The sequence below is a fragment of the Passer montanus genome, unplaced genomic scaffold (genome assembly GCF_014805655.1).
Source record: "Passer montanus isolate IOZ18808 unplaced genomic scaffold, ASM1480565v1 scaffold27, whole genome shotgun sequence".
Taxonomy (NCBI): Eukaryota; Metazoa; Chordata; class Aves; order Passeriformes; family Passeridae; genus Passer; species Passer montanus.
Window position 1 is genome coordinate 9,198,119 of NW_024367372.1, and position 66,983 is coordinate 9,265,101.

A 66,983-nucleotide genomic window follows, 5' to 3' on the forward strand; every position below is an offset into this window, starting at 1 on the left:
CCCACGATACCTTCTGCATACCAGAAAGTATAGGCACTACTTCAGGTATCTTTCTTCTCTTTCTTCAGATATTACAGACCGCAGAGGATCTAAGAAATTACAGCAGTGGCCAACTGGATTGGTGTACCTCAAGATGACTTCAGACACAGGTAATGCAAAAGATTTAGAAATATTTAACAAGGTGTAAAAGTCTAGAAACCACTGACAAATCACTGGATTTTCCTTTCCATCTGCAAATAGAAACAGTTTACTGACAGGAGATTACAAATGTGTTGGACAGTTCTGAATTAATATATAAAACAAAGTCCTGTATTACATACCAAAAAGACTTGTTGGAAGAACTGGGACCTGCCAGTGTTTGGTGCTCAGCATGCAGACTTCTGAAAGAAACTCTCCCCACTGACCCCAGTGCTACACGACTGCAGCAGAGGTCAGTGGCGAGCTGGTGCTGTCTTTGTGATAGTCCCCCACTAGCTGGGGCTTATAACCAATCAATAGCTCTTGTTATGAGACAGATGGATCCATTATAATCTGACCTGCTCAGAGTCTGGCTCTTAACCCGTGACCTTAGCTGATGTAAAATATTCACCAAAGTCCTGTGTTAGACATCGGCACAACCTCATATTTCTTTTCCTGCCATTAACAAATGTCACATATTTGTCAGCGGCACAGATTATCTCATCCACCTCACACAATGTTGCCACATTTGTTGAATGTGTTGTTAAAGGAACAATAGAATGGCTTTTTACCAAAATCTACTGCTGTGGAATTTATGAGTAAGTCAAGAAAAACAAAAATAAAGTTGGAGCCTGTTTCTACCAGTATTTTCTTACAACAATAACACATTTGTGATTTCCTCCCAGCACACCCCCCACATCTTGGAACCCAGATATGAACCCAGATGGTCTGTGTGCTTGCAGTTACAAAGACAGGCTGGACAACCCACACCTGAAATCTGCAGACTGACGGCTTTTGAAAATCTGATTCCTAATTTTTCAGACTAGGTATCATGTCAACTAGAAACAGAAGTAAAAAGTGACAGAGAGGGGAAAGAAAGAGAAAACAGTGTTCTGTGAAACTGATAATTTTTCATACATTTTTTTAATGAAACATTGTCAAATATACAGACCTGCACACAGTAGTTTTAGTCACATATTTTCACTAGGCGTAGAAACTCTCGGACTTGTAGTTTTAGGGAGTATTCTGATGTTTGGGATTGATTATACTGGCAACCAAAATTAGATCAGTCAGACCAAATATGTGCTAGTTTCTCCTTGAAGGGTGAGTTAAAAAAAAAGAAGCTACACTGATAACTTTGATTTAGAAGCAGCAATTCTCCATCCCTACCCTTCATCTGGAACTACTTGGACTCTCGTACATTTACTCAGCCCTGTCCTTGCCATCCCCCCGTTTCCATAATATCTGGGCAAACAGTGTCCAAGAGTAAATGTGAGGGCAATGCTTTCATACCATCCTTTACACATTCTAATAACAAGTATTTAATCTTTGAGACCAGAGCAGCAATGTATAATGAGTGAAAAAGTGATATAGCACTTAAGTGATTACTGCAACCTGCAGTTCACTCAGCATGTAGAGATTTCATTATAAAGTCACAAGTGATTGAAAATGTAATATATGTAAGAAGTAATGTGTTGTGTGAACAATTGATAAAGCTGAAAAAAGGACATATTTGGGGCATACAATCTCTTCCTTACATCTAGGATCTTTTCTGGACAATTTAATAACTAATCCCACACACTTTACCTTTACATTATAAACAGCAAGGATACTGCTGACCAAATCCATTTTTGAAGAGAACAAAATGTGAGAAACTACTGCAAGTTAGTAAGCAGGAGGCCTGTTTATCACTGAAAGCAGCATCTCAGAACCAGAAAACTGAAAATATAAGAGCAGGCTTGTATGATGTATAGCCACAGCTTTTTTGACCATGAATAAAAATCCACCATGTCCTGTAATTTCAGGTGAGGGAACACAAGCTAAAGATTATGTACAGCTTTCCATGTTGGTCCTATTCACTCCTCACCTAACCTGACATGGAAACATTCATTTTGATTACAGTATTCCTGACCTACAGCAAGGAAGAAGAGGCACCCTGCCGTTATTTTCCAGATGCAGTGCAATAGCCTGTATTTATCTGAGAGAAAACTTTAAGAGCACTTATTGAAATTCAAATACTTATGAAACTTAAAACTCATTTCCAAAACTTGAATATCATGAAAATCAAATAATAATTTGTTATCCAAATGTATTCTAGATATGCTCAAAGTTGGGAATCTTTTCCCACAAGTTGGAAATATTGAACAATAGAATAATCGAATCTTCCAAAACTGAAATCTGTTACTTGTGTGGTCCTCAGTTTTATTAAATAATTTGGATCATCAAGAAGAATTCTCTCCCCTCTCTGGTAAGAGATTATGGTATTTGAAGAAATGCAATTTCCTCCACTGTTTCTGTTGCTGTGACCTTTATTAATTCCTGATCTTCTAAAAATATCCCAGTAAATTGTGGATTGCTAGGTAGAAACTTGAAATCCAAAACCAGTCAATTTTCTTTCCACATGTTGAAAGAACTGCTATAGATATATGGAGTAATAAAAATACCTTTTAAAAATAGCAACAAAAATATTTTCAGTGCAAGCAAATGTGATGCTGTATGTTTACCTGCTTGCTGGTGTTTTTCTATACTCAAACCCAAAATTTAATCTGGGACAGGCTAAAGAAGGCTTTGAAAAGTCAGTGCTCAAATGTTTTCTAGCATGTTTATGTTTTCTAGGATTTTGCCAGGTTGGACACTCTTCTTGAGTTCATTGACTTGCATCCAGAAATGTCATTAGTAAAACACAGCTTAAGTGGATTCTGTCTAGGCCTGACTGACCACAGAGCCTGAGAACAGGTTGCCTTTGCTTCCTCTGCTACTTTCTTCAGCTAAAACCCCTCTGATATCTCTAAAGACATAGGCATAAAATTTGCCTAAAGTCAGACTGGGGAATATCTATTGATTTTAATAAAGTTTAGACAAGTCAACATCAAAGAGAACCTTCTTCTGTGCTCTCTGAACATTTGAATTTATGTTGTAAACTCCATCGATACTGACAAAATAAATAGCCTCTTAAAGGCTATTATGGATACTTAGATTGAAGAAATACGACAATATTTGTTGGTACAGCTAATCAGTGTTGCAATCCTTCCTAATGTTTTTGGAGTAGTTGCTGCATTGGAGTGTTAATCATGATTTCTCTGATTATCAGCAATTGTTTAAAAAATAAAAACATGAAGCAGACAAGATAAATATTCTTCCTTGGTAATCAGATCAAGGATGAAAGGGAAAATGAGTAATGGTCATCATTCCATTGAGTATTAATATTTGACTTAAATTTTTCAAAAAACTTCTTGAATTATGCTGTTTGTGCTGTCTTTTTCCAAAAACAAAAAAAAAAGAGAAGACCCTTTTAAAATAGTTTAAGTTATTCTTTTGAGCTGTAACACTTATAAATCACTTTTCATCCCCAGAGCCCTGAACCAGAGCACGGACCTTTGTTGACAACACCAGCAAAGGATCTGGTACTGTTCCATGTTTCTGTGATGAGCTAAACACTTCGGAGGACAGGACCTTGTTACTGCCTTTCCCACCAAACACAGCAAGAATTTCAGGTAGCTGGATATCATTGTGCTGCTTTGACACGCAGGCAATCTGGTATAGGAAATTTTAAAAACATGCCCAAGGTAGCATAGGGAGTTGGTAGTAGTGGGACTACACCCCAGGAAATCCTGTTTCTGGTTCCAGGATGGTAGCCCTAGCCATTATCCTTCTCCACACTTAAGTATGTGATTGCTGCAGACAAATCATCATGTTCTTCCACATACCAGTCCTGATGCTACAAAATACTTAATGCATTATTAAGCAAAACATATTCCAAGACTGTCATTGATTCAGGGCCTACAGTCTTGCAAAAATTCTATCATTTATCTTCCTTATAAGTGGAAAAAAATCCTGGACTCTATTTTCTCTCCATAGAAACTACAGAGAAGCCGAAGTAATTAATGAAAAGTACTGGTGTCATGTGGACAAGAACAGGGCACACATTCAGCCCTTTCTTCAGCCCTTCCGACTAATGGGAAATATCCTTCTGCGTGGACCATATGACTGGGTCCAGAGGCTGGATTTAATATATTTGCAGCCCAATCATTTTCCCAAGTGAACTGTCAATTACCAGTGTGAGACAGAAAAGATGCTGATTACCTGGGCCAAACTCTGCTCTTGTTTGTGTCAGAACAATATCCCTGATTGCGCTTGCTTCCATGCGACTGTGGGTTGAGTTTGGCTCTGTCTCCTCAGTTCCCTGGGTTGTCTTTGAACCACAGGAACAGCACTTTGAGACAGCTACTTGGGCAATCGCTAATGGCAGGAAAATCCACAGTTCTTCAGACATTAAGGCATTGTAAATACTGAAAGAAAATAAATCTGTGTTGTGTTTTTTTGGCATACAATGCCTAAAGCCTTATCTCTCATTCTGTCAGGAACCAAGAACTATGTATACAGATGGTGCAATTTATTATGTTCTGTACTGTGACCAAGTGCTGAAATACCTTCAGGAAATCACCAGAAAGCCTGAAAAGCTTTGCTGTCTCTTGTGACTGCAGCTCACTAAAACTATAATTGAATGAGCACAATATATTAAGCCCTGCGTATTACACAGTAGGCTTACAGAAAAGGACGCCATCTTTTTCAGCATCATTACAGAAAATATCTTTGCTGTACAATTACTGCCTATATCCAAGATCATAATGTCTCTGCCTCTCTAAATTCTGCTCTTATAAAACCACAAGATAGGGATTTACAAATAGATGCCTAGGTTCAATGACTCTACCTCAACTCAGGTGTAACACCACTAAATTCCAGGGTGCTGTTCTCATTTGTAAAATGCTGTTGGGCCTGGTAGTCCTGACATTTAAAATAGTGCCTGTTGGGGCTAAAATGAATGGACATGAAATGTAACAGTGTATGAAAAAAGAATTTTAGCTGTGTATCAGTTCAGAGGTTAATGTATTTCCATTCCTACTTCTCTGAGCAGGTTTTTATGAAACTGATGATTAAACTTGGCTCAGTGAGCACAAGAAATACAAAGAAAAACTAAAGTCAATATCCTCAAACTCATTCATCTCTCAATATGAAATTTAAACCTTGGAACTAGTATTTTGTTCGTATCTGTGTGCGTTACTGAATTTGAAACATCGAAAATAAGATCCCTGTGTCATGGACCCAACAACAAATGTTTTATGGTCATCTTGATACGCACAAGGCCCAACTTTCAGCAATAGCCACCATTCACAAAAAAAGCTGTTTTGCTTTTAGTGCTTCAATGGAAGCAAAACCATCTTCATCCTTGATTTCTTACTGTGTCCTTCCTGTGCAGAAGCCAGACTGTGGTGCCTTGATATTGATATTGGGGGGTGGTCTATCCGCTTCCTCTCATGCACTGTTACACATTTACATATGTTTTGTTGGAACATAGAACCACAAATACCATGAAGCGTCTTCCCTGTTACATCCTAGAGACACTGGGCCGACGCAGCCCCGTGTCCCGCCTGCCACAGGACAAACCCTTGCATCACTCACGAGAGAAGGGACGAACACCGACAACCACCAACCCCAAAACCTCCTGGCCGCAGCTGGGGGCTCCTCCAGGGCGGAGGTGCCGGTTCACCCCGCGCTTCCCCTCGGCCCGGCGCCGCTCTCGGCTGCGGGGCGGCTGCGGCGCTTCCCGCACCCGCGGGTCCCCGAGCCGCCCGCCGGGGCTCAGCGGAGGGCAGCTGCCGCCGGGAGGAGCCCGGGCGGGGAGGGAGAGCCGAGGGGAGCCGTGCGCGGAAGGGACTGCCTCGATGGGCTTGAAAAATCACTGCAGCAGCGGCGGCGGGCTGGTGGGAGATGCAGCGCCCGGGCTGCGCGGCCGCGCCGCTCTCCCCGCCTCTCCCCTCCGGCTCCGGCCCTGACCCCGGCCCTGCCTCTTTTTTTCCGAGCCTGGCTCCAAACTTTTCCCGCTCCCCTCCCGTGTGTGCGGGAGCCCCGAGCTCAGCGGTGAGCGCCGGCCGGGAAGCCCCCGGCACGGAGAGGCTGCCGGCGGCGACAGCCGGAGCATCCCAGGGAGGGGAAGCCGGCGGGGCGGGCGGGGAGGGAGGCGGGCAGGGCGGGGGTGGAGGCGCCGCCTTCCCTCCCTCCCCTCCAGAATTAAAGTTGGGACAGTCGCGCTCCGGGGATGGGTGCGAGCCAACGCCTCTGCTGCCGGCTCGCTCTGCTCCCTCCCCAGGTCGCCCGGAGCCCGCGCCCCCGCCCGCCCGCCCAGGAGGGATGCTGCTCCGGCAGCTGCTGGGGCTGCTCCGCCGCTGCTGGCCCTCCCTGCTGCTGCACTGTGCCCTCCACCCGCTCTGGGGGTCCCTCCAGGTAGGGCCGCCCGAGCCCGCTCGCAGCTGCGGGGCGCGGGGCCGGGGCGGGGGAACGCGGGGGCGCGGGCAGAGCCCCTCCGGCACCCCCGGCACTGCGGGGAGGAGGCCGTGGCGGGGCGGTGGTCGCGGAGGCGGCCCCGAAGCCGGGAGCGCTGCTGCTGTGCCCGGCGAGGGCCCCCCTGGCCGGGCGCTGCGGGACGGGCGGCCGGGGCCGCCTCGAGCGCCGAACTCGGTCCGAGCGCGTTCGGTCCCGGCGGGATGGAGTTGACTTTCTTGGGCGGTCAGAGGGCTGGGAAGCGCATTTTGCTGTAGGTGGCGAGATGCACGGAAAGAGGCAGCGGCGGAGTAGAGCCCCGGCGGTCGTGCCTTGCCGTGGGTTTTCGGTATTGATTGCGAATTGAATTGAGGGTTTTCTGGGTAAAGGGCTGAATCAGCTTTTGCCAACTCCGACGCCCTGGTGTTGTGTGACCTTGATTGTAATGTGGGTGGCCAGCAAGAGAGATTGGGAGAAACTGGTATACAGTGAGGGAGAGCGCCCATCCGGTTTGGAGAATCAGGACAGCGGCAAAGCTCATCTCAAATGCGTCACTTCGATATTTTAAAGTTTATTTATAATATAAGTCTTCAGAGAAGTGATTGATGAGCCAGCCAAGTGCCGTTCAAGAACAAACCAATTACAGTTTCTTTCTTGGAAAAACAAAGTGGAGACTCCACATTTTTTACTCCCTGATCTAAACTTAGTGACTCCCAAGAGATTAGAGAGATGTTGTTTGTTTTAGCATCTTGTCTCTTGCCATGAATGACAAAGAGGATTTGTGCTCCTTATGGATTAAAATGAACAGAAATACAACAAAAACAATCTTTAAACCAATGTCCTGTCATTAAAATTTCTGCCAGCGCTACCTTCCTGCTGTCCTCCTCAAGTATTTAGGTAGCTAATCTTAAGTTAAACTATAACTGAATTTCTCAAGGAAGCACCCACAGTTCGGTGAAAAGGTCGCCTCCTGCAACCTCTCCCCATCAGTCAATTGAGCAGAGAAAAAAAACCTTGGATAAACATCTTTCTGGCAAACTACTCACATGATCTAAAACGATTTTTTAAAAACAATTACACTTATAAAAATTGAAATAGGCTCTGAGAAATACAAAAGCCAAGGAGATCACTAGCCTTTCCTTGCAGTAATTTGGAATTTGAATGAATGACCCATTCATCAACTGTACTTGTGCTATTGCTTGCTGTCTTGTGGAAGAACAAACAGTAAACCTGCTCATACTCAAGCTTTTTTCCAGTTTTCCCAAAAGTGGGCTTCCATCAGCAGTTTCTGGTAGGAAGGGGAGGTATGGAATGCTCACTGGCATGCCAGCCTTCCATCCTTCCTGTAACTGAAATTCCTTCATGGTTGAAGCCCTCCCATGATTCCTTTCCCCATGTTGAGTCATAATCCTTGCTCTTATCTTCAGTCTCACGAGCCATGCTCTCCTTGACTAATTCTGTAGTGTTGCATCGTTGCTCCCCTGCCCCTGCTCCATCTATAGCAGCAGGCATGTTTTCTCACATCCCCCAGCCCCTCTTCACGCGTTTGTCCCCACAATGACTTAGTGTGGCATAGCCTTCCCTCCCACCTCGGCATTTCCTCCTTAGGCCCTGCCTTGAGACACTTAAAAGAATCAGTCAGATGCTAATCAAATGAGAAACATTTATCTTACTAAAAACAAAACCAAAACAAAACCCACAATCTTTTCTTATTAGCATGGTAGCTAGTTCTGTGACAAGAGGGAAGGGATGAATCTGTCAGAGGCTTTTGACATAATTTTAAAAAGAGCAGAAAAGATCATGATAAATAGCAGGGACGCATTTTTTCTGGTTTTGTAAACATGGATCTGGATTAACTGATGTGAATTGCACAGAGCTGTCCTGGGATTTATGCAGCAGTGTTGAGATCTCATCTCATCTCTGTAGACTGCTTCCAACAGACAAAGCTCTTGCTACATCAGCAGGCTTTTAGAGGTCTCTGTGCCTTCAGTCAACTGCACTTTTCTGTTAAAGCTTTCCTCCTTTTACCTGATTAAAAAAAGTCACAAGAAGGCCACCCTCCAGGGACTGTATTAATCCTCTTTTCCCATCCTACTCTGTAGAACGTGCTTGCGGACTGCTGCAACCCCATGGGACTCTACTGAAATACTAAATACTTCTGACCACATGCAGATTTATTCTTCCATGGTATGCAAAACAGGACTAGGATCACTGTTTCGAAAAGAAATCTTGTATTAAAGAGAAATATTCCACAGGCACAAACTTCAGAGACAGAGACTGCAAAAGGAAACCACCAGTTACCACTTTCTGTTTGTTCTTCCCTGGACATTTGTGGATCAGATTTTCATTTCCATAAGAATTTTAAAACATTTGTCTTTTTGCAAAACACGTTCACATCAAACACACAAATCCATAAAGTCAACTCTACGTATTTTCAGAGCAGGGAAAAAAATGCATCAGCTTGAAGTCCAGGCAGCTTATGTCTAGACTGGCCAACTGCTCAGTGTGTTAAGAAAGCCTGATGCCAAACAAGCAGCCAAGTTTCAGATAGGCCAAGAAAACGTGTTCATGGCACCTCCAGCACCCAGAGGAATGGCAGGAAGAGCTAGGGAGCAAGCCCTGTGACTGCATCTCCACAGGTGATCCCTTGCCAAAGCAAGTGCCACAAACTGCCTGGCAGCCTGGTGGGCTTCCAGTTGCACCTTACCTGCAAAGGTCTTCCAAAGCCATTCTGGGGCCAAGGAAGAGTCTGCCAGAGCAAATAAGCAGTAAAGTTTGAGGCCAGATTCATTTAGGTGACCTGGCCATAGAAAGGTGTGGCTCTTTCAAAACGCTTTTCTTTTCCTGCCACATGCTGTAAAGGCAGTTTACCTTGAATTGCAGGCAGTAAGAAAGAAACAATGGAGTATTATTTCATCATCTCCTGCCAGAGCAAGATTGTTCCCTAAAGCGTATTTTCTAGTGATTTTTTCTGCTTACCTTTAGAAGACACAAGTAATAGCCTTAATTTCTTTCATAAGAAGACTAATAGACATCAACAGGGGGATTTTTTTTTTCCTTGAAAAGGAGCCAAATGCCTTCCTTTTTTCCCTGATTCTATCTTGCTACTGTTATCTGCTGCTTTATATTACTGTTACTATTTTGTCCTCTTGCTGCAGTCCTTGACTATTTCTCTCCTCCCTGAGGCCCTCAACCTCGATTTGGGTCTTTTCTTTTCTTGGCAGATTTCAACCAACTTAAAATATCTTTGTTTTTAAAACAAAGCCTTTAAGACAAACCCGTCAAGGTAATATTTATATTCCTACTTCTATCTTCTAACAACCACACATTTCATCCAGTGACAGGAGAAGGGAAACAAATAGGTGATAAAGCCCATGCTTTTAAATGTCAGTTCTTTCCCAACTATTTAAAAATTATCATGGGAAATTTTTATAGAGGTTCGGGCTAAAGTATTGAGGAACAAATCAACTTTTATTTTTCCCTTTCCTTTTTTTTTCTCTTAAATAATATTTTTAAGTAGACAGGAGCAGGATCAGCAAGTGACTGGCCATGATAGTGTTAATCTTGTCTGCAAAGTAATTGAGAAAATTATGCACTATTTTCTGGGGACACTCTATTACCAGCCTAAGGGAAGAGAGCCTCCAGGGATTTAAAAGCAGTCAATAGCTTTAAAAAAAGACAGAGCAAGCCTTTGGTTCTGGTTGATATTAAGTTAGAGCAGTAAGTCAATGTAGCTTTGCCATACCAGCACTGTCTTCAAACTTACATATGCAAAGCTGCTTCTGATCTGCAAAGGAAGCTGGCTCCAAGTCTGCTCAATGTTATTCTTCCCTGTGTCCATATTCTCCCATCACACTGCCCCCTGCAAGACTGCAGTGAGCTCTCAGGATTCAATAACTGAGGGCCCAGGCTGGAGCTAGGAGTTGATAGCTGCTTCCTAACCAGCTGCCAACACCACTGGAGAGGTGTTGCCCCACCTTCTTCTGTCAGCATGGTGAATCTTGTCACACCTGTTGAACAAGGAGGTACCCCAGGTGTGCCCCCGACACTGCAGGGGAAGGACACATGTTCTCTCACAGGGCTCTTCTTGGGAGCCTGCCTGGAACCCCAACCCCTCGTGTGAGCAGTGTTGGAAGAGCTGAGGCAGCATGGAGGATATTCTGCTGCCTGGGATCACTTACTTTAAAAACAAATAAACTTTCTTAGCTGACAGATTTATTACCAGTCATGAGGGATTACACAGCCAAGTTGCTTTGATTCATTAGAGTGTTCAGAGAGTTTGTGTAAGTTCCTGGAAGCTGTCTGGGATGATCTTTAACCATCCTCTTACTGTTACCTGATGGTGAAGGGGAAAGTTGGAAAGCACTTGTGCTGAATTTGTTTTTCCCTATGTTTGGTAATAGATTTAGACAAGCTGTTTAAAGAACTGAGCCTTCTGCCTTATGCTGTGCTGAGCTGTCCTTCCAACTTAGCTACACGTAGCCTTTTCTATTCTTTCCTCCCTCCCTATAATATTTAATCAACAAAGCCCTACCTCCAGTTCCCTGAGGCCAGAGTAATGCGTCTTTCTGCATTTAGAAACCTCCTACGCATGTGAACACGTCCTTTGTGCAGTGATGTTGTTTTAATTAGCCACGTCTCTCTTTCTGGCCAGACATATATAAAACAAATGTGTACAGCTTTCCTGCAGGGCAGTGCAGCCCCTTGGTGCTCAGCTGTGGGCAGTGGAAGAGGGACGCCGGCTGTGCTGGGGGCCAGGGTGGAAAGGGGAGAGGAGACAGACTGGGTGCCCAAAGCTGGCAGGGGAAGGGAAGCAAAACTTGGGCAGGAGAGAAAAGTGGGGAGAAGGCAACCCTGGGTGACCCTGCCAGAGAGGCAGAAGAAGCCTGCCTAAAACGGATCAGAAAGCAGGGCATGAGACATCTTCTTTGTAAGGACCAACATGTTGTGGAAAAAAGCTAATTAAAGAGGATGATGTTAGGCCAAAACTATTAGGACAATAACCCTCCTAAGACCAAACTTGACAAGAAAATATGCTAGCATAACTGTCCTTAGCTTCAGCAGGACACAAGTCTGTCCCAGATGGTCTCCTAATGCTTACATTCAAAGTGCTTCTTAGATAACATGCTTATTAATCTTTTTGGCTTTGTTTTGTCTCTTCGAAATTGTATCCTGTATAAGGCATTCAAACAGAGCTGGCTTAGAGACCTCTGAAGTTAACACCTCTCAGAAGCTTCTGCGATGCTCAGCAAATTTCCTTTCCACTGGGGACTGACTCCATTTTGTAGCATTACATTTTACCAAATTTTGCTGAATATTCATTGAATTCCTAGTTATGTAAATATTTCTATGATAAGAAAAATATGCTGTTAATAAATAGTTCTTGTCGTGACTAGATCAAGCTACTGAATATATTGTATACCAGTACTGGCTAAATCATTGCTCATGGCCAAGTGATGCTTTGCTTGGGTTCTGCAATGCCTCATCTTCACTTTTATTATTAGCCAACACTGCATCTCACAGGAGGCTACAATGTGGCATTTCCATTTAAACCATGTTATTGCTGTGGTCCACAGATGATCAAAATTCGGGTAGCTTCCCCACTTGGCGGGAAGTGAAACACCCTGTGAAATGCCCTCTGAACTTCCAAGTGAGGCTGGTAAAGCAGAGGAGGGATGTTCTCTGGCTCTCAGTTCTACCTTAAGGAAAATGAACGTAATCCTGACCCTAACTGTCTTGTAATTTTTATTAGCTCTCTTTGGCTTGCAGCAATGACCCTGTGAATAATGCATGCTGCTAGATGGCTTTCCTAAGGAAAGAAGGCTTATGCAATCGTATTGTCTGCCACTGCCTGCCTTCTCCTCACCCTATAATAACTCAGAAACCAGCTGGCCAATCTCAACCAAATTTGACAGAGGGAAAGAGTTCTTGAAGATATTGTGTTAAATAAAAGAAATATTAAAAATGGGAACCATGTAGGGAAAGGATATCTTAGGAACTTTAGCTCAGTTCTCGCTACAGGTCTGAGGTGCCACTCAGGTACTCAAGGCTAAAAAACACATTCATCAGTTTTCACTGTTCTGCTGCTCATGCAATGACTTGTTTCTTCACAGATCACTCAGGGCGAGCCCCAGAAGTCATGCTCCAAGCCTGTAGCAGAGAAATTTACAGAGAGCTGCCAGGAAATTTGCCAGTGCAGGCCGCCTCCACTGTTACCACCGCCTCCTCCACCTCCGCCGCCCCCGAGGTTGCTAGCAGTGCCGAGTAAGTAGCTGCTGATACCGCTGTGGTGTGCTGAAGGAGGGCAAAGCAACGGGGACACCTGGACAGAAAGCAGAAGGGATGTGGGAAAGGGCACAGCTAGCTCATTTGTCATTTTCCACTTAGCAAATGGAAGAAGAAATGTTCTCAGCAGAGATGGAGATCTGTTTTCTGATCAATGAATAATGCTTGGCTTTTGGAGGAAAGCCAGAGAAATTCCCTCCTTTCATTGTGTTATGTATGATTCCCTGGTTTTAAATGGTTCCCTAATCCCCTAGCCCTGGGGAATGCTTTCCTACAGAGACATAGTGCTGTGCTGCCCCTTTAGTGTCATGCCCCCCTTTTTTGCCAGGTGTGCAGCTTGAAGGTCTGGGTGCTCCAAGGCAAATTAATTCATAAGTAGACAAAAATCCAAACACTCTGTCTAGACCATTCAGTACATTTGACTGTTGTCAAGACACTGGAGCACTACAGTTTACCATAGCAGTGACTCAGGCTCACTGGTTTTAAATTGCTTACAACTGTTACAAAAATAGGAGGCATGTCAGGAGTCAATGGCAAGTGAGCAGTTTTCCTACTAATGCACATGCAGGCTAAGACTCATCTGTTTCTCTTCATACAAATCAGTGCTCCCAAGCCTTACCCAGTGCATCCAAGCTCCTCCTTATTTTCAGCCATACATCCCCATGCCCAGCACACCTGGTGCCTTCAGTTCCTGCTGGCTGGCTCTGCAGCTGCTTTCCACATCAGTATTCCTGTGATCCCTGACATACAGATACATTCTGGAGAGTGATATCTGTCCCCATGGTCACTGTGGGAGAGATCTTCCTGGTTGTACTGCACCCACTGGGTTCAGGGACACAGACTGGGTCCCGGGAGTTTGGTATTCCAGTAACTCTCCTTAATGCTTATACATTTTCATAAATTCATCTCTCCCTATAAGGCTGCCTATTAATTCTTCTCCCTGATTATATAAACTCTCCTGGGAGCAGTGTTGCAAAGTGTATCCAGTATCCTCAGCATTTCCCCCAAGGAAAAATAAATCATTAGGTATCATCATCTGGCTGTTTGTCTTTATCAGCGGCATCTCCAGATGTGCAGAAGACATGAAGAAGGTTTCTGCACAGCTTGTAGTCAGGCAGAGGACAGGCAGAATTTTTCAGTGTCTTTTCTGCCAGGAGCATGCTTTGTACTTGTGCTAGACTGCAGAAAATTAAGGCAAAGGCAGAGAAGAACCAACAGTGAAACACTTGGGAAAGGAAGTACAAAGACAGCTGGGAAAGCAGAGAGGGATAGTTTTTATAGCAGGAAAAACCTCTTTCAATATTCAGGAAAATGTCATGGGCAGTAATATGGAAAATTACCTTGATCTTTGTATCACAGCCAGAAAACAGAGTACTTTGTCGCTCTCTTTTTTTGTGCCTGGGGTACCCTGTTACCCTGAGGGGGATGAGATGTGGCAGAGTGCTGGCACAGGGACCAGCCCTGCTGACCAGCTGTACTGGGAAGGGAGCACCACTGCCAGGCTGCTTCCCCTCCCTCCTGCAGCTGCTCTGAGTGCATGGATTTGTCCCCTGTCAAGTGGGAAGTAAATAATGTCAGAAAAAAAATAAGTCTGTCACACATTGTAGAAAGAAGAATAAGAAATCCAATGGGCCTGTGACTGGGGTAGCCTGATGCTTTCTCAGGCTGGATTGCCAGGTGCTAACACAGTTCTAAAAATGAGCTATATAAATCCAGATGACTAATACTTAAGCAAGTGGCTTCATTTCAAATACAATGAAAAAAAGAGATTACACATTTCTTTCACTGGTACGCTTTAGAGTAGCAATCAAGTGTCTCATCTTGAATGATGCTTTCATTATCATCAGCTGTCTAGGCACTGTGATTTAGTCCATGTGTACAGCAATCCACTTCCTTGGGAGAAACAACAAGCCTTGTGGTTAAATATTGATGTTATAGACACTGCTTTCAAATGGTATTCAGAGGAGAAGGAAGTAAAGAGCCAAAAGCTATTGTGATGTGGTTGATGCTAGATTTGCACTTTGAACTTTCTAAGTGTGAATAAAGTTCAGTACTGGAAAGACATCTGCAAAAAAACAGCAGTGTAGGAGCTGCAGGATTTTTACCTTTACAAGGTACGGTGTCTGTATCACAAGGTACTACATAAAGATCCTGGAATTTCTTTCAGAGCTTTGTGAGCCACAAAAGGCTGCAGTCTGCGAGGCTCTGTCCTTAAAAGCTCTCTCTGCAATGAAACTGAATTTTGCTGGAGATTTAGATCAACTCTAAAGCATCTATTGTGGTTTGGGCTGGGTGATTAAAGCCAATAGATGCAAAAATCCTGTCTCTCCAGTCACTACAGACACTGACAGTTCAGTCTGCTATATGAAGCATCTAGTGCTCTTTGACGTGGCCTCTAGCTGCTGTTGTGGAAAATCAGAGAACCCTCTGATGTGTCCTTTCTATCAGTCCCACCTGATTGTTTTGCAAACCCTACTTGGTTGTATGGGATGGCACTGCATAACTGTTTGTGAGCAGCTGAATCACTCCCTGAAAGGCTTTTATTGTGCTTGAGGACTTTTAGGAACAATCATAGTACACTTAGTGTCTCTTTAGACACTTCAATATTGACAGGTTGATCCAGCAACAAATCTTCAACTCTGCTTCCTGCAGATAGATTTACACAAAATCTGTTAAATGCAGAGAATCCTAGAATTCACGTATAATAGCTGGAAAATACTGTGTTTACTCTGAGGGGAAATAACCTAATTCCCTCTGGAGAAAATGAGTAGAATCACACAGCTTAGCAGGCAGTCTAAAACCACAAGCAGTGTTAGGAGCACCAGCTTTCCCTGGTTTAGGAGACACCTCCCTGTTAGGGTTGGGTATTTACATTAAGAATGTGTGGGGAGTGTTTCAGCACATCCTGAGGAGTCACTGAATAAATGAATGAAACTATATGAATATGGGAAATTAAATAAGAGTGCTTTTGTCCTCCTTCAGGGATGACCCCAGGTCTCCTTTCCCCACATTTCAAACTCCTTCACATGGACCACTTGCATTATGGTGCCCCATCCAACCCCTGATCTTGCCTTCCCTGCCTCTGCTCTGCAGCCAAGTCTGTCATGGCAGCATAACCCTGTGCCTCCTCCTGGGAATCCATCAGCCTTACAGTATCTAAAGGAAAGCTGCCATCAGCCATACTCCTCCCTGTGCATGCTGGGTCTCTCAGTATTGCTGGTTCACCTGTAGCTTTTTCTGCAAAGTGGGACACATGGGTTATTTGAGCTTTGACTTTCCTGAGCTTCATTTCAGATGCAGTTTTCTGTCATCCCATTGGGACACTGCTGTCTGATTTGATACAGATGTGTACCTTACCAAAGGGCTCTGAGGGGAAGGACTCCAGCCCATGTTAGAAGTAACTAGGGTGGTGGGGACTGTGTGATGGTGAGGACTGTCAGGAGCCCGTGGCAGCTCCTCCAGACAGTTTGGTATATCGATGTTTCCGGAGTAACTCCCCTTATGCAAGCAGCAGCCTGCTCTTTAACCCATGCCTAGAAAACTGCTCACTGATGAAGTGAAGGGAAAGCTCATGAGGCTCTAAGGGGCCTAAGGCCAACTAAACTTAAATGCTGACAGCAAAGGAAGAAAGAACTTCCAATGAATTGAGTGTGTTCCCTAGATATGTCTGCAATGACCTGAAGGCAATAGAGATGCTCAGAACCTGGCCTTTAATTAACTGTGTCTTTTTCTCTCCATCTGCTTTCCTCCTTGTCTCTGGATTTCAGCCAAGACTAAGACAAGGTGGATGGAATACTTGTTTAGGCAGCATTTCTAACCCGGCTTCACGGACCCATGAGATTAAACTAGTTCAAGTGATGTTGACCCTTAAAAATCTGAAAAACTGCTGTTGTCAACTCCTAAATACTCTGTGACCATGCAGGTTTCTCCAGGGGCATTGCAAAGAAGAAAGGATTTTGTCTGGAAGTAAAAGCCAGGCTTCAAAACAGTAAAGGGGGAAGGGGTTAGAGCTAGACAGTAGTCAGTATCAGTTTTAACCTGTGTAAGATCTTATGAAAAAAAAATCAGAAGTGACTTCTTTAAAATGGTACAAGGAAGAGAAAGGATTTTCTTGCCTGTTCTCCTCACTTGCTGAGCAACATTTGCTGTGTCTGCTCTACCCTTGGCTAGAGGAGTCCATTGTATTGGGTGAGGAGTCCATGGTTTTGCCATCTGCTCTCTGGACAAAGGAAGTGTTCATTCAAACATTGCTTCAGTCAAAATTTAGAGGAGGAAACTTAAGCTGAGTCTGGATGCATGAACCAGTCTCTGGCAGTTGGATGCTGGCACATAGGTGCACAATGAAGTCTTTACAGCTCCTGACCTTAGTGGAAGTTTGCCCTGAGCTGTCAGCTGAGATCAAGCACAATCATGTCAGTGGAAAGCCAAAGTGAATGACATCACTGCAGAGGGCTGTAATCTCCATGCAGTAATTGTATCATTTTGTTTTTCAGAGTGAAATCTTTATCTCTGGAGACACAGCATCTAATTAACTAATTATTTGGACTGGTGAAAATGCCAAAATAAAAATGACCAACTACGAGAAGGGTGAAACCTTTTGGCAGCTATATAAGTTCAGATGTACAGCCTACTTTCAGAAAGCATGCAAGGTTCTTTCAGTGCAAGTAGGAGAGCTAAGGACACTCATATCTTTTAGGACAGATCATAGATTCATGGAATGGTTCTGGTTAAAAGGGACCATAAAGATCATTTAATTTCACCCACCTGCCATGGGCAGTTATACCTTCCCCTACACCAGGTTCCTCAAAGCCCCATCCAAACTGGCCATGAACACTTCCAGGGACAGGGAATCCAGTTTCTCTGCACAACCTGTTCCAGTGCCTCACCATCCACACAGTAAAGAATTTATTCCCAATATCTAATCTAAATTTATGTTCTTCCAGTTGAAATCCATTACCCCTTGTCCTTAGCCATACATGCCCTTGTAAAATGTCCCTCTCCAGCTTTTTTGTGGGCTCCCTTCAGGTACTGAATGCTGCTATAAGGTCTCCCTGGAGTTTTCTCCAACTCTCTCAACTGTCTCATAGAAAAGGTCTCCAGCCATCCAATCATCTTTGTGCCCCCCTATTGGAGTGAGTCCACATTCTCCTTATATTGGGCCCAGAGCTGATCATGGTACTGCAGATGGGGTCTCATGAGAGTGGAGTAGAGGGGAGAATCCCTTCCTTTGACCTGATGGCCACGCTTGTGTTGATGCACCCAGGACACCCTTGGCTTTCTGGGCTGTGAGCACACATTGCCAGGTCATGTCAAACTCCTTGTCCACCAGCACCCCTAAGTCTTTCACCTCAGGGTGGCTCTTAATCTATTCTCATCACAGATTTTGTTTGTACTCAGCATGGCCCTGACATGGGTGCAGGACCTTGTTGAACTTCACGAGGTTTGCACAGGCCCACTGCTCAAGCCTGTCAAGGTCCCTCTGGATGATATCCCTTCCCTCTGGATGGCATCTGCTCCCTTTGGGTGGCATCCATTCTCTCCAGTGTGCTGAGTGCATGACACATCTTGGTGTCATCAGCAAACTTGCTGAGGATGTGCTCAATCCCACTGTCTGTGTTGCTGACACAGATGTTTAACAGTACCAATCCTAATACCATCCCCTGAGGAATGCCATTCATCTCTGGACTTCCACAATGTGCGTATATTAGGCAGGAATCTGAAGAACAGGAATAGTCTGGAACTTCTTAAATTTTGTGTAGGGTTTCAAGTAACCAAATTTTTCAAATGCCTTGCTAATTTTTAAAATAGCCTTTCAGAGCAAGAACTTGTTATAGAAATAAACATTGTATGGCTCTAGGACATAAAAGAATAAGAAATGGCTTTTCCTTAGGATTTTCTGGGTCCTAATCCTGAAGGTAGAATGCACAGGTGATCCAGTATGGATTCAAAGAATGAGTTTGAACCTTATGCTGAATACTGTCTCCACGTCGCTGTTCCAGCAGGAGAACTGAGCGTGGTCCTGATGCTCACCACTACATTTCTTGTACTTGGATACTGATGTGTTTGCCGACTCAATGCCTAAAGAACTTTTATCTTTGGCAGAGGTCTGATTATCCCCCAGGAGTGGAGGGGAAGATGTGATTGCAAAATGCATTGAAGCCTTCCTGGAGGCCATGATGTATCTTCAAATATGAGATGCCCGATAGTCAGTCTGATGTAGGCTGCTGCAATAGGATTTGAGCATCTTAGAGATGCTCAAGTTTGCTCTTAGAGATGCTTGAGTTTAAGTTTCCCTTTGGTTAAGCATTTTATCTTGTGAGGGTTCTCTATCTTTACAAGCACCCACTGCAAAGCTGCTGGCCCTATGTGCTCAGCTGGCAGGACCACCCTTCACCTGCTGCCCTTCTGCCTGGAAGACTTGTTCAGAGTAGCTTTGAGATATTTGGACATATTAGAGGAATCTTGGGTAGATTTCTCCCAAGTGATGCCCAAAGGAATTGTTAGCAAACAGGCTGAGTTTGTTTTATATTATAGGGGAAGACATTTCCCTCCATCCTGCATACAACATAGTGACTACCAAAACTGAACAGCAGAGAAACCCCAAAATGGCAGGGGACACATTGTCTCCTGCATGAAGACATTTACAGTAGTGACTGCTACTGTGAGAGAAAGTCTGGTCTAGACAGTGACTTTTTTTAAATGCAAACAGAATGCTGAAACAGGGAAGCCCTTCCAGTTTTGGTAACACAGCTGTCGTACTGTGAATTGCAGTCTTGTGTGAGAGCATTGTTCATAATTTACAAAGCAAAACCAAAATTTAATTCTTGTCGTCTCCCACATGCACTTTTGTGTTACTGGAGGAATGTGACTCTCAGAACTGGCTGAAGGATTTGGAGACTTTCAAATCTAAACTGAACTCCGAGCCCACAGCCTGGAGCCAAGGATGGTGGCAGAAGTGGAGTCTAGTCCAGGTGCCCATCATGTTGTTTTCACATCACAGACACTACCTTCACTCTTAGCACAGTGAACCAAATCATTAAGCATCCAAGACTGGATCAAGCAGAATTCACCCATCTAAATCAGAAATACAGTGATTGGATTTTCTGCCTCAAATTGCAGGCACTCTGATTTTGTCACCAAAGACATATAGAATTCAAAGTCCTGCCTTTTTCTTTCCATTAAGCATAGTTATTTCTAGTGTAGAAATAAAAGTCCTCACATCTCAGTCAAAATGGGAAAATTATTTATGGTGAGAAGATTTCTTAAGCAGCAATCAAATACAAAATTTGACATAGTTTGAGCAACTAACGTGTTATATTAAGTCTGAAGAGGAAGATTAGTGATTAGAAAGCGGGTAAGACTGGAAAGGTTCATACTTATACTTTCATTATAGGATTCTGCTGTCACTCTTTCACTTAGCATCTCCTCATATTGAGTTGTAAAATTTCTGTCTTTCTGTTTGAGACACTGGTAAGACCAGATGGTCAGTCACAGCTTCCAGTGCTTTCCCAATTCAGAGTTTTTCATCACAATAAATTCTGAAACATTTTGCCAAGTCTAATTTTTATTTAGGAAAGTGATGAATATCTCCCCTGCTCTGGGACCTTGTATATTTGTTTTGAATTTTTCATACAGTAATAAATTGATATGATGGAAAAATCCTCTCTCTTGAAAATGCATTTTGAAGTATTTAAAAGTAAAAGCCTCAGGCCAGATTTTGCAGTGCACAAGTCAGTGGGAGTCCTGTTGTCTATAGATTAAAAGCATTGTCTAATTTTTAAAAAGAACCATCACATATTAAACTGGTTCTGCAATAGAACAGTCCTTTCTACTCTGAGATGCATACTCCAACATCTTGATTTTTTTTAAGCAGAAGGAGTTGGCTAAGCTGAAGACCTTAATTCCTTCTGTGGATGGCAGTCCATTTGTACATGCCTACCATTTCACTGATTAAGAAGATAACAGATCTTCTTCCGTGAAGTTACTGATGAGTCAGAGGCTGCTGATTTACAAGTAATTGTGGGTTCACCTGCTCCTGGCAGAAGGAGTTGTGCCTCATCTTGACAAGTCAGAAGAAAATGCTTAATTGGCACAAGCTGTTCCAGCAGGAAGGGCTAAGCAGCTGACCCTGGTAAAGCAGACCTACAGAAATATGTTCTTGTAAGGGTTTTGTGCATTGTATTGTTATGAACAGGATATAAAGGTGTTGCTCTGCTTGTGTAATTGCAACTTAAGGGTAATATTTAAGTCAGTGTAGCAGGTCAAGGAAGCAGTAGTCTGGAAATTCGGGATATTATCCCAAAGTGAGGACACAGTGTCCATTAATATAGTATGAATATCAGCTAATAACTAATGCTGCTGCCAAAATATGTTGTTAATAATTATGCAAGTTAATTTAACCCTTCCACTAGTAAATCATATTGCATTATAACTACATAAATATAGCAGCAAATTCTGGATCCCTAATGGCTGTTTAAATGAATTATTTTATTATTTTGAAGTGTCTTTTAAATGGAGCTGGTATTTCATCAGCTCATTGGTGATGAAATAATTTTATCATCTCATAATTTTAGACAAAGATCTGTTCCTTGACAAATGCTGCTATTAAACTGGACTTTTACCAATGGAGCAGATTCTCTTGAATCATCCCTGGACATTTTCCTTTCCTTCTGAAAATGATGTGTATTTTTATTTCATAGCCATTATCGAAGGAGATGACTATCAGTGGAGCACAGAGAGGGTTTCAATTTGACAAGGTGCAGGTGCTCTGCCTCAGCTTTTCAGGGCATCACTGTACATGGGGGCTGCCCACTGCTGTGGGTTCACTAGGGAGTCACAGTCTGTGTAAAGCCTGGGGGCAGTGCAATAGCAACCTGTCACCAATTTGCTTGCTTTTGTGACTATAAAGAAACCTGTGCCTTCTTTTAGCTTTCCAGGAGTTCCAAATATACTGAGTGGTGATTGAGGACTTCATATGAGGACATTTGGCACAATGAAATGCCTCGATCTGTTAATGTGATGTAATTGCCTTTTTACGTGTTCTGTATTTTATGGAAACTGCATGAAAAATTATTAGTTGACAAATGTAATTTTACTTATATTAGAATTAAATTTACACCTACTTTGGAAGGTCTTTCACATTTCAGTTCCATTTTACTGCGGGCACGTCATCAATTTAATTTCCCTTAAGTTGAATTTGAATACAATTTGGAAAAAGGAATTTAAGAGCAATAGGTATAGGAATTATTCATTCATCTCTTAAGGGACATTTTTAAGTGATCGCTGTAGCCCTTAATTCCAGCAATAACTGAGTTGTTAAAGTGATACAAGGAACAAACCACATAATATCAAATAGGAGGATTATGTTTATAAGGATTCCATACATCAACAGAAATATCAGCTACACAGTCAGCTGGCTGTTCCCTAAAACTTAGACATATGACTTGCAAAATGGCTTTCTTTGTAAAGTGAACTCTTTAGAGCCATCTGCACTTACCAATCTTAAGCATGTGTCTTTTATAGTCACTCTCTTTATATAGTGGGGTGCCCAACAGGCAAACCAATTATTTTCCAGAGATGGACACAAACCAGTACCTTAGAAACTGTCCTATTAACACATTAGGAAAATATGCAGAGTATTTCCAAGTCTTCCACAATCTTTTTTGAGGAAATTCAATCTACAGTTGGTTTTGTCTCAGACTTCCCTGAAGGTGCTAATTTTGACAAAGTGTCAACACTAAGACGTGAGGTTTGACTAATCTTTGCTACTACCTAGAGGTTCTCAAGGTCTTAAAAAACCTGTTAAGGATCTACAAGATAATGACTTAATACCAGTAGCACTGAATTTTATTCACTTTGCATAGCTTGTGACTGATGGCAGCACTCATGGGAATGCTGTTGAACTCTAAGAAGTTGTGCAAATCTGGACTTTAATTCAATCTGTATAGAAAATATTATACCAAGACAATCTGTCATCTGTCTGTGAGATTGAATCTGCCAGCCCTGAGGTATCTCATTAATCAATTGCTGGTGAAAGACTGGTCATCACTGTAAGAGTGTAGATTCCTGAAACCACGTCTCAGCTGTTTGAATTTCAGCCTCTATCATCCCTCCTTGGAAAGTCTGTTCATGGTAAGAGCTGAAAGACTGATAAGCTTTCAGAAGGCTTGAGGGTGACATACTGTGACTTCCACAAAGGAGACATCTTGCCCACCCTCCAGGGAATGGTGGAAAGAGCGTCCAGAGCACTGCTTCTCCTTCTGCTACCAACCTGCTACCTGAGATCTCTGTAACAGAGTCAGTTACAATATCAGACACCCAGAGTTACCATATCTGAAACAGGGATATGTTTTCATACCTGTAAACTTTGTATTTGAGACTAGTAGGTGTCAAGCACTGAAGATTATTGTTGTTATTATTATTAGTCTCAAAAGTAATGAGAGAACTGATCAGCTGTGTCCTGTCCCAAGGAATAGGAGGCTGTACCATCACACAGTGAGGACGGTGCCAGGGCTGAGATGCAGCACCTGCAGCCACACCATCACCATGCAATAATTAATGAAAGGAGGCAGCCTGAGGGGCTGGACACAAACCCACACTAAAAACCAGCACTATGGCTTGTCTTATTACACTTCTGCCATGAAGATACAGCTTCAGCAAAACCCTGAAGAGGAGAGTATATCAGCAGATAAGGGAATTCACCACCTGGGAAGGCTCACTATATGAGCTTACAGTGTCCATACAACTGGCACTACCACAGAACTTTAACAGGCTCACCAGAAGCTGCCTTCATGGTACCATTTGGGGCCTGGATTTCATCCAAGGATATTGAGGCACAGTGGAAGCCAGGGCTAGTTTTTTTAAGGGCTTTTATCACCTAAAAATGCAGATAGATGCTGAATAAGCTCTCCAAGCTGCTTAGCTCTCAGCAAGTGTCTCAAGCCGTGGTCCAATCCACCTTATTTTGGACTGAACAGATCTTTACTGATGTTTAATCTTTACTAATCTGTTTACTGTTAACTAATCACTTCCTCCCTGTTGCTCTAAGGTGAGTGGTGGCCATTAGGTCACAAGGGAGGATGAGGCCAGTTTTCCACTTAATGTCTTTGCTCTTCTGCACTTGCTTCCCTATGAGTTGCCCTCTGCAGTTTCACTGCATCACAAAGGAGCCTATTTCTCCCAGAAATTCCTGGTACTGATGATGAGCCCATCTTCTGCCCTAAAACAGCCTCTGAAACAGCCTGAAAGCAAGACAGGTTGACTGGGGGAGAAACTGTCTAGAAGACTCAATTCTTTTTATACCTATTTTACTGCAGTGGACCTGGGAGGTGATATTGGCTATGGGATTGAGGTGGGAAAGTGCATGTTCTCTACCTAGTGAGTTCCAGTTTGGAAGCAACCCTTTATTTCTTTCAATGGTTCCTACTTTTGTTTGATGTTAAATGGCTCAAGGCACAGTGCCATAAGCCTGCAAGCAAAGATAGTCCTTTTCCCTGGCAGCTTGAAGAAGTCTCCACATATCTGATTCCCAGAAGCAAACTTCTTCCTGTTCATGTTGAAGTTATTCACAGAGTCACAGAATAATTTAGATTGGAAAAGACCTCTGAGATCATCAAGTCCAGCCTATGACCAAACACCACCTTGTCAACCAGACCATGGCACTAAGAGCCACATCCAGTATTTCCTTAAATACCTCCAGGGATGGTGACTCCACCACCTTTCTGGGCAGGCCATCCCGATGCCCAGTCACACTTTTTTTAAAGAACTTCTTCCTAATGTGCAACCTAAACCTCCCCTTGCTCAGCTTAAGACTGTCCTCTTGTCCTGTTGCTGGTTGCCTGAAAGAAGACACTGACCCTCAGCTGGCTACAGCTCCTCTCAGGCAGTTGTAGAGTAGTGAGGTCTCCTCTGAGCCTCCTCTTCTCCAGGCTAAATAACCCCAGATGTCTGTATGCATGTGTGTGTGTGTGCTTGTTGATGGAAATAACCCCAAGTGTGCTGAAATGGCAGATTTGGCATGAAGGTCCAGTGTTTTCAGGCCTCTTTTTTTTCAGGATGCTTTTTCACTTTCATCACTGTAACATGATGAGGTCACACAGTTTGGCAGGACAAGCAGATTGTGTTCAGCACTGATTTTTCCCCACTGAAGAATTGCAAGTGCTCATAACATGCCTGTGCACATCAGTTGCCACTGAAGAGCTAGACTGTGTGTTTGTGCAATGAAGTGGATGGTACTGGCACATCCCTGTGTCTCTCAGTGGTGCCTCTGTTCAAAAGAACTGAGAATTACTGTCTCCAGGTCAGTGCTGTGCTCTGCTGTTCTGTCACAGACCATGGCCTTGCTGCTGTGTGTCTTTGAATTGGTGGTTGACAGGAAGGTCAGGTAATTACAACTAGTTCTTGTAGAAATATAGCTGAAGTACTTATAAATGGGTCTGTCTATCCTATTTAAAGAATTGGGAAAGAAATAGCAACATTGCTGACACTCACATTTTATCCCTACACCTTCCAACCATTTAGAAAGCTGGAGCTTTCTCCTAGAGAAGGAGAAACAAGGCTGGAGTGGAAATTGTCCCAAAACCACCCAGCGAGCAAGAAGAAGAACTGAGCCTGGAACCCACCTCCCGTGGGGAATTTCTATCTTCTGCAGTGACACACTGCCCAAGTACAGAGAGGTTAAAGACTGTGTCATGAAATGCAGAAGATCAAACTTAAGGTTCTATATCTTCATACCCAACTTAAAGCATCCTCGTTCTCAGAGTGCTAAGAACCTCTGGAAACCAGGTTGCTTCTAAAATAAATGCCAGGGTACTAATTAAACACCAAATGCTTTGGCACTTGTGACCTGTTTCTCAGAGGCACCAGATACCCACTAACCTGGTCGGTGTCTCCTCCATTTCAGAAAACAGGCCCCCAAATCTGGCAGGGCCCACCTCAGTGATGGCTCCCATGGAGAGGCAGCACTTGGGATACCTGGGGGTGTCATGGGCTCTCTTGGTGCTGCCCAGCCTGGCAGTGACCCAGGCTGTGGAGAGCAGACAATGTGACCATGCCCATGGGCTCTCTCAAATGCTTGTGCTGCTGCAAGGAGGAGGTTGTGCCTTGCAAGGCACAGGCTTCAGTTCTCCTTTGCTGGGGACAGAGAGCGACAGGGTGTGATTCAATCAGGGTAGAAACAATTAGTCCTTTATGTTGAGAGAGAATCAGATGGGGAGTGAAAAGCAGCGTCTCATGGGGAGAAAAACACTGGGCAAAGTCAGATCAGAGGGCACTGGCTGATGTGAGCATGCATTGTAAAGATAAGTGCCAGAGCTGAGTATTAACACAGAAGCTAGCTATGATGTAATCTCCTTAAAAGCCTTTCTACCACAAGGTCTATAAATGCTACTGCTTCTCCAGATCATGCTTTAGAGAACAGATTCTCCCTCTGTGCTCTCTAACCCTGCTCTCCTCCAAAAGACCTCAGCAGCTGAAAGCATGTTTTGCCCCTGTTCGAGGGGTACCTCAGTTCTGGTGGGCCCCATCAGCTTCAGCAGCAACCTAATAGGATTAAGGCAGGCAGGTCTGGATCTCAGCCTGTTAATCATTTGGAGCACAGACTTTCTCTTCCTACTTTGTGTGGCAATCTCTTTACTCCTATGCTCTATGCATATTTCCATATGTATGTAGAACTCTGAACTGTTCTTTAGTTTCCCTCTGCAATTGTACAAAACCAAGACAGGTTATCCCACAAGTTTAGTGTCAGCCATTCCAGGGCATCCTGTGAGATCTTGCCTTGTTTCTGACCACAGGGCTTGGCTGCACTGAGCTGCTGGGCATGATGGCACTGTGCTGGTTTGGGGCAGAGATCTGGCGCCTGCCTGGGAAGTCAGAAAGGAAGTTTTTTGTTTCCACCCCTGTAATGTGGTTCTAGCCAAATCAGTTGTTTGTGTTTACTCCCAAAGAAGAGGAAATACAATCCAGAGGGGAGGACTGGCCAGGAGTCAAAAGACATTTTGTTTTTCTGGCTTTCTCTCTGAGATGCAGTGAGTTTGCACAAGCCACTTCCCCACAATGTGCTTTACTTGTGTCTGGCTAACCAATATTTTTACCTATTATTATTTTATTTTGGTCCTAACAATATGTTCATTTTCTATAAGAATCCCAAATCTGTCAAGGTGAAACAGCTGCATGACACCAACCAAGAAAGCACAGTAACATGGAGTTTTAGTGAAATCTACTGCTGAACCCAAACCTAAATGTGTGCAGGTTCAATAACTCCTAAAGCTTAGATCTTGAGCATCACAATTAACCTCCCCCACCCAGCTGCTCTCTTCCTTACTGACTACTCATGCTCAGGTTTTTTCACCTGCAGTTCCAGTTCTGTTTCTTGCAATGAGCCATGCACTCCTCCTGTGCCTGTGACCTTCAAAAAATTCCTGCAGAACAACCCCTTTCCTTCACCTCCTGAACACTCCAGTCTCCAAAACTAAGCACAAAACTGTGTGTTTCTTGTTTCACAAGAGAAGTGTTTTTAGAAAGGATGAGAAAACTAAGAAGATGAGGCAACTGAGAGTGTAGAATAACAGTATCTACAGTGTAAGAGCTGCGGGGGAGGGAATTTCTCCAGCATCATTCCCACACATGTTTTTATTATAGCAGAAGTTCCCGCTGCGTAGTGATTGCAGTATCCCCCTTAGAAGTGTAGTAGGAACATATGCACCGAGCAGCTGCATGATATAAACTTGTCTGCAACAAAGTGTGATAAACAGAAGTATCATCTGCTACAGGAATAGCTGATTTCTACCAGTGTTATTTAACCTAGCTCCTCCAGGGAGGCCATAAATCAGGACAGGCTCTCTGCCGAGCACGCCGCTATTGCCTGGTTGTTTACCCAGCTGGCCCATGGCACTCTGGAAGTGTCCCTAAGCTTACAGGCAACAGGAAGGGCAGAGATCTGTAAGGGAGTAAAAAAAACCCCAAACACAGCATGAGGAAACCTGATGGGGCTAGACAAGCCACTTCTCCATCAGTCTGGAAAATGCCAGTCCTTCCTTTGGCAAGCCTGTCTGTCCCTGATCGCCAGCCCGAGGGCTGCCTCCTGCAGCCAGCTGTGGCTGCCAGTGAAGGTGAGCTCAGGGTTCCCTCTGGCCAAGCACAGCCCCAGGGCCTGGGCTCTGGGGTGCCCTGAGGATGCAGGTCATGTCTCCAGTCATGGCTTTCTGCCCCAGGAACACACAGCAAGGTCAGTCACACATTTCTTGGTCAGTCTCCTCTCCCCCATCCTCCCAGGAAATTTTCCACTTAAATCCAATAGTGTGGAAGGGAACACATACTTTGCCTGTTCTCACAATGTATTTTAGAATAACAGCTGAAGATCTATATTTGTATCAAGTCTAGCAGCACCACAAACTCCACTAGCAGGCTCTTTTAAAGGATTTGTTTTTTCCCTTGCTGGCTGCCTCTGAGTGTGAGCAGCCCTGGGTACACACAGCACGTTCCTACTGCATGCACTATCCAAACACATCTGTAGCAGTCCCTACGTGATGGAATACAGCAAACTGAGGGGATGCTTCAGCTGACACTGACTCACAGCTCTCTCCCCAAGGCCCTGGGTTAGGTAACCAGTCTTGTCCCCAGAGAGCCCTCAGCCTCCAGGGCTCTGGAGACACTGATGCTGACCTTCAGCTACATTTCTCTTCTGAGCATCATCAAGCAGATGCTGGGACAAGGTCCTCAGCTGGCACCAGTCTCACAGCTGGGTGGACTTCTGCTAGTTTACATCACTTGAGCCCTTGGGCCTTTTTTATTAGCTGCCTAAGGCTTCATCCTATCATTCAATGAAATTAATCAGCATTAAATTAATCAGCACTCACTTTAGGGTGAATCTACACTGCTGGGGGGAGTGAAGGGCCTTATGCAAAAGTAGACAAGAGGCCTCAGGCTCAGGACTGAAATCAGCTTTCTCAAAAAAGATATGAGCATGTGATGGCTCTCCTTGTTTCTTGTGCATTACACAGTGCAATACCTAGAGTAAATATCTGAGCCTTGGTGTTTGTGTAACTTCCTCTGCAGGATTTTTCCTTACAGAACCCAAATTATTTCATATTAATCAGGGGATTAATTGAACTCTATTCCACAGGATCTTGGATGAGATACCTTTATGGGAAGAGACTCAAACTGTAACACATTCAAAATCCTTCTCCACATTTAACTGGGAGTTCAGATTGGACACTGAAGTGTCCTGGGAGGTTTTTTTTCATACACCTTGACATTTGTAATAACATTTAAACTTCTCCATGTTTTCTGGCCTTGTCCCTGCATCCCAGTATGATAATAGCTGCAGGAACTACTGTCTTCTCTGTCTTGCAAATAGGACATCAACATACAGTTTAAGTGAATATCAAAATAATAAATAAGAGTGAAGATGAGACCCTGTTTTAGCCGGAAGATTAACAGGTCTCTACAATATGTGACATACATAGAGATTGCTGAAAACACACTGCCTGCATCTTCCTTTTAATTTCCAACCAAGACTGATAAAACACTTGAGGCCCTTGGAATATGAGCCTGCCTTCAAAACAAAATCCTATCCTGCTTCCTAGCATGCTAATTAAAAGTGCATGGCTGATTCAGGCAGCCTTACAATAGCAAGAGAAATGCTGCAGGCATGGAGATGGCAGGGTTTAGCCTGTTGTGAGTATACAATATTAAAAACAGGCAGATGTCTCATAAGGATGATTACGACAGCACTCTTGACCTTTCTGTAAGAATAGGAGTAAGAGCAAAAGAAAAACAATAATCAGTTTTGATTTATCTTGAAAGTGCTCTTCCTTTTTTTGGGCATGAAGTTGCTGTTGTAGAGAGGTGATGGGGGTCACTGTCACCCTTCCCCATCACATCAGTGGACACTCACCAGCTGCTTGGGTCTCAGTCTGTGAGTGAATTGACAGACTCCACTGGAGACACCTCCCCGGGATTACATGTGGGAGCATGGGCCACTGCCTCCTTTAGCTATTTTCCAGCTCATCCCTGTCTTTGGTTTTGGCTTGGTTTGGGTTTTTTGCTTTGTTTTGCTTTATTCTGTTTTGTTTTTCATTGCTTTGCAGAGCTGGCTGCTGGGGATTGGCAGTGGGAAGGGATGCCCTGGTGCAGGCTCCTTGCCTCAGCATCACTGCCAAGAGCAGCTCAGGGGCACCAGCTCAGCGTGGCCCCCCTCAGAGAGCCCTTTCTGCCTCCTGACAGCCTTGGTTGTGTTACTTGTTAATGTCCCAGCATGCCCATGCAAAGAGCAATTAGCCTAAAACCCATATGGTAATGGAAAGTAATAACACTAATCAAAATAAATTATGGGAGCATTAGATTTTGAAATTATGAGCTTTATAAACTACAGCCATGACCACTAAAGATAACCTGATGGTGTGTCCAAGGATTCAAAGTCCTGTTTCTAGATTCCGTCTCAGGCAGTATATGTATTGCTTTTACAACATACACAAAACTGTTTAATGCTTAACCCGGAAGATTTAAACAGCTTCATCACAGTTTTTTGTTGGAAGCTCAGAGCAATTTTGAGAATGACCACTGAGGTCTGATCAAAAAATATCAGAGAATTTATTGGGAATTTTATGGAAACATTATTTCCAGTGATAGAACCTTTATTTTTGTGCCTAGACATTGAGGGAAACTCTCAATAGCTGAGCTAATCTCTTCTGGTATGCACATTTCTGGCTAGAGCCAGCTGTGTACAGATACCTTCTAACATTAGAGTCACAGCTGTGTCTTTATGCTGAGTCTTCAAAACAAATTTAGTCAAAAAAGCAGATGTAAGATTTTTTTGTGATATTGAACAGTTTGATCTGAAAGCACTTTTTGGTTAATTTGTTTTTAATAAGTTGGATCCATCTACCCACTACAGGGCTGAAATGGGTTTATTTGCTCATTGTATTTATTTAAGCCTGGTGCCATTGGGAATAGGAGAAGGTGATAGACCTCTAAAAGTAAACCTAACCAACATTTGTACTTCATAAATTTTAAAGCCAAGAGATAAAAGGCATTGTACTCATGTGGACTTTCCAGAGCCAGAGCATTTTCTTTACTTATTCAAGTCTTATACTGAGTCCAATCTCTTTAGCTGAATTTAGACCTCTTAAAGTAAAAATAAAAAGGCTACCTTAAACTAAGTTTTTTGTTTAAATACTCAGCCAGAAATGATAGACTATGGTAAGGACTAATTATCCTTAATGATTATAATTACCCTATTTCTAATCTAAATATGTTTGTCTCCATTTGTGGTTGAATGCATTCCCCAGTCATTTGCAAACTGTATCAGTTTCATCACCCTATTTTGGGGGCTGAAGAGGGAGGTCACTGTTAAAAACCACATTCTTCCAGCAATGACTTTCCATTTATAGTTAGATTTTGAGACATACCAGCTCTCTGGCTTTTAACTCAATTTATGTGTGCCACACTTACTCTGTGTAGCTTTATAGTTTCATAACCCCAGCATCACACAGAATCCTCTCAGCAGCCCAGTGGGAATGACAAAGGGAATGCTGGCATGCAGGGGTGTCCTCCATTCCCCAGGTACACCTCTGTGAGGGACAGCAGTCTGTGTTTCTTTGCTCAAGGGAAAGGGCACAATTTGGCTCTGAAATATACACCTTTTGGGGTTTTATAATGTGTTTGAAAGAGGTGGTACAAACAAGGAAGCAACCAGGAGAATTGCTCTCCTGAACTTCATCAAGGGTGAAGACGATGAAATAACTGGACACTGACACTGTTATGGGTTGTGTAGGACTTTTTCTGCTCAGTGTGTTTTGTAGTGATGCCAGTATCCCCCTGAGGAGCTTTTGGGACCCATGTGTGTGCTCTTCCAGGGAGTGCCTGTGAAATGCACTGCTGTCCATGCCAAGTGCCAGAGGGTGCTGCAGGTGCCCTCACCCAGGGTAATTTCTCATCATGACAGCTCATTGACGCCTGTGGGCTCAGCCCTTTTCCCCAGGTGCAGGTGATAAGCTGGGATGTGGGAGTCAAGCACAAGATGGAGAGGCTCCCCAGCCCCAGGGAAAGCTGTGAGCCCCAGCCTAAGGGAGCTGGCACATCAATGCCTCCCCAGCATCAAGAGCTCAGTGTGGGACTCACTAGGAGGCTCCTCTCTGAAGATGGGGTTCTTCCCACGCATCTTACTGGTTCTTTGGGAAGTTCCCTTCTCAGCTGACATTTCCAGCTGCACAGAGGAAGCATCCATGGTCAGGCTTAGACTTCCCATCGTTATAAGGGGAATAAATGCAGTTCTTCCTCAGAGAATAATTGTGAGGAGAAATGCATTAAAGACATAGAAATGCCAGGGTATGAGGGCTATGTGAACACATATTGAGAAAGGCAGAAAAACACATGGAACTATGAGCTTATTGAAAAGGGGGTGGACATTTCAAAGGAAAAGAAGATTAGCACTGCATTAATAAGGAGTAGAAAGATAAAGTAATTTTTAAATTTGTATGAAACCACGAGCCACTAAGGAACAGGCTTTGGTAGCTTCCAGCATGATTTCTTGTGCTTCTTTTTGATTGTCCAGTCTGGACCATGGGGAAAATAACTGAGCCAGGTGGATTAGACATCACTTCCACAGTAGCAATTCTTATTTTTCTGTCATTAATGACTGCATCTAGGAGTAATGTTTACTATTCAATCCCACATATATCTGTTTATTCTCTGTGGAAAAATACTGTGACAAACCATCAAGGACTGCATGGTGTACAGACATGTGACAAGCCTGGCTTCATATCCTGTCTCTGCCATTTGTCAGTCTCATTTATTGTGCTGAGGAGCAGCCCAGTCTCACCACCATGTTGCTTTCTGATTAGTTTGGTTGATCCTGCCTTTGAAGAAGAACAAGGGCTAGAGAAGGATAGCCTCACTTCTCCCACCTTCTGTGCTCTCATCAAATTTTACATGGCACCTGCTGATCAATGTTTTTCCTTTTACTTCACTGCTCCCTTTTGTGTTTTTCAGGACAGCAGCAGAAGGGTAGAGTTGACCTTGACACTGCCTGCTCCTTCATGCAAGCATTTTGTCATCTTTGACATGCACTCTGTTCTGGAATCTAACAACACTGAAAACTTCCAGAGAATATTAGTCATTAGCATTATCAAAACACAGTAAATAGTTCCATCACCCACTGAAAGCAGACTTCCTCAACTGACACAGTAATAAAGTAGAAATTCAGTTGCTGGGGCACTCTTGAAGTGAACATTGTCAAAGAGGAAGCTGGGAACCACTTGTTTTCAAGCTGTTGGGTTTATTACTTTAATTGCTTCTTAAAGGTCTTCACCTAGTCTTTTCCTGAGGTGCTGCTGTAGACTCCTTGGGGCGAATATTGCCAACTCCTCTATATATCTTGAAATTGGAAAAAAGAAGTTTTCTCGGGAATTGTGTCTTTCATTGTTTAATCTATTGAGTGATAATCTAAGGATATGCATATCTTTTGTATCTTTTCCTCAGAGGAGATGTCAGATCACAATAAATGATACTGGACTGATAATATATTTTAACTTGTGCAGCTATTTGTGATGTGTACTGGACATTCAGAATATCAAACAATGAGACTCATAAAAGAGCCTTTTGCTATATTTCATTCGCTCAGCTACTTAGTTGAGAATGTAGACAAAGACAGTCCCATCAACTGATTCATTATTAAATGTCACTTAAGGTGACCAAAATTCCCATGGAATTTATGTGGTTGCAGAGGCTGTGCTTAGGCTCTCTCCTCCCCCTGCAAACTGATACTGCTCTAGGCATTGGCTGTTACTCACCATCCTTCAGGAAATGTGTCCCCTCAAAGCATGGGAAAAGGAACATAGCCCTGAAGGAAAATATTTTAACTAAATGTCACCAGATACAAAATATTTATTGCTTTGAGTGGTACTTAAATAGGCAATTCTAACCCTAAATATAATAAGAAAATATAATCATAATAATAGCTTATATTTCCACAAGTTAACTTTTCTTAATGTTAACATACCTTGACAACTGGGCTTAGAATTCAAAGGTAGTGTAAAGGAAAATAAGATTGTCAACTATAATACTCTAAAATCAATTAGTAAATGTAATAGAACTCATATTCTTTTAAAACAAATCCCCCTTCCTCACTCCAAGGTTACAGTAATATTAGCTACAATACAGATTGGTAGGCACTGCTTTGGCTCCCAACTAACCTCCCCTAATGGGGTTTGAAAACGTGCTCTTATCAGCATAATATCCCTTTGTAAAATTAAATCTGATGCAGCTGGAGATGGCGAATGCAGAGGAAGAAGATGTTTCCCTCGGGTAGCAGAGCTGAGCCTTTCTCCTTTGTGCTGAGTACCAGGTTGTAGATAACACTGACACAGAGAACTTGGTCATCTTGGGACTCTGATAATAAATATTTAGTACCAATAAGAGAAATTGATGGCTTGGGGAAAAGAAAGAAATGGGTCCTAAATGTGAAATAACATCTTTGCATGTATCTGTGATCCTGGTGTAGCACTGTTGCGCAAGTAACTGAAGCATATTTGATAATACCCTGTTGATTTGGGAGAATTAATGTATTTTTCCATTCTCTTTTTACAGCTCCCAAGTCTACCTTTTGTCCTACTGAAGAGACCTGGTGGCCAGGCCTGGTTATTATCATTGCAGTATGCTGCGCCACACTAGTGTTCCTCTTTGTAGTTGTCATCATTTGCTACAAAGCCATAAAAAGGTAAGGCTCCAGAAGACTTTACTGTGCTTAGGGCAATGCAGCCCCTCAAAGGCTGACCCAAGACTTGTCTCATGATATCATGTTTAGTTTAAAGTCATCCAAAAAGCAAAATGCATCCCATAGCCAGTGTGTGTTTTCATTGGAAAGTCACTTCATGTACTGTATCCTGCATGTGTAAAGGGTGTAGCTCAATGCAGTCATGGGCAGAAGGAAGAGAAAAACTAGAAACAGGACAGAGCTACATTGTTCAGATTAATAAGAACTTGCCCAAAGTCAAGGGCAAGATTGCTGCAGGGTCCTGGTGAATGTGGAGAGCTTTGGCTTGGCCCAGTGTAGAGGTAGGAAACACTGTACTGCTTGTGTTTGAACACCACTTCTGGTAATGTTCAAAATTTACATGTGGGATGTGAGATTCTTTGCCCAGGTCCATTACTAATTTTAGCATGTCACATTAATGTAAACCCTTATAACTCAAAGTCTATGGTGCTATGTGTGGTTTTTCATTTGGAAACCATACTTCTAATTTATTCTTGCTTCAAAATTTTAATCTATAGATGAAATTCAAAGCCTTTTCTCTCTGTGAAGCCTATGTACCGCAGTGTGTAGTAGCCTTTTCAGCCCACTGTCTTTGCAATAGCTGCACTTGCCTAGGCCTCGAGTAGTTAGGCGGTATTGACTTCAGACACAGAAAAATATGAGTGAAAATAATTGCTTCACTTAAATAAAAATTTATATTTCTGCTGGAAAAGGTCAAAACTTAAACATTTCCATTTTAAGGTTCCAAATGCAAGTCCGAAGTGTTGATTTAGTGGAGAAAGTAATTTGTGGAAATTGTAGGCCAGGTGGATGAAGGTTCATTTCTCCTCTGTTGTTTATAGTATGGCTCTGACAACATCCCACAGCTGAGTGTTCGTGGGGTCACTGTTTTATACTGGGAGGGTCTTGGCTGGGAGCTATTAGCATATCCAGGAGACCCAGCCTGCAGCAGAGAATGCAGGATTCCCATCCAAAGCTCTCATGAGACTCTGCAGTGACATCTGAATTTCAACTTGGAATACATGACAGTTTTTTTCAATTTCATGTTTTCTGAGTGATAATATCTTGGAGTGATGGAAAAAAGAAAATAAATGAAAATACTTTTCATGGAAAATGTTATGTGCATGCAATGTGATTGCAAGATTTTTGTTGAGCCTCAGTGGGGATATCACAACGGTGAAGCATTGGACGTGTTTTTTGTGGTTGTTGAAAAATTTATGCAGGATTTGAAAGAGCATCAAAAAGGGAGAATTCCACCAAGAGAAAGTATCTATTTTAGTTCTTATTAAATTTACATCAGTATTTTTGCTATTCTATTTTAGCTAAAATGAATGTTTATTATTTTGGGGGAGCCGGAAACTTTCACTCTAGCAACTGCACTTCAAAACATTATCTTTGGAGGACTGAGTTTGGCATCCAATTGAATTGGTAGCACAGTGCAAAGTCTCACACTTGTAGTTGCTGGTCTACCATTGCTGCTCATTTGTATTTGTCAACCCACTGCCAAATTGTGAATGATTTGTGTCAAGGCTGCAAAATATTTGTATGAGAGCAGTAACTCTCCAGGGCAACTTGTGCCTCACGAGGAATTGCTTTTCAAATCTGCTGTGATGCTGGTAGATAGGAGCAATAGATGGGAGGAACAGAAATTCAATTAAAAGAGACAAATTTAGAGCTGCCTTGCAAAGGTTTGGGGAATTCACATACAGTCTCATGCTTCGTTTCAGTGCAAAATAATACCACTACTTGATGAAGACACCCATTATTTGTCAACAGTATGAATATCAACCTACCAGTCAGCTGCTTGAATAGGCATTAGGCTCAGAGAAGAGTGGAAATTCCTCTTAGATCTTCTTATTTTTGACATTCACACTGCTGACAAATGCTAAGCCGAAAACTGCTCAGATGTGGAATGGACAGCTATGAAAGAAAATCATATTAATTATAATTTTACAGGGTAACTAGAGCATTTCTTTTCATCAATGAGTCCTTGCTAAGACAGTTCTGCTAAAAGAATGCCCTGAAGGGCCTGGCAGCATTCCCCAGTAGTTCAGGTTTCTTGATCCACTGTAAAAGATATCTATCAATAAATGCTGGGATATAGGATCAGACACTTCACATGAAAAGCATCTCTGGCTTCAACAGAGTATTATTACATATTGTTGAGCTGAATTGGCTTTAGCCAATGTGAGAAATCCTTCACTCTGTTTTTTTTGCTGGAAGGTAGAATTGACTAGAGAAAGAGTAAGGGGATTAATCTGGGTGATGCTGAAGCCAAGAGTTCCTCCAGTGTGTTCCCAGCTTTGGGCTACATAACCATGCTCTGCCCTGTCCTTCCTCATACCTCATCCCACCAGCTCTCCTCTGCCCTCCTCCTCCTGGGCCCTCCTTCCTGCTCATCTCCTGGAACTGGGACTTCTGTCACTGCAGCACCTCTGACAAATCTGTCTCCTACCTCCACTGAAGAGTGAAGTAACAGCAGTCCTCTGGCTATAGAGTGTAACAAGGGTTAAATGCTTTAGTAGGGAAGTGCAGGCAGGGATTTATTTGCATTGAGTCTGGCTTTGTAGTATTAATCCCTCACTTTCATAAGAATCAAATTTGGAGCAAAAAGGAAAAGAAAAATCCTATTGTGCTTAAGCTGAAATCTCATTTACCGGTTTCAAAGGGCCAGACCCAGTCAAACTCTCTTATGTCTGCTTTTCTGTAGCAGGAAGAGAGGTAGTGACCTCAAGGTATCATAACTCAACTGTGTTTTCATTCAATCTATATATAAACTATGTCTTCTGGGGTAGTTTGTTTTCCCTCATAAAAGCTAAAACTTCAGTGTATCACCAACTTTAGGCACTAAAGCAATTTGTAATTAAATACAGCCTAGTGGATTGGTACTTCTTTGTATACAATAACTACCAGAACCAAGCAAGTGTGCTACTACCTCCATCTCTGCATCTACCCTGGAAATACTCAGGTTCTTCCATATGAAATGGTCATAAGAAATGCTGAAATCCATCCCAGTGATTGGAATTGGCCTCTCTGGTCCACAAGGGAATTTTCACCAAGTTGCTTCCATCAACTTTAATACTCATCAACTTTAATACTCAGTTCAACTCAAAGTTGAACTTTTGGGAAGATAACTATGGAGTGATATTTCAAAGGTGCTTCAAGCAACTTGTAAATTTCCTCTGTGTGCTGCTGGTGACTGCAGCATTGGACACTATGACTGGCACACCAGGTACAGGTGTGTGCTGCTGCAGAGGTCAAGCACCAGAGGAGACCACACCTGCTATTATGTTGTGCTGCAACATGGTTGCATAATGAAAGCATCCTCAGTTTGGCAGTGGAGGAATAACTGTTTTCTGTGGTCTTGGTGTAAGAGGGGTATTTCAACTTTTAAAAAAATATGTAGTTTTTCTTTTAAGAATCTTTTCCATAGCACATCAGAAAAAAATTAGCAATACTCAGCACCATCTGTGACATTTGTAGATTTCTAGGACAGATTCAGTGTAAGCAGTGGGACTTTCCCATACATTTCATGGATAAAAAGTGATCGCAAAACCAGTGATTTCTGTAACACATAGAAATAGTAGATTAATAACTGCTTCAAAATCTAGAATGCTTCCAAGTAATTCTGTACCATGTCTTTGTCTGTGAAAACCTGCCATTCTCACTCTTTCCCCAAAAGACTGTAATCAAGAAGTAAGAGCAGAAGGTCTAAAGACAATCTATAAACTAACACAGGGTGGAGGGGTGGAGGAAAAACAGATTATTTCAGTATTATGTGATTTTTGGGTTTGGAAAAGTGCACCATGAATGCCAGCAGTTCTAACAAACCTTGTTATTGTGTAAATCAATGCAGATTCAAACACAGTCAGTGGAATTATATTCATTTTAACCAGCTCTGAAGGTGACTGTCTCTGAAGCTTTTTTTAACATCTGCAAGTACCTGAATAATAGTAAGGCACTAAGACTAGAGGGAAGAGGGAAGTAAACACAGTAAAGAGGATTAACGAGGCTTGTTTGGTAAATAAGCAACTGAGATGGGGGAGAGCGGGACAAGCAGTGTGTAATCCTATTTCTGCAGCTCACTGGTGTGTCAGTGTCTGTGAGGGGAGTAAGATATTTACATAAAAGGGAAAAATAAATCCCTGGCTCCCTGTATAAAATTAAGATAACAGAGCCATCTGTCAAACCTCGAAGGGGAAAGCAAAGCTGAGCATCCTGGTCTTTATGACAAGTGATGTGCCAGCTATTCAACCTGTCAAGGGGTGTTTCAGATGCCTTTCAAACATGTGAAAAATATATGCTCAGTATCTCTGGAACATCCCTATAGTCTGGGATGACCCATGAGCAGGTCACTGTGCCTGGTGATGTGGCTCCTTGGTTCTGCTGGATTTCAGGTAGGATGGATCCATCTGTTCTCGGAGGTACTGCAGCGTTTGCTGCCAAAGAGCCCTCCTGCTAGATCAGCAGGGAAAGTGGGCTGATGATAGCCAAGCTTTTCATGATATACCTTTTATTCACTATTCTAACTTTGTGAAGCCACTGTTTCATATGTCTCACAGCCTGAGAAAAATGTACCATAAATGCCTACATAGGCACTTCCTTAGGTAGGTGCTGAGTTCACCTTCAAATAATAATTAAATGGAAGAAAATATTGTACTGAAATAAGATGTCAGGTCATATTTAAACTGTCTTAAAATTCATTGCTCAGGTATTTTTAGGGTGCTTAGCATTGTGTATGATTTATGGCCCCTGTATACTGCAAAGTCTAGTTTCAGAAGCAGGAGCGAGGTTCTGAAATTTGGCTTTGTTTAGCAAGATACTTGCAAGGTGAAGACACTGAGACTTTCTTAAGGAGGCCAAGAACTGGTAGTGGGGGCTGTGGTGAGGGTGCCCCATGGTGCAGGGATTTATGTCCCACTAAAATTGCAGGTGATAGCCCTGCACTTTTTCCCCAGCCACTTTTGTATCACTCACTCCCCCAAAGAGAAAGAACTGTGTAATCCTCTACATGATCATCTCCTGTGAGCCACTAAGCATGATCTAGTCCAAAATCAGTATTAATTGCAACAAAACAGTGCTGTTTAGCCTGAGCACAGAAGACAGAATCCTAAATGTACTTAATTGTTTTGAAGAGCAATTCACAGCATGACTGGTGACAGACAGGTCAAGGTGAATTGAAATTGTTAATCTCTCCTATTCTCCCTGACACGTTAGAGGAGTTTGTACTGAAATGGTGCCTTAATTCTTTGCAGATGAAGGGAAAGACAGTAATTACTCAGAAGATAGAGTGAGATAGTCAGCGGAAAGGATAGGTTTAGAACTCCTGTTTGAGTGGGAGACACCCAAAGGGAAGAAGAGGGTCTGTGGAGGCAGATCTCTGTGCCTTTGATGCAATTCATTGATGCCAGACCAGATCAGCTCTGCAAAAGGGATCAATCTCTAAGTCATCCCTAAGAATCATATAAAGGCCCTGGGAATGTTACTGAGGGCAGCTGAGAAAAAGGCAGACTTTAATATTTTGGAAAAGTAAGGAAAAGATCTTTGCATTGTGGCCTGATTCCACTGTCTGAATGTTGATGTTTATCAACAACAGGATTAGTATCTACCACTAAACACCACTGTCCAGGTCTTCTGTCACCTCTAACCAAAGCCCAACATGCCCACATGTTGCTCACCCTCTATGCCAAATCATCTCCCAGTGGTGAATTGACTCCCATCCTGGGAATGAGGCTGCAGATGATCTACTAAGGACAATTCAAATACCTTGAGCAACCAGTCTTTCTGCAGGAGATCCCATTTTTTCATCATTGAGAAATGAGTTCATAAAATCACAGGATGATAGATGTTGGCAGGGACAGCTTGAAAGCATCTGATCCAAACTTCTGCCCTAATAGAGTCAGCTAGAGCAGCTTGCTTACGTCTGTGTCCTGCTGGGTTTTGAATATCTCCATGGATGGAGAGGTTTTGTTGGTTTTCTTGTGTTCTTTCAAATTTATCACTATTTACTAAATGAAATGTAGCCTTGCTTGATGAAAACTGAGTGCTAATACAAGGAAAATCAATTGTTCTGCCAAACAGTATTGAAGTCTGGATGTTGGTTGTGCAACAATTTTGAGGGTAGTATTTATGAGACAAGCTGTTGAAGAATTTTACAGCTTGACCCAAGCCCAGTGGAGATGCCGGAGCTCTGCTGTGTTTATTCTGCTGATTCAGTGGCATCAGTGAGGATTTCGGACAAAGGACTGGTATTGTGTGTGCCCAATGTTTTTTGGGTGCATCAAGATGGAGAAGGATTGGTGTAATTTTTTAAGCAGAACTGCGAAAGAATTGCAACTACTTGTTAGGCTCTTTTGACAGTTCAAAGGCTGATGAGTGAAGTGGATAAAATAGCCTTTTACTTGGAGAGATGGATCAGCCAAGCCACATGGGCACTGCTGTGCAGAGCAGTTTGTTTTGCTCCTGTCTGTGCAGAATGTGTTGGTTAGAAAAGCAGAAGGATCTGCTCTTCAGTGCTATCAATCAATTACATGTTTTTGTAACTGTTGTAGGGCAGGATTGCTCTGTCTCTTCTAAGTTATGCAAACTCAAAATTCTGCTAGGGAAAAAGTTTGTGGTCATAAATGGATAAAATGCTCCACTGTTTCTCATAGCCAGGAACACTGAAAGCCTCCAGGAGGCTTTAGTCTTGAGCATAAAACAAGTGGTCCAGTTGTTTCAGAGAAAAGTCTCTTATGGATTGTTATGCACTTGTTTACTCCTAATTTGTGATATATTGACAAAGCTGCCAGCAGAAGTCTGTAGAGAATTATGGTCTGTCCTGTGACAAATGAATTTTTCAGTGTGACCAGAAACAAACTTGCCATTTTTTCTGTTTTCTACAGCAGATGATGGTGCCACATCAAATGGGCAGAAGTCTACTCATACAGCCAAGTATTGTTGAGAGTTACTGCCTCAGTGCAACTCTGATAGCCATGGGTGGATTTTACACACTTGTGACAGAATATAATGCTCATGCTGTTCTAATTATATTGTTTGCAGCCTTCCTGATTTACCCCAACACAAATAGAAGAAACAAGTTAATACTAGAGCTTTGAAACATGTAGGAGAGGTGCAAGGCTCACCATGATGTTTTCAATACATTTTTTTCTAAAGACAAAGATATATTTTTTTCTTAGGCATTCATTAAATTTTTTAGCCAGTCATACTTTTTGCAAGCTGATGTGAGAGTGCTTGTGGCTGACCATGTGAGTAAAAAGCCAAAGCTGTGGTTGTATACCCAGAACAGTGTGCAGAGACATTTGAATAAACTTTCTGTCTTAATTATCTGGAGTATCTGAGCTTAGGACTGAGCTTACAAGCTGCAAGAACTCAGCAGCAGCAGCCTTCAGTCCCTGGGTCAATATGTTTATGACTCAGAGAAAATTGTACCCATGCTAGTAGGGTGGGGGTGTAGATCCATACTTCCACTCCTTATCACCCAGAAATTCCCTCTGCACAAAAACAATCCCATAGAAAGGTCCTTGCTGGCCTTATTGCCCCCGTTTGCCTTCTGCAAAGGTTTTGCAGTGCATTTTGAGTAGAAGCAGTAAAGCCTAACTTCTCCACTGGCTGAATAACTGCAGCTGCTGGTGAGTTGAGTTGGTTTTGAGGGTCCCAACTGAAAGGAGATCACATCTCACACCCCCTCACCTTGTTCTGCTGTTTGCTGCCTACAGCTGAATTGTCCAGAGGGAAAAGGCACAGACAGGGTCCCCCTCTGTGTATCTGTGACACTCATGGGGTGCACACCAATCACAGCCACACCTGAGCCCCTTGGACCTGTGCTGCCACTGCTTGAGGGGCTGCACAGTTTGATTTCTGCCACCTCTGCCCTTCCTTCTCCACAAGCCCTGTACTTAGTGCTCAGTATTTGTCGTGCTGTGGGGTTGCTAAGCAGCACACAGCTCCCTGCTCGGAGAGCCTTGCGCTGAAGGCGAGACACGCGGTGGGTCAGCGTGGGCAGAGCTGGGAGGGGAGAAGATGGTATCTGCTGGGGTGGTCCCTCTCCACAACCCCCTTGCCTTGCTCTCACTCCAGAGTCCCTTCCATCAGCAGGCACATGGCCACCCGCTCTGTGTGGCTGGGCTGGAGAACGATGCTGCTGGTTTGTCCATCTTGGAGAGCTGTTGGCTAATTAGCCGTGTCAGAGAACGTTCATGGGGATGAGCATCACAACATCTGCTCCCCAAGCTCATGCCAGGTGATGGAGTGAACAGAGGGGTCTGATGTGTGTGAAGAGCTGTATGTAAAGAGTCTGATCCCAGCTGTGTGCGAGGTAAGAGTGAGAAAATAGGGTCATTCCTCATTCCTGCCTTTGAAAGAGGCCATGAAAAGAGGACCCACGTGGAGAAATTGTGCTGCCTTTGATGTCCGCTTTTTGAGGCAGTGGCAAGAAACCTTTATGAAAAATGTTAGTACTCCCAAGCAGCTGGAACTGTAGCTTATTTGTTTCTTTCACTTGATCTGAGCCCTGAGAAGCCAGTGTGGAGACTGGCTAAACTCGAATTCTTCCTCAGAAATTGTCCCCGGTTGCAATTGTCTAAAGCTCCACAAAACCAAACTTTTGCATAGACATCAAAGTGAGCGGGACTTGCTGGTTTCTCTTTCTCTTCATGGATTTGTCCCATTGCACACCTGGAGCATGGGAAGGCTGGGACCATCCTGTGCAGTCCATGGACATTGTGTTTGCTTTCATCCTGCAAAGAGCACGGTCTGGCTGTGAAGACTCTTCACTGTGAGTGGAGAAAGCCAGAAGCAGCTGCATGAAAAATCAGTGGTCTCAGTCTGGTTGAAGGCAGAGACAGATTGCCTCAAGTGCAAAGTGCTCTAGATAGCTGCAAAGGTCACTTAATTTTATGAGTTTTAATTTTCTTCTCAGCTCCTTGCATTTATTTGTGTTGCAGACACTCTTCTTTCAAAGATATTTCTCTAACAGAAGATCTGCAGGGAATTGTTGTTCATGTCAACAGAAATTTATCATAATATTTAAATAATGTTGTGAGATTTTATTTAAATGATTCTATGAAATACCAGTAGCTTCATTCTTCATTCTTCCATCATTCAAGTTGTGCCTATGTTTGACAGTGATTAAATGGCAAGGTAGTTATCTGCATTCAGCAAAATATCTGGACACAAAGTACCATAATTTGGGGAATGGAAAAGTCCATTGCCTAAAATGCCAGTATCTACAGGCACTCGAGTAATGAGGGGCATGCTGTCCTTGAGAGAGAGCAAAAGAGCATGGAAGAACAGCCCTTGCTCATCTCCTCTCTCTGTTCCTTATTTTTTCAACCCCACATTTTTCAAGTACTGATGCCCACCCTGATCCAGAGCACAGGCATCAACAGCCATTCATTTTGCAAACATGGTAGGGAATTCCCGGGTTTTTTTTTTTCCTCTTCCACTCTCCCTTCCAATATGGACATGTTTTTGTAAGGACATCTTCTAATATTTCTCCAGTTTTCCTAGTTAGTGTTTGTTAAGCGTTTTGAAGATAGCAGGCATCGAATAGTTGTTCAGCCTGGTCCAGAAGGTCTAGAGAATTTTAAAGAACTGAGAGAGACCTAGGTTTGGGTTTCCACTGGTGTTATTGTATTACAGAGTGGCAAATACGTTTGTTGCCCTCATGCCAGCACCTGTGAGAACATGTATGTCTCAGTTTTGTGGGGGCAGATCATGCCTAATGCAGTAGAGTTACAAATAATCCCATTTTTCTGGGTGGAGCATACATTCTCCACTCCCAGGCTGGTTCTGCAGTGCTTAGCAGAGCACGGTGCACTGTGAACTGAGCTCCATGGCTGTGCCTTAGGTGCCTGCACTGCTCTGCAACTGGACAGGCCTTGGAGGAGCAGGAGTGTGCCCAGCTCATCCCCAAAGGGCTCTGCCAGTGCACAGTCCACTGCCAGGCATGGCCATGGCCATGACCATCCTCCAGACATCTTTTGGCTTTGTTCAAAGTGCCTTCATTTCATGCATTTAATGCCTTTTTTTTAAATGTATTTTTGATCTTGTTTAGTAGCTTTTTGCCAGTATGAGAAGCTGGCATTATGAGTTCATTTTTTTACATTAGTCCCATTCATTTTTCTCCTTTTAAAATCAAAACATATTGACAGTGTATTTTCCACTGAGAACACCCAATGGATAATGTCAGCTGTAATATCCCTCCAGTCAATAAAACCTTTTAAAGATCATTAGAGGGAATGCAAAGGATGGGTTATTATGTGAGGGGTCACTGAAAGTACTTTTATCAATTATGTCAGTTAATTGTCCAGCATCATAATAATAAAGCTGCTTCTCTTCCTTAAGATTGGTTTTATGTAGGAGCATAAGTCTGAAGTTAGCTTAATTGAAGACTTAGTAGGAAATGGGATTGCATCCATCACCTTTTTCTGCCGGGGCGGATCTTCTTCCTGTGTAACATCAGAACAAATCCTCCTCAAGTCCAACAAAGTCTGTGGAATTACTCTGACTTTGCACTGCTGAAAATAAATGGAGACTAAATTCCACTTCTTAAATTTCACATGTGGCTCAGCAATCTACTGTAATTACTTGCAACCTGAACAGTCCAAATCCTCCCTTTAGACATACCCAGAGTGACTGCAGCAGGCTGAGAGAGGTGCACTTCTGCAGAAAGAGATCTGCCCCCATGCTTTGCAGCCCGAGTGCAGCCCAGGGAGCCTCTTAAGTGCTGATGAATGGCTGCCCAGCAGTATGGGTTGGTTTTTTTTCCATGAGAGAAACACTCAGCAAAGGCTCAATCCATGCACAGAGAGGGGAATTTGAGTGTGAACCATCCCAAAACAGAAATCGCCCACATGCCAGCAGGGCTTAAATATACTCCAGGAGCTGGTCAGCTAAAATTGGCTGTGAGGCAGAGCCAATCTCACAGGCTTCAGAAAGCTCACGTGAACACCCAGAGGAGAAGAAGCTCTCCTTGGGAGCTGGTATCTTGGAGCTATGTCAAGCTATCCTGCAACATGATTTCCAGAGCTGTGAAAGAGACTTTCTCTTTTTGCATAATCATCCTAGCACTATATAGAGCACTTGCAGAGATCTTCTCCCCCTCTCCACACAAGAGAGACAGAAAAGATCTGAAGATCTTAAAAATTGAATGGTTATTTGCTCTTGTAAATACTATTTATCATCTGACCACTGGTTCAGTTTGGCTAAAATTGAAGCACTCAAAGGTCTCTAGGGAAAGAATGGCCTTTTCTGATTCATAAAAGACTTTTTATGTGTTTTCATAAGGGGCAAAGGGGCAATGCTGCTTGAGGAAAGAGTACTCCATCAAATGTCTAAAACTGAAAATAACCCAATATACATAGTCCTTTCAAATGCTGCAGGTAATATCATCCAAGACACCTATAACACTTTCTAATTTGGAAGAGTAAGTAAAAAAAAAATGTATTGTGATAACAAGTAATAAACACTGGGACAAGACAGTTTGTAGGTCTTTTAGATGCTGGACTATCCAAGTAACCTGAGTGGAGATGGAAATTGGGTGATACATGTAAAAGCCTTGGGAGACAAACATTGAGCTGTAGTGAGTGTATTGCCAAAAATTGTCCAGATGGAGCTGCTTTTTATTATAACTGTAAAACATTTGCTTTGTATGTGGGAGTCAGTAGAGCCAGTAACCTCTTCCTACAAGTAATGAATAGTGTACTGCCTGTTTTCTGGACAGATAGATGGTCACATATGGCCAGTAGCTAATTTAATGGAGAAAAAGTAAGGTTCCAGAGAATTTTCATCATTAGGGTTTCTTCTTTGAATTCTGTCTTTACATTGTCAAATAAAATATATCCAGTCTGATTTTTTTTCATGTGTCTCTGAAACAGTGAAAGGTAGAGGTCAGAGTGTGACACTTTCCATGATTCTGAAGATTTTCACCAGAGAAGTGTCCCTGTCCAACATGAGCCCCGTGAGTCCAAGCCATAGCACCAGGCTGGACAGCGAGGCTGGTCGTGTGTGGCTGCACACAAATTTAATGGCTGTGTCCCTGAAAGCAGCTGTTGTCAGTGCACTGAGCTCCTCTAGCAGGAGTCCTGTTCACAAACCAGTCGTAGCAAACAACTTCTCTTGTCCCACCACTTGCTCTCACGGAAAGTGATTCACCTCTGATGACTGAGGCCAGCATGAATCAAAGAGCTGTTTGGTGAACGCCCCCAGTACTGACCTGTAAACAGCCTCCATTCATGTTCTTTAAGTTCTTATAAACATTCAGATTATGCAGAGTGATGGTCTATTGAATAACATGACAAAATGTATGCTTCCATTCCTATCTGCTAAATAAGGATGTATTTGAAGTGTGACTGTAGCCCACACATCATCGTGTCTGGGCTCCAGCAGTGAAGTCTAGCCTGGAGCTCTCAGCAGAGCTGCCACAGGTACTGCTAGCATCCTAGCCCTGGAGATGAAGCTGACTGGAAATAAACTACACAGATATCTACCCTGATTCTTGGACAACTTTTTGTAACCCAGAAAGATGCCACTGCAGCTTGATCTCTGCTGGTATATAGGTATCTCAGATATTTCTGTGTATTTCTATGTCCCCTGAGGATAGACCAATCCTATGAAGCAAATGGGTGTGTTGTATGAGACCAAATTTCATCAAATTTCATTGAAAGTTATCTTTTGTGTGTTGATAGCTAATGAAATAGAGAATAATTAGATGGTTATGGTAATGGAGAACAGCTTTGAGATCACTGCACATGTAAGTGAAATAGCTCTCTGATTTGCCCTCTCCCTTCAGCCACTTTGCCCCGGAGATTAGCACTCAACTCAGCACATGCCAGCACCAGAAATGGGGCTGCAAAATGGAGATTCCCACAGAACTTTGTTCAGGAGTGAAACAGCAATCTGGAGAGAGACAAGCTCTTTACATGCTACTAAAGGCACCTTCCTGAGAGGAACTGAAAACACAAAGGGATTTTTGGCATGGGCACCCTGTACATTGGCACAGATACAATTGGGCAAAGACAGTAGGGAGCTGCCTCATAGCTTTCACCTTTAGTAAAATCTGTCAGTTGATACTGATACCCATACAGTGCAATCTTTCATGTATATACATATATAGAGAAAGATTTTTGCAGTTGGCCTTTACAATTTAGAGTTTTGTACCACTGGTGAACAAAGAGTGAAGTTTTACTTTGAACTTCTGACTAATGGTAATCCTCTCCAACAATACATACCAAAAAACCAATCTTTGCTCCTCTAACTATGCCTGAAAAGAAGAATGACTCTCTATTCCTGTTTTGGAAGAAATAGGATATGTATTTCCCCAGACAATAATCCAGGGCAGCAAATCCCCAAGTGGAGACAGGTGTCTCCTGGCAGTGCTGAGTCGGGTATGGGAACCCCAGAAGGAGGTGAATTTGAGATCCTGTCATGTCTCTGCTGCCAGCCCAAGGTCACCCCTTCCTGGCTTAATTGGATTTCCTTGGAACTCAGCCTTCCCAGATGCAGGACTGGATGCACTGGCACTCACAGTGATATTGCTATGGAGGTAGTTAGTTAGAAATGGGCTTGCAACACTCAGATTGTCTTATGATATCAGGTTTTATTCTAAACTCCCATCCCTTTCAAGCATGAAGCACCTGGAAGTTTATGAAATGTGAATTACATTGGAAGTTTTAAACTCTCTTGCAGCTTACTGTTCTGGACAAAACTTCTGTTCCCACATCAAAGTGATTTTATTCTTCTCAAAGCTTTATTAAGCCTATAATGAGCTGTGATAAAGTCATGATTAAATTAATAGTCTGCTCTGGTTTTACTTGATTTTGTCTGAGTAGTCACAAACAGAGGTTTTCTGAAGTGTGTACAAATGGGACATGAGGTGAAGCCCTCTCTAGTACTCTATCACATAATTGCCTTTCAAACAGTATGTCTGTGCCAAATTACACAGTAGCCAAAGCTGGCAAGGAGGGTTTTGTCAAATATACAAACTAAGTTTTGTAACTAGACATGATAAAGGGCCAAAAACTATGTTTCCTCTAACAAATTTTCTGAATGTACAACATAAAAATTGTGTTTGGATATGCATTGACTTTTATCCAGGACTCTGCAGAGGATTGATACAAGCCAATATGACAAGCCAGTATGAAGTTCTTTGATAAATAAGATATATAATGTGATCAGAACCTCATCTGAAATTTTAGCTTGATGTGTGAAATACACTGTTAAACAGCTGTTCGATGCTTTCTTGATTTTAGGACTCGCACAAGTTAATGCATGCATGGTGGAGAGGTCATTGTGGACTCTGAGGCATCATTTCAGGCGTGTGCTAAGCTGTACACAGTTGCATGGCCAGAGTTTCATTCACTGATGTTTGGCATGAAGACCCAATTTGTTTGCTAAACAATGTATAGCAAATTATACTGTAAAACAATGCAAACCACTTATTAGTGAAAAGCCTCTTTCGCCTGCCACCAAGTGAGTATGTCACAGATATGACTAGTTCCCTACTCATTTCCTCACTAATTTGAAACATCCCTTTAACCAATCAAGAGCAACCCTGGAATGGAAATGCATAAATGCATGTCCATACTTATCATCTGAAAGGGGGCTTGGAGTATTACACTTTGGAAGATCATGCACAGTTTGGCATATTAGGTAGAAAATAGGATAAAAGGGTTCTCCTTGGTGTGCAAGAAACTTTGCATGCTTGGATCACAAGAGTGAACAAAAATTAGAGTAAAAAGGGTTAAGTGGCACAGAGCTAGTGGCACACAGAGAGCCAATGCCCTAATGCTAGAGGGTCCTTCAAAAATCACAACAAGCCAAAATGTCTTTGTATATCTAAATACATGGGTCAATTTAATCACAGTGACAAGTGCATACCACTCTGCCAAGCCTGTGATTTAAATGGTGTAACTGGGGCAAGTCTGACCCCAAATCCCTGCCTGTTGTTCATTTGAAAAAAAAAATGAGAGAAGGAATTAAACAGTCTCCAAGCCTGAACTTTTGCATCTAACAATGGTCTTTTCATTGAGACTCAGGAAAATAAGTGCTCTGTTTTGCTAGCACTAACCCTGAGCAATTGATAAGGCAGAAGCAGAACCTTGATAAAATCTCCATTCCCCTATCTGCAGGCTCTGAAAAAATACTCTTCCATTGCATGCAAGTGCCAGTGGTGTGATATCCCTGGCAACCTGTCCAGCAGGGTCTGCAGAGAGATCTCACCATCAGAGGAGAGCCTCCAATCCACCCAGGTCTGTGCTGGGACACCAGCCTGGGGAGGGAAAGTGCAAATTTCAGGACAACTGAAGCAGTGCGTCTTAAAATCACTACTAGAAAATGCAAAAAAAATAGATAAAAATGAGAGAAAGGCATTTTTTAACATAAAGAAAGAAGAGGAAGTCTAGACAGGGAAAGAAAATGGAACTGGAGAAGTGCAGAAACATAGGAGACCAAAAAAAGAAGGAGTAAATAGGAGAAAAACAGCAAGTAAAAGTGGCCAAAATGTTTTCATTTTTTAGCTATTGATAGGTTTGGAACTGAGAGAAAAGAAAAACAAAAGAATTTTTGAAAGCAACAGAGATGTTTTTCCTGACCTGAAAGAAAAAAAAAAAAAATCACTGCCATCAGGATCTCCATTCGTCCTGTCAGGGATGTGGCATGGTGAATGTGTGCTTTCAGTGTCACAGAAGACCCACATGACCTTGTTTCAGATGCAGACAGGCACTACATGTTGAGCACTGAAAAACAGTTTATCAAACCCCTTAGTCTCCTTAATTCTTAGTCTCCCCTTCCATTTCCTTCTCTAATAGCTGCAATCATGACTAATATTAACTCTTGCCAGGTAGAGAGGCACAAAATATCACAATCAGAAGTATTTTATTTGAGATTATAAGCAATCAAATTCACCTACCTGTAATCACTGTCCATAAAGCTTTCATTAATACTTTGCTGAAATTAAATATCGTTAACCATTTTTTAATAATTGCTGTCTGTTTTGTTAAATGTTGTCAAGAACAATAGCAGAGACTGACTGTTGTAATACATGTATCTGGTCCTCTTTTTGCCCTCAGCAACACCTTAAACTCAAGACACTCATGTCTGAAATATCTGTGTGGAAAGATAAAAAAAGATAAAGAAAAAGATAAAGCTTTTTTCCTCCTACTATGTTTAAAGCATCCAGTTAAGCCACTTTTGAGAAGGGAGGTTGTGGGGGGAAGTTACAAGATGGAACGTGGTCTGTTACAGGACATAAGCTCAGGTCTCCCTTTTCAGAGTAACTGAACAATCCTAAATAAATGATTTTGCTCTGTGATGTACAGATGCTTGATAGATTTCTGCACTTGTTGAGAATTTCCTGAATTTTCTCACAATTAACACATGATCCTGGACTATGTTAGCAAACAGTAGGAGTGGCCACTAAGCAAAACAAGAAGGTGAAGGTGCTGGAAGCTCACAGCAGGCACCATGTTTCAGTCACTAGCTCAGACACCTAGAACACAGACACCTCTGTCTGGGCTAGCAGACTAGCCTGCCCTTACTGACAGTGCAGGGAAGCACAAATGCCCTGGGCACAAAGCATCTGACATATTTTGGGTATCCACTTTAAGCTGTTCTGAATCATGTTTAAAAGTGCCTGTGTTTCCTCACTGGCTGTGGAGATTGTCTGGGGTGGTCACCACAGGTGTGCATATCTGCACTGGTCAGTGAGCTGACTCCCAGTGACTGAACACAGCGGTGTTCTGATGACTGGTGAGGGACTTGGGTCCTTGGTGGACATGACTGGCCATCATCCCAGTTTGAATGATATGACACTTGGAGGAGAAAGGTCATGACTGCTCCAAGGCAGAGCCCAACCCAGCACCCAGCCCAGCATCCCAGCTTGTGTTCCAGAGATGAAGGTGGCAGTGGAGGACATTCCTTCCAGCAGCCTTCATCTCATGCAACAGGGACACCTGTATCCATTAACAGACTAGCATGGGGACACCAAAAGCACATCGTGACACCTTAGGATCAGACATGTCACCTTCCAGGTGGACTATGATGCTTGACAAAATTAGCTGCTGCTTTGGCCTGTGTTTAGAAAGGGAAAAATAGACAGAAGTTCAGGATTAATATGTACCTTACATGTCCTCGCTTTCGATCTGTATTGACAAAGATGTTGATCTCTGTTCTTTCTTCTCTCCCTTCCCTGCCTGTACATCACCGAACCTGGGATCACCCAAGGAAACCAATGAGAAAAGAAGAGAACGGAACCAGTCGGTCGGAATATGCAATGACCTCCTCCCAAAACAACAAAACAGTTGATAACAATGCGGTCGTATAATCCCCGAAGCCCCGCCAAGCGCAGGAGGTGGTAAACTTTCAAAGCACACACACAGAGTATGCAAGGTGGGTGAAATGAGGCAACCGAGGGAGCTCTGTGGCCAAGGACTTCATTTCAGAAACAGCGCACGCATCAGTGATCCAGAAGAGAAAAACAGGCTGCTCTCCAGGCTTGCTGCTGCTCCAGGGAGGATAAACTCACCCACCTGGGCTGCCCAGAGAAAAGGCCTCTGGGCATAAGCACTGCATGCTGCATCCCATGAAAGCGATGTTGCGATGTCTCCCGCTTCTTCTTCCTCTCTTCCCCTACTTTTAAGTTTGAATTGAGTGTCACAAAAAGCTTCCGGAGTAGGATCTTTTGAGGAGAGGGTGATCTGCCAGAGCGGCAGTAGTTTATCACAGATGGGTCAGAGGGAGGTGTCTCCTTATAAATGGGAGGTGTCTCCCTCTAAATGGTGAGAGGTGTCACCTATGTGCTTCTCCGGCCTGTGCAGTTTGATACATTGATGCTTCATTCTTTTCATTCTTACTGTTTTGTTATTAAAAAGGGAACAAAGACTTCTGTTAAGCAATCAAGCAAAATTGGCCTGAACTTGTGACTTATCCCAAGAAATTCTTCTGTGGTCTGGTGACTATGCAGTTTTCATGGCTGAAGTTTCCAGGCAGGAGAAATCAAAATGTAAGATTTTAGCAATTAGCATTGCTATTGAAAGAGATGTAATTAAGATGTGCTTTAAACATTATTGCTTCATAATCAGCCTCCTTTTTTGCACCACACTTTTATTTTATCTTTAGAAATGTTCCTTTGTGAAAGTCCATGTTTCTCTGTGTTTGCATCACACTGATTCCCCAGGGAAACTCCTACAGGGAAGATGCTGTTTACGTCTTGGTGTGAGTGTTTGGGCAGGATTCTGTTGAAAGGACTAGCAGCCCTTTGAAATTCTCTTCATTCACTGGTTAGTGTTGTTCCCTCAAAGTGTTGAGTCTCCTGAACTGATGCACTGAGGACATTGCAGGTCTGGCTTGTAGGACCACTTTGGAGGGTCTGGTAGCTGATTGTGTGCTCAGTCCCTGCCTCTCCTGAGCCGAGGCTGACAGTGGTGCCAAGTTCAGTGTACAGTTCACTATACTTTCCATGACGTGAATTGCAGACTATTTGAGGCAAAGCTGAATCTACCCAAATTCATTTCACGTAGGATCTCAGGTCAGACTCAGTAAGTAGCCCTTAGGATAAAGGTGATGAGACTAGTTGAGATGCTGGTCTTTCCCTACCTCCTGAAAACTTTCCTTTGTGTCATATCTCCATGTGTATGTCTCCATTTACCTCTGTGCTGAAAGTAGTGATGCAGTCAAAGACAAATTTACACCCTGGCATCTTGTCTGGACATAAAACTTTGGTACCACTCAGTCTCTGTGTCTGTGGGTAACTCCAGGCACCGATGCAGTCTCGCTCGGGGACCTGGCTGTCCCCAGCTGTGTTGTCCCTCAGTACTGCAGCACACCAATACTTTCAGTTTTATACAAGGATGTGCCTGAACTGCAGAAATCAGACCTGGATTTTGAGTGCATTCCGGCCTGTGGGTAATCTATTCCTGGAATGCAGAGTTTGGCATGATGGTAGAGGAAGACAACATTCTGCAGATCTTCCCAAAAAAAGCTCTGGAATATTCAAATCAGCAGTCTCAGCTCAGGCCCATCTGCAGTTTTCTATTACCTATCAAACAATAGGGTGTATGTAAATATAAGTACCTTTTCAATTATAACATGAAATGCTGCTATATATTGCTCTTGAGAAATGTATGTAGTTATTAATTTAGCTTTTTAGTCTGTCATCACTATGTAGAAGTTTAACTGCATAAAAATATTTTTTAAAGTTAGACTTTCTTGGGAAGTGAATGCAATTGCAAAAGTTAAAGGAGGCAAGTAACTCTTTGCCCATGAGTATGATCATTCCCACCCACATTAATGTTGTGTGCTTGTGCAAGACACAGTGATATATTCTTAGATCCAAAGTGGGATTAAAATTGCAGAATTTACAATTTGAGTCTAGTGTCCCAAATGTTGATTGCCTAAAGCACTTAGCCCCTAAATACTATAATAAAAATATTGCAAGTATATTTCTAGAATATTTTTAAGCTATAACATTTATTTTGGTGTAATTACCTATGTTTGCCTTTCTTTTTTTCTTTCAACTCCAGTTGTTTCAGCCTAAATGTGGAAATGTGGCATAGTTTGAGACTGGTTGCATGTTTATCTGAGAGTATAAAGTATGACTGCAGATAAGTTTAGCATAATATGGGCTCAGGATTAGCACTTTTCCCTAAAGGTTTCAATTTTATTTGTTTCCTAATACAGCTTTAAAGGCATGTTCTGTAAGGTCAAAATCACAAAAAGGATTTGTAGATCATTGTGTCCATCAAAGTATGTCTGTTTTTGCAAAAAAAAAAAAAAAAAAGAGTAAAATGAGATGGTCACTAAACTGTCTGATTTTCAGTGATATCAGTGGTAAAATGTCCTCACTAGAGAAGATGCATGACACAACCCACAAGCAAACCCAGCCCAGGCCCCTGAAAACTCTTCAGGAGAACATAAACATTAAAAACTTCCTGGAGAGTGGAGAGGCATCGCAAGGCACAGCACATGCCTCTAGGAGCTGTTTCCAACTCTACCACTGATCTGCTGTTTACTAGCAAGTAATTTTGCCTCTCTGTGCCTCAGTTTACCCATCTGTATAATCACAGTAAAAGTAGGTACCAGCTCTGGGGCAGCATTTTGAGAGAAATACACGCAGCTTATTTGCTAGGTGGATACACACTATCATTATATGCAACATGCTGATAAATGTATTGGGCACATAATTGCCAGAATAGCTCTTGAGCAAGCATTCCTCACATGCTTTTATAATGCATTGGCCACAGAAAAGCAGCAGCAGACAGGCTGAGAGCTGCTTTTCTGCTTGCCCAGACCCTTTGCTCTCAGCCCTCACATCACAGCATGGCAGGAAGAGGTGGGAAATCTTCATGGAGTAGCTTTGCCTTTAGATTCCTGCCCAAGTACCCTTGGCTACATTGCACCAAAGTGATCTTGAGAAAGGCGCCGGGAAAAATGTACTGGAATCAGACAAGCCTTCAGAAAAGGGAGGCTAGACAGGGGATGTCACTGAGGAGTGATTTCTGAGGCTTGCTGATGGGGTTTAAGGTTGTGTTTAATACTCTACAGACTACTTGCAAAGCTTATATAAGAGAGGCTTCTGTGCTTCCTTATTGTGCTATAACTAAATGCAAAGGGAAAGGAGTAGGCCAGATACATGAGTGCTTCGCTAAGCAGTGATCCTGGATGTGGGGAACTGGCAACCCAAAATACAGCTTTACAAGCATTTTGAGTTCCTTTTTAGCTACTAAAATATCAGGGGTAGAAAGGACCTGCCTAGCTCCATTCACAAAGTCCTCAGATCCCCAGCAGGTGTGGAGGTGGCCAGTTTCTACACAGAAGGTGCTTGCTGTGCTCTGACCACCACCAGGCAAACTCACTGCCCTCAGTCTGAGGGAGAGCAGCAGCTCCAAATCTCTTCTCAAGGATCACCACTAGCAGGGAATGCGCCTTAAGGGCCTGAGCTGCAAAGTGCTGAGTTTCCTTGTTCCTCACAAGACAGGAAGGTAGAGCTGAAGCCCCAGCCCTGCTGCCTTTCCTGTCCTGCACCTGACACAGTGGTGTGCCCAGGGAAGCATTTCTGCCTTGGACAGATGCTGCAAAAACAGACATGGAAAGAAAGGGGAAAGTTCTACAAAGTATAATATATAAATATATTGATATATATCTATACAGAGATCTGATTGTCCAATCTTGCATGCTATATGGTCACAGCACGTGGAGAAAGTGTGGGCAGCCTGCTCCAACCAGGTCATGACCATTGATGCTGCAAAGCAATGGAGAATCAGGCCTATGGTAGATATGTATTTACAATACTCCCTGCACCTGTACAAACAAAAATATATTATTTTAAACTGCAAAATAGTGTGTTTAAATCAATGCATGAATGTAAATATTCTAAGATCTGCCTTCTTGACTGTGTACCACATGTACAGATGAAAACAAATACTGTTTATAGGAAATCTGTATCAGTGGTTAAATGACTAAAGAGAAAAAAAATATCAAACTTAATGTTGTCATGTTTCTCAAACAAGCCATTAATGTATATTTAGTATTTAAGGATATTGCTCAATAAGTATGTTCTGTACCAAAAACTGTGTTGCATATACAGATTGTGCAGTACCCTATTTTAAAAAGGCACCATAATTAATTTTTATTTTAAATAAAAATGTACTTGTAAAAACTTAGCTGTGTCCTGTTGGTTATGTAGCTGAGAGCATTGAATGGGGGAATGGCTGCAGTGCCTCTTCAGGCACTTCTCTTGTTACCCAAATTTACCAGACATGCTTGAGCAGTTTCTGTTGTGATTTTGGAGAAGTCCAAGGCTGCTGCTTGTGTTTCTTGACGGGTCCTGGTTCTGTCTCACCTAACCCTGCAGTTCTTGTCCCAAATATGTGCACTGATGATAAACAAAGGGATTACAGTCATGCATTCCTGCAGCCCGCCAAGGCTCATTAAACCCTTTCTCTCATGCTGAGGGGCTGGAGGTTTCATAGTCTAGTTTTAGAGTGATTTCTTCACCTTTCACATAATAGTACATATCTTTATTTATTTTGGTGCAAGAGATAATGTTCACAATATTCAAGAGACAATGTTAATTTATATTCTAACTCCCTGGATGGTTTTCACCCTCCTTTTCCACTCAAGAACAAAAGCAGTTTATGGACCAGTCCTTCAGCAGATGGACACTGACACACCACAGCTAAACCTGGGTGCTTTGGCTGGGATTCCCCCTCCCAGTTCTGTGCCTTTACCAGGTGGAGGTGAAGAGCACAGCCCCTGTGAGGGCCTGCCACAGCCTGCACTCCTCCTTCCCCAGCCACAGGAGGAGATTGAAATATTCCCCAGGGAGTGTCTGGTGTCTGTGTGAGGTCAGCTGATGTGGGAGGGGAGGATTTTATTTAAATAGGGAAGCATTCTTGTTGTCTTAGTTCCCAAGACATTATTCCCTAACAGTTTTTTGCTGGTACCTTAGGAATTATTTCATGTCCCAGTTTGGAAAAAAATCTTAAATAAGACAGATATTAGGAAAAACTTCTACATTTAAAGGGTTGTCAAGCATTGGAAGAAGCTGCCCAGGGAAGTGGTAGAGTCAGTAAACCTGGACCTATTTAAAAGACACAGTTGTGGCACCTGGAGATTTGGTTTAGTGGTGAATGTGATGGTGCTGGATAAGGGGTTGGACTTGATGATCCTAGAGGCCTTGTCCAACCTAAACAATTCTATGATTCTATGATGCAAAGTGGTTGGGGGTCAGTTTAATGAATCACAGCAATAGCCATTATGGCACAGGCTATGGTATCTGTCAGGTTTAAATATTAGGCAGGTTTTGCAGAAAGAAATCTTTCATGTTAAAATCTCTATGTGACCACTGAGAAAGAAAATGCCTCTGGAAGGCGTTGACCCCTGCTTCAGGCATCAAAACTATTGGATTAACATCCTCACCTCCAGTCTGCAGAGGAAGTAAGATGTCACTTTGGAGAGCAGGGCACACCCTGGTGTGGTCCCTCAAGTCCTACTAATCCTATCAGCCCCAAATTCACTGCTGTTTGGCTGAACTCTTGTCTTGCTTTAGTTATGATAAGATGGTCACAACAAGCAATGGGAGGATTGGTGCAAATCTGATAAGACCAGAGTACAGTAAAAGAGCTCCAAACCTCAAACCAGGGTTATGTCTTGAGTACACCTGAAAACCTTGCTAAATAATATGAGGTGCAGCGACTTCGCTGTGCTGAGGAGCCTGATGTTGCCTGATGTGCTCTTCCTTCACCATCCCATCACTGGGAACCAGTGTTATGAAAGCCAGAGAGAAATTAGATTACTGGGGTTTAATATCATTTGGAGAGGGAGCAAGAAATTATAATGAGAGATATGTGAATTCTGTGATTCTGGTAATATAAAATCATGAAGTGCTTTTCACTGGTTCCATTTGGGCACATGTTGCCAAGGTTGCATCTTCTTAAAAGATGCCCAGTACAATTAGTTCCAAATCAGAGCTTTCTCCATTTCTGAAAGTTGCTTTTATTTGGGCATGCTTGATTCATGCAGGTATAATCTTTGTGCACAAAATGATCATGTGTTTTTAAAAAAAGAAAACAACAAAAAACAATTGACAACTGATGTTATAGGATGTATTAGTCTTCAATTACTGGAATGTTAACATTTTTCATGTTAATATAAGTTTCTTTCTTATCAAAAATATCCCTTCAGAGCTGATCTTCCATTAATAAAGATTTTATCTATGCCATTTTCTTAAAGTTATTTCATAATTGCAATGTCTTCAACCATATTTATAGCACAGAAACAGTAGTCTAATTATGGGTTTACAGAAAAGCTGCCCTTAAAAGTGCCTTGAAACTAAGTTTTTTAGTATTCGGAAAAAAATACTAAGAATATTAATATCAAGATAGCTGTCATGTTCTGAACTTGTTTTACTTTTGGCTTTAGTTAAAACAAAGGCACTCACTGCAACATTTAAACCCTTGTCTTGCTGCTTCTGTCTTGCCCCGTGGCACAGTTTGATACATCCAGGGGGATTAGCAGTTCTCCTGATTAGACTGAGTGTCCTGCCAGCCCAGCCCTCGAGGGTGTGAGCACCCAGGCAGTGCTGGGAGCTGGCACAGGCTCCTTACTGAGCAGCAAACACAGAGCACATGGGATTTCCTGGCTCCTCATTGAGCAGCAAACACAGAGCACATGGGATGTCCTGGCTCCTTACTGAGCAGCAAACACAGAGCACATGGGATGTCCTGGCTCCTCATTGAGCACCAAACACAGAGCACATGGGATGTCCTGGCTCCTCATTGAGCAGCAAACACAGAGCACACGGGATGTCCTGGCTCCTCATTGAGCACCAAACACAGAGCACATGGGATGTCCTGGGAGCCTCAGGGGGAGGCACCAGTGCCTTGATGAAGTGTGCAGTCCCTCAAGGGTATTTTCTGGGGAGAGGAGGGATGGTGCAAGTGCTGGACACAGTGTGCAGCACCAGCACCCACTCTGAGCCCTTGTTTCAGGCAGTCATTGGGCAAGTGAAGGTTCAGTAACAAAATGATTGAGGCTGGACATAGGTAGTTTATCCCCCTCTATCATGTATTATAAATTTCTATAAAAAGTATTAGGTCCATGAAAGAAGCATTATTGCAGTGAGAAGAGTCCTGATCAGCCTCCAGGGGTGCTGGGGAGGGTGCAGGACAGGGCAAACATGGACACCTAACTCTACCTTTCCTAAGAACTTAAAGAAGAAAATCCTATGGGTTTAAATTCCTCCCTTGTTGTATTATGGCAAGGCTTTAGGAAGCTGATTTTATCACGTGTGCTGGCTAGATATATCAAATCTTTTTTATGGCAGTTGGTTTCCTTAATCTGTGACCTCTCATAAAAAAATAGTTACATGGTATTTATATATATCTGCCTGAAAGTATTTTATATGATATATCACTGTGGCTGAAAGAGAAAGGAAGTTTCTTTGCAAATAGCAGCTGGCTGTTTTCCTTTCCTATGCATTGGTAGGAATTTCATTAATTCATTTCTGTGCAGCACAAAGAGAGCTCAGAGCCGGAACGTGAATAAATTTCCCTTTACGTTCGGCATCACTTCCCCCTGCACACGCAAACAGAAATGCTTTCACTATTTAAGTTTCATTTAACACAGGCCTAGTCGGAAGCAGAAAAGAAAATATAAAGAAAAGCAGCAGCATGGCAGACACATCCCAGTGAATGAGCCTGTGAGCCAGAGACAGCCTCCCCTATTTTGATTTGTAATTTGAGGATAATTCAATTAGACATTTCAGGCAATTTAAACATTCATGCATTGTCCAGCACCAAAGCATGAACTGTTCAGCAGCAAACAAGACCTGACAGCCTTAGCAGGCCGAGTGAAAATCCCAATGTTTAAAAGGAAAAGCTCTCATCTAATTGATATGCCTACTGGAAAATTTAAAAAATAAAGGGGAGGGGAGAGGAGGAGGCTGTGCAGGAGGTACCACGAGGGTGAGAGAAGTGCAAAGGGCAGAGTGAGGGGCATGTCCTGGCTGTGGGCTTCACACCTTATTTGCAGCCATTTGCTTAAAACAGAACATTTCAAAGCCTGTGTTCCTTTCAACAAGGGATTAAAACATAAATGCACCTGATCACCCATCTGCTCACCTCTCTAGAGGTAGCTGAAAGGCAGGCAGGCATTCAGGAGCAAAATGGGAACATTTTCATAAGCAGCTGCCTCTGAAAGCCAGGTGCCCCTGCCAGTCTCAGCCACACTGAGGTAGCTGAAATCATCACCCCGTGCCAAGGTCCCAGCACTGAACCTGCACAGCAGAAAAAATTCCTGTCTGCACCCATGGCCCACTCTGGTGACAGGGAGAAGCTGGAGAGCAGGAAGCCCCTCACTGTGCCAATTTCATGCACAGCAAGGCATTGCAGTCCCTTGCCCTGCATCACAACCCTGCCTGCCCTGGCCACCAGCAGGCAGATCCCTGCAGGATAACACGAGGTGCATGGCTCTGTGCCCACACATGGAGTATTGGCTGCTTGGGTGATAGCTTAGTGATGTTAAACACTGGGTATAATAACAATAATAGCAATAACACAAGAATTTCAGGTGGAATTCCAGCAAGGATGTCTCAGAGCCTTGCTTACTTTAAAGCATTGTCTCTTGTGACCTCTGGATCCGGGGGAAGAAATGCCATTTGTCTTGTCACCAGGAAATCGTCCTGGAAGCAGCAGGTCGCCCTCACCTACCGACCATCTGGCTGGCAGACAAAACAGCTTTGACAGACACAGGTCTGGATTGTTCAAAGTCATTCCTGTGGTAACTTTTAGAGGCAGGTGATGAAAGCATCAGGAATCATCAAGCAAAAGTCTTCTGGCAAGCTACGTGCCTCTGGTGTTCCTGAAATGGCCACTCACAAAATCTCTGGAGCACAAAACTCACCTGGAAAACTTCCCAGGCATGTTCACACCTAACCCATCTTCATTTTAAATATTGTGCAGGACCAAGTTTGGGTGGTGAAATCCCAAAAAGTACATAGAGTACATGTGGATGCCAGATACAGTGGTAATTTTCCTTGAGTCATTCTATTTGAAGACCCAGCATTTAGTGTGCCTATGACCTACACAGGTGTGAAGAGTTTGTGCTGAAATTTTCCATGCTAACACTCAGCTTTAAGCTGACCTTTGCATTTGTCCAGGAGTTGTAGAACAGTCCTGTTGCTTCCAAAAATTATATTAGAGGAAGAAAATATTAAAACAAAACCTAGAAGTAACTTCTGACTGTTCTATTGAGAATCTCTAATTCCTTGGGTATTTGGAGTTGGGATTAAATTTGACAAGAATATCAATGCTTTCATCACTAATTACAGCTTTCTGGAAACTCATGGTTTCCCTTCTTCAGAGGCCATTTATCCTGCATAAAAAGTCCACTGAAAAGCCTCTCTGAGGTGAGGTTGCTCCATCTCTACCATTCCAACTAAAATTAAGATACTGAATATCAGTCAATTCTTGTTCAAGAACCATTCAATATAAGTGAATAAAGTCAGGGGTAGACATAAATAAAAGCAATTCAGCTCATTTATTTTTTAAAACTATACTTTTGAAAATCAAAACCATTGTAAATTTAGCTTAAAATTACTGGTGCTCAGCAAGGAAGTTTGCTGCTCTCATCTTTGGATATCTTGGTAGAAACAGACCTTAGTGGAAAAGAAAAACCACTCAGCAGAAATAAAAGAGAGACCCTTTCCACTCATGGTATTATTTTACCTTCAAACAGGTGATGTTGGTCATACGTGCAGGTAGAGCCCCTCAGCAGGAGAAACCCCTCAGATGAATGACCACATGAATCTGCTCTGCCCTCCTCTTTCCTGATGCCTGGGGCACTGCATAGACAAAGGTACAATCCTACAGCTCCCTGCCTCCTGTACAGGGGCACACACACACACTGCCTGCCTAGAAATGAGCAGCAACAATCTGCACTTTTTTTGGAGGGTTTTTTTTTGTTGTTGTTGTTTTTTTGGTGGTTTTTTTACATACTGAAGGGGCATATCTGAGTTACTGAGGCTGTGTGGGAATGTAGGAATGGGACCAAGCTGATTTGGCAGCTATGTTCTTTGGTTTGGGGATTTTTTTTCCTCATGCCTCATCACTCATCACCTGAAATATGAATTCAGATCTCCTAACTCTGTTTTCAGATGCATTTAAGAGACTCACTGGTTTCAGGTTATGATTTTTCAGAGCCAAAGCTGTATTCAAGGGAGAAAAAAAAGGAAAATTTAACAAGCAGTTCATTAGCTCAAGCATCAGACGGTCTGGTGTCCACAAGGTCACCTGCTACCTTTAATGGCCCTACTAAAAGCAGTAGAACTACTCCATAGTAATAGGCATGGGGGAAAGCACCAGAAGTTTATTTTGTAATTGTAATGTTGTGTTGGAATTGTGTTGATAAGATACCAGATGGAGCCAAGAAATTTTAGAATTAAAATTTATCATTTCTGGGGGGGGGAAATAAAAAGTCTTTTCTGAAATGTTATTAGTGTACAAACAGGAAACTAATCAATCATAAATTTGAACAATGCTCTAAAGTCAACACTCCCTTAGAGAGTCTGAAGAGTTTTGACTTACCAAGATAAGTCTTGTGATGAATTCCCATTTGGTATTTCTACTGGGCTGGCTGATGTCTAAACATGGTCACAGATTCTCTGCACAGCACCATGTGATCTGAATTGGTTCCACTTCTGCTGTCAGTACCTTGAGGAATATCAATAATAGTGCACTGTCAGTTGTTATAGGGGAGAAGAGGTTTATTTTCAACACCTGTGACTTATGAAGCCTAAGCACCTGAGGCAGGATTCCTCTCATCTAATTTTAACCAAACTGAAAAATGTAGTGTTTAATATCTCTAAGCTCTCCAGAGCCTTGTTTTCAATGGAGAAAGATAGCAATTCCAGATGGCAACCCATCTTACCCTGAAATAAGCACCTGTGCGTGGGGGAAGCTGAACAGCCCCATTCTCTTTGGTCACACAGGGACAACTGCTGTAGCATAGGACAAGGCTCACAGAGTCTGAATTTACTGATGCTGAGAGGGCAGATGCTGCTGCACTCAGGCAGTTTGGCAGGGCGGGTGGTATCCAGTCCAGTGATGTCCAGTACCCATCTTAGTGGAAAATAATGGAAAATCAGGTGATTATAATCTATAACCAGAGTACAAAAACAGTCCATCCAAAACTGGGCATATTCATACAACTTTGTAAAGAAAATGCAACTTTATTCTGGAAAGCACAGTCAATTAATTAATACAAAAGAAATTGTGTTTATACAAATTTAGGGAGTACACAGTTTAGTAAATGTGATGAAAACACCTTGTGTGTGTGTGTACAATTTAGTTCAGCCTGCCTAGATGAATGTTATTCTGAAAATAATAATTCTTGGGCAGACAATTCCTTTGAGGTCACTTGCACAATCTGCTGAGGTTTCCACTGCAGGGACAACCAAAGAGCCCACGGTGCTTCCCCTCACCCCCAGCCAGCCCCAGCACACACAGCACAAGCTTTCCCAGCAGATGTGGGGTCATGGCTGCTCGGGGGCTCAGCTATTCACTCTGGAGACAGAAACCCAAACAGGGACCTCAGGGGGGTCTGGAGAGGAGCCCAAGGTGCCAGCCCAGCTTCCTGGCAAGGCCAGAACTTCATTGCTGCAGTGAACACGGAAATGCAAGTTGCAAATATATTAGAGCATGAAGCCCCTCTCCCTACAATCCTTGTTCTTTTTTGGGTTAGTGCAGCAGCCATAGGACACGCTCTCCAAATCAGTTTTTCTCCCGTTCTGAGCAGTTTCTGGCACCAGGGGAAGGAGCTCAGGACCGGAGCGAGGAAGCGAACGCCCTTGGAGCCGGCTGGCCCCGGGGCGCGGAGCTGCACGTCTGCCCAACCTGGCTGGTCACACGCTGTCAGCAGACATGACCAGAGCTGCCCCAAAAGCCAACTCGACCCTTCTGATGGCTGCAGTCTGTCAGTGTCACCTGAATTCAGCACACACTGCACAGACGTGCCCTTTCTCCAAGGGAACCGAGCAGCTGAAAACAACATGACACTCCGTCAGCTCAGGAAAGCTCAAAAACAATCAGCACTCAGTTTGGTTTTGTGTTTTCGGGGATTTTCCTGCCTTGACTTGCATTTAATCAGCAAAAATAAAAAAAGTAAAAATAAAATTAAAAAAAAAAAGAAAAACTAAAATACACTAGCTACCAACCCACGAAACAAAAAAAAAGTAAAAATAAAATTAAAAAAAGAGAAAATCTAAAATACACTAGCTACCAACCCACCTTCTCCCAAACATTTCACACTCTCGAGCACATTTACACCAGGAAAATTGTCACATGAACAGATTTTTTTTTTAAATAGCTGTTTCACAATTGTTTTTCCAACCTGTTAACTGGTCTCCTGCTTACACCACCAGTAAAATATACTTTATTCCAGGAATGTTCTTGTCATGCTATTTGTCACATGAACAGATTTTTTTTTTGAAATAGCTGTTTCACAATTGTTTTTCCAACCTGTTAACTGGTCTCCTGCTTACACAAACAACTTGTCTATGCATGGTGAGATCTGCTCTAGGATACTTTGTCAGATTATGCATCAGTCTCCAGAGTGTGTCTGGAAAACAATCATTATGTAAAATCTTGCTTTGACCTGTTTTAATTTTCAACCATAACTGAATTAAGACAATGGACAGCAAATAATGTGTGTGAATGAAATAGATCACCAGCTGTGGCTGCAAACCCTTGATATTAGATCAGAGAGGGGAATTGTAACTATCAAAGGTGTTGCAGGAAGTGCAGTGCCCAGCAGATGATTGTGGCTGCTAATGACTGAGGATCTGCTGAAGCTGCCAGACCTGAAGAGCTGAGGAGGGGAAGCAGGGTTGTGTGGTTCATGGGTTTTACAGGGTGGTGCACTAAATGTACTTGTTTGAGTGCCTGGTTTCCCATGGACCTGGCTGGTGTAATACCTTGACTGCTGCTGGGTTCATATTTAGGCTTTCCAGACTAAAGAGGGTGAGTGCTGTTTCACACAGAGTTCTGGGGCTTGGAGTAGGGAACATAATGTTTGTTAAAACCAAAGTATAAAATAGTTGTCTAAAATATCCTTTTGCATAAAGGAACATATTTTAAAACTGTACTGGAGATGAAAACAATTATTCCATATTAGCTTCTGTGCATTTTATTCTGTACTTAATACACCAGGAAACAAACACAGATGATACACAAGTGGTGAGATTATTATTTGCAGGCTAGAGGGGAAATTCTTTCAATAACAAAGACAGAATTGGCCCCCTTATCATGTGATAGTGATAACGAAACTAATATACACTGGACATGATATTTGGATGCTGATGAGTAACCTACATTTCACATTTGTTGTGATGATTTACAGCAATGAACTTGACCCAAAAAATGCTACATAAATGCTCAGTGTTATTAATAATAATCATTCAGAGAATTCTCAGATGGATTGCTTCAACTTCCTTTCTGCAACAGTTCTGGTCTCCTTTTTATTCTGCATGTTCATTTTATTCCCTTCTAATTAAATGTGATTTTCTCAGCGGATGCTTATATTTTTTTATTTGGATATTTGACTCAACAGAGCTGAGCAATGAGCATCCCTCACCACTCTCCACCACCACTCTGGCTCAGCCTCACAGCCCCTTGTGCTGTGTGGAACCATCCTTAGAGAAAGTCACAGCTCTGGAAAAGCACTGGAGGGAAAAGTGGTTCTGTTTTGGTGAAACCCATGGTGCAGATCATGTCTTCCTCTCTGGATTGGTGTTGAGTGGTAAGCACAAGGCCAGCCTCTGTATTCTTGGCACAACTCTCAGGACATCAGTTTTACTGATGGAACAAAATAAACAGGCTACTGGGTCTTTGAAATCTGAAACTAGCCTGGTAAAGGAAGTTGTTAATTTTTTTTTCCTGTTTTTTCATCTCTGTCATTCAAAAGAACCCAACAAAAAGACAGATTTTTAGCTAAGTGCCACAATTTCAGGCCAAACTTAAAACCTGCCTCTTAAATGTAAGGGCACCCTGATGGACACCGCCGGCATCCACAAACCAACAGTGCCTCAGGAGACCTTGCCAGCTGTATGGAAGGTCTATCCTAGACCTTGAATGTATGGAATTAGGGATTGTGATAGGAGCTTTTCCCCATGACAGCTGGCAGGCTGTGGGTACCTGTGTGAGGCTGTAGAGGAGTGCTCCTCTCTCCTTTCCTAGCGGCACAAGAGGCTGTGGATGATGTCAGGCTCTGATGGACTGCAGGTACCCAGATGTTCATCTCCACACACAGCCCTGCAGCTCAGGCCATCATTGTGTTCCTTCTCTGCTCATTGCCTACATGGATATCACATCATAGAGGACTTCAGTTAGTTAGTTAGTTAGTTAGTTAGTTAGTTAGTTTGTTTGTTTGTTTGTTTTAAGCATGAATGTTTTCTGCATTTAGCTTGCACTTTAAGGCTTTGGACAAAGGGAGGGACCTAGCTCTAGATATCCTGTGAAATCTGCGGAGCATCAAAGCCTCAGTTTCTCCCTGGACCATGTGGCTGAAAGGGGTAGCAGAAAAACCATCTGCTGCTGGCTTTGCATTAGCCCTCGTGGGTCACACAGTATGACTGCTCGCTCTCTGAGCCAGCACTGGTGAATAGAGTCTCAAAGTTGAGGCAAACTGAGACAACTATTTTGGAGACATCGATCCAGGGCCCATAAAGAGTATTTGCTAGAGTCAGAAGAATTTTTTTTTTCCAGTACCCCAGGGCACTAATTACTTCCATATGCAGCAGCCACCTCCCTGAGGGCAAATGTGACTGCTCAGGCAGAGCCCCTTAGCTCCCACTGGAACATGCACCTTACTTTTACTGGCAGTGGGCGTTGTAGGAAAGGATGAACTTGGCAAAAAGTCATTTGTCTGATTCCATTTCCAGTCACTAAGTTCAAATAAT

The 66,983-nt window shown here is 42.8% G+C and overlaps 1 protein-coding gene across 2 annotated transcripts; it reads left to right on the top strand.

The window, feature by feature from the left end:
• Positions 1 to 6,276: 6,276 nt before the first annotated feature.
• On the top strand, positions 6,277 to 56,186 carry PRIMA1 (proline rich membrane anchor 1). Of its 2 annotated transcripts, none has more exons than XM_039712869.1 (4): positions 6,277 to 6,459; positions 12,609 to 12,759; positions 34,366 to 34,495; positions 51,755 to 56,186. In XM_039712869.1, exons 1-4 carry the CDS (start codon positions 6,367 to 6,369, stop codon positions 51,852 to 51,854), a joined length of 474 nt encoding a protein of 157 aa, XP_039568803.1. In that variant the 5' UTR covers positions 6,277 to 6,366; the 3' UTR covers positions 51,855 to 56,186. The 2 variants fall into 2 exon arrangements, with proteins under 2 accessions (XP_039568803.1, XP_039568804.1); XM_039712870.1 differs by lacking the exon at positions 51,755 to 56,186 and adding an exon at positions 48,784 to 48,938.
• The last annotated feature ends 10,797 nt before the right edge of the window (positions 56,187 to 66,983 follow it).

What these genes read in the sequence shown, in the direction of transcription:
- PRIMA1 (XM_039712869.1), top strand. Translation starts at nt 6,367, where the DNA reads ATGCTGCTCCGGCAGCTGCTGGGGCTGCTCCGCCGCTGCTGGCCCTCC. An exon ending in CGCTCTGGGGGTCCCTCCAG is followed by an intron (nt 6,460 to 12,608) that starts GTAGGGCCGCCC and finishes GTTTCTTCACAG; the next exon opens with ATCACTCAGGGCGAGCCCCA. An exon ending in TGCTACAAAGCCATAAAAAG is followed by an intron (nt 34,496 to 51,754) that starts GTAAGGCTCCAG and finishes GGATCACCCAAG; the next exon opens with GAAACCAATGAGAAAAGAAG.